Source organism: Ascaphus truei, unplaced genomic scaffold, assembly GCF_040206685.1.
Source record: "Ascaphus truei isolate aAscTru1 unplaced genomic scaffold, aAscTru1.hap1 HAP1_SCAFFOLD_1231, whole genome shotgun sequence".
NCBI lineage: Eukaryota > Metazoa > Chordata > Amphibia > Anura > Ascaphidae > Ascaphus > Ascaphus truei.
Window position 1 is genome coordinate 6,821 of NW_027454103.1, and position 72,089 is coordinate 78,909.

The 72,089-nt window shown below is 48.2% G+C and overlaps 2 protein-coding genes across 2 annotated transcripts in view; both read left to right on the forward strand.

The window, feature by feature from the left end:
- Positions 1-21,996: 21,996 nt before the first annotated feature.
- LOC142475468 (uncharacterized) lies at positions 21,997-24,592 on the forward strand (the record flags this gene model as incomplete). The annotated part of the gene is made up of 6 exons (XM_075581330.1): positions 21,997-22,135; positions 22,632-22,771; positions 23,074-23,157; positions 23,692-23,841; positions 23,928-24,011; positions 24,485-24,592. Coding segments are annotated over 6 exons (705 nt in total), but the record flags the coding sequence as incomplete, so codon positions are not given.
- A 43,910-nt stretch (positions 24,593-68,502) lies between these two features.
- LOC142475469 (uncharacterized) overlaps positions 68,503-72,089 on the forward strand; it is a 19,469-nt gene continuing 15,882 nt past the window's right edge. Inside the window, exon 1 of the mRNA XM_075581332.1 lies at positions 68,503-68,635. Coding sequence (XP_075437447.1) covers positions 68,503-68,635 — 133 coding nt within the window. The remainder of the gene's footprint in view (positions 68,636-72,089) is intronic.

Sequence of the window (72,089 nt, forward strand, 5' to 3'; positions counted from 1 at the left end):
GCAGAGCAATGCACACCTACTGTCTGCAGAGCAATGCGCAACTACTGTCTACAGATCATTGCGCACATACTGTCTGCAGAGCAATGCATATATACTGCCTACAGAGCATTGTGCACCTACTGCCTGCAGAGCAATTCCCACCTACTACGTGCAGAGCATTGTATACCTCTCTGTGTTACATGCAGAGCATTGCACACCCACTGTTTGCAGAGCAGTGCATCTAGTTACATGCAGAGCAATGCACACCTACTGGCTAGCGTGTGCGTTGCAGGAGGAGGGTGATGTAATGTGAAGGGGGTTTAGCGTGTGCGTTGCAGGAGGAGGGTGATGTAATGTGAGGGGTGGTTAGCGTGTGCGTTGCAGGAGGAGGGTGATGTAATGTGAGGGGGGGTTAGCGTGTGCGTTGCAGGAGGAGGGTGATGTAATGTGAGGGGGTGGGGGTTAGCGTGTGCGTTGCAGGAGGAGTGTGATGTAATGTGAGGGGGGGGGGGTTCGCGTGTGCGTTGCAGGAGGAGGGTGATGTAATGTGAGGGGGGTTAGCGTGTGCGTTGCAGGAGGAGGGTGATGTAATGTGAGGGGGTGAGGGTTAGCGTATGCGCTGCAGGAGGAGGGTGATGTAATGTTAGGGGGGTTAGCGTGTGAGTTGCAGGAGGAGGGTGATGTAATGTGAGGGGGGGGTTAGCGTGTGCGTTGCAGGGGGAGGGTGATGTATTGTGAGGGGGGGTTAGCGTGTGCGTTGCAGGAGGAGGGTGGTGTCATGTGAGCGGAGGGTTAGCGTGTGCGTTGCAGGAGGAGGGTGATGTAACGTGAAGGGGGGGTTAGCGTGTGCGTTGCAGGAGGAGGGTGATGTAATGTGAGGGGGGTTAGCGTGATGTAATGTGAGCGGGGGGTTAGTGTGATGTAATGTGAGGGGGGGTTAGCGTGTGCGTTGCAGGAGGAGGGTGATATAATGTGGGGGGGTTAGCGTGATGTAATGTGAGGGGGGGTTAGCGTGTGCGTTGCAGGAGGAGGGTGATGTAATGTGAGGGGGGGTGAGCGTGTTTGTTGCAGGAGGAGGGTGACGTAATGTGAGGGGGGGTTAGCGTGTGCGTTGCAGGAGGTGGGTGATGTAACGTGAGCGGGGGGTTAGCGTGATGTAATGTGAGGGGGGGTTAGCGTGTGCGTTGCAGGAGGAGGGTGATGTAATGTGAGGGGGGGGGGTGAGCGTGTGCGTTGCAGGAGGAGGGTGATGTAATGTGAGGGGGGTGGTGAGCGTGTGCGTTGCAGGAGGAGGGTGATATAATGTGAGGGGGGGTTAGCGTGTGCGTTGCAGGAGGAGGGTGATGTAATGTGAGGGGGGGGGTGAGCGTGTGCGTTGCAGGAGGAGGGTGATGTAATGTGAGGGGGGGTTAGCGTGTGCGTTGCAGGAGGAGGGTGATGTAATGTGAGGGGGGGGTGAGCGTGGGCGTTGCAGGAGGAGGGTGATGTAATGTGAGGGGGGGTTAGCGTGTGCGTTGCAGGAGGAGGGTGATGTAATGTGAGGGGGGGTGAGCGTGTGCGTTGCAGGAGGAGTGTGATGTAATGTGAGGGGGGGTGAGCGTGTGCGTTGCAGGAGGAGGGTGATGTAATGTGAGGGGGGTTAGCGTGTGCGTTGCAGGAGGAGGGTGATGTAACGTGAGCGGGGGGTTGGCGTGTGCGTTGCAGGAGGTGGGTGATGTAACGTGAGCGGGGGGTTAGCGTGATGTAATGTGAGGGGGGGTGATGTAACGTGAGGGGGGTTAGCGTGTGCGTTGCAGGAGGAGGGTGATGTAATGTGAGGGGGGGTTAGTGTGTGCGTTGCAGGAGGAGGGTGATGTAATGTGAGGGGGGGTTAGCGTGCGATGCAGGAGGAGGGTGATGTAATGTGAGGGGGGGTTAGCGTGTGCGTTGCAGGAGGAGGGTGATGTAATGTGATGGGGGGTTAGCGTGTGCGTTGCAGGAGGAGGGTGATGTAATGTGAGGGGGGGTTAGCGTGTGCTTTGCAGGAGGAGGGTGATGTAATGTGAGGGGGGGTTAGCGTGTGCGTTGCAGGAGGAGGGTGATGTAATGTGAGGGGGGTTAGCGTGTGCGTTGCAGGAGGAGGGTGATATAATGTGGGGGGGGGGGTTAGCGTGTGCGTTGCAGGAGGAGGGTGATGTAATGTGAGGGGGGGTTAGCGTGTGCGTTGCAGGAGGAGGGTGATGTAATGTGAGGGGGGTTAGCGTGTGCGTTGCAGGAGGAGGGTGATGTAATGTGAGGGGGGGTTAGTGTGTGCGTTGCAGGAGGAGGGTGATGTAATGTGAGGGGGTTAGCGTGTGTGTTGCAGGAGGAGGGTGATGTAATGTGAGGGGGGGTTAGCGTGTGCGTTGCAGGAGGAGGGTGATGTAATGTGAGGGGGGTTAGCGTGTGCGTTGCAGGAGGAGGGTGATATAATGTGGGGGGGGTTGGCGTGTGCGTTGCTGGAGGAGGGCGATGTAATGTTAGGGGGGGTTAGCGTGATGTAATGTGAGGGGGGGGGTGAGCGTGTGCGTTGCAGGAGGTGGGTGATGTAATGTGAGGGGGGGGTGAGCGTGTGCGTTGCAGGAGGTGGGTGATGTAATGTGAGGGGGGGGGGGTGAGCGTGTGCGTTGCAGGAGGTGGGTGATGTAACGTGAGCGGGGGGTTAGCGTGATGTAATGTGAGGGGGGGGGTGAGCGTGTGCGTTGCAGGAGGTGGGTGATGTAACAGAGAGAGGGAAACCCGCCTGAGCGGAAGCAGAAAGTGAAAGTGACACAGACGCTGCTGTAATGGAGCAGAGCTGGGGAAGCCCCGGCACCGGCCAAACTCTGACATGGGAGCGTGACACAGCCACAGGCAGAGCCCGGGAAACGCACAGCTGTCTGCAGAGCATTGCGCACCTAATGCCTGCAGAGCATTGCGCACCTAATGCCTGCAGAGCAATGTGCATCTACTGCCTGCAGAGCAATGCACACTTACTGCCTGCAGAGCAATGCACACCTGCCTGCAGAGCATTGCGCATCTACTGCCTGCAGAGCAATGCGCATCTACTGCCTGCAGAACAATGCACACCTACTGCCTGCAGAGCAATGCACATCTACTTCCTGCAGAGCAATGCGCACCTACTGCCTGCAGAGCAATGCGCATCTACTTCCTGCAGAGCAATGCGCACCTACTGCCTGCAGAGCAATGCGCATCTACTTCCTGCAGAGCAATGCGCACCTACTGTCTGCAGAGCAATGCACAGCTACTGCCTGCAGAGCAATGCACACCTACTGTCTGCAGAGCAATGCACAGCTACTGCCTGCAGAGCATTGCACACCTACTGTCTGCAGAGCAATGCACAGCTACTGCCTGCAGAGCAATGCACACCTACTGTCTGCAGAGCAATGCGCACCTACTGTCTGCAGAGCAATGCGCAACTACTGTCTCCAGATCATTGCGCACATACTGTCTGCAGAGCAATGCATATATACTGCCTACAGAGCATTGTGCACCTACTGCCTGCAGAGCAATTCCCACCTACTACGTGCAGAGCATTGTATACCTCTCTGTGTTACATGCAGAGCATTGCACACCCACTGTTTGCAGAGCAGTGCATCTAGTTACATGCAGAGCAATGCACACCTACTGGCTAGCGTGTGCGTTGCAGGAGGAGGGTGATGTAATGTGAAGGGGGTTTAGCGTGTGCGTTGCAGGAGGAGGGTGATGTAATGTGAGGGGTGGTTAGCGTGTGCGTTGCAGGAGGAGGGTGATGTAATGTGAGGGGGGGTTAGCGTGTGCGTTGCAGGAGGAGGGTGATGTAATGTGAGGGGGTGGGGGTTAGCGTGTGCGTTGCAGGAGGAGTGTGATGTAATGTGAGGGGGGGGGGGTTCGCGTGTGCGTTGCAGGAGGAGGGTGATGTAATGTGAGGGGGGTTAGCGTGTGCGTTGCAGGAGGAGGGTGATGTAATGTGAGGGGGGGGGTTAGCGTGTGCGTTGCAGGAGGAGGGTGATGTAATGTGAGGGGGGTTAGCGTGATGTAATGTGAGCGGGGGGTTAGTGTGATGTAATGTGAGGGGGGGTTAGCGTGTGCGTTGCAGGAGGAGGGTGATATAATGTGGGGGGGTTAGCGTGATGTAATGTGAGGGGGGGTTAGCGTGTGCGTTGCAGGAGGAGGGTGATGTAATGTGAGGGGGGGGGTGAGCGTGTTCGTTGCAGGAGGAGGGTGACGTAATGTGAGGGGGGGTTAGCGTGTGCGTTGCAGGAGGTGGGTGATGTAACGTGAGCGGGGGGTTAGCGTGATGTAATGTGAGGGGGGGTTAGCGTGTGCGTTGCAGGAGGAGGGTGATGTAATGTGAGGGGGGGGGGGTGAGCGTGTGCGTTGCAGGAGGAGGGTGATGTAATGTGAGGGGGGGTTAGCGTGTGCGTTGCAGGAGGAGGGTGATGTAATGTGAGGGGGGTGGTGAGCGTGTGCGTTGCAGGAGGAGGGTGATGTAATGTGAGGGGGGTTAGCGTGTGCGTTGCAGGAGGAGGGTGATGTAACGTGAGAGGGGGGTTGGCGTGTGCGTTGCAGGAGGTGGGTGATGTAACGTGAGCGGGGGGTTAGCGTGATGTAATGTGAGGGGGGGTTAGCGTGTGCGTTGCAGGAGGAGGGTGATGTAATGTGAGGGGGGGGGGGTGAGCGTGTGCGTTGCAGTAGGTGGGTGATGTAATGTGAGGGGGGTGGTGAGCGTGTGCGTTGCAGGAGGTGGGTGATATAATGTGAGGGGGGGTTAGCGTGTGCGTTGCAGGAGGAGGGTGATGTAATGTGAGGGGGGGGGTGAGCGTGTTCGTTGCAGGAGGAGGGTGATGTAATGTGAGGGGGGGTTAGCGTGTGCGTTGCAGGAGGAGGGTGATGTAATGTGAGGGGGGGTGAGCGTGTGCGTTGCAGGAGGAGGGTGATGTAATGTTAGGGGGGGTTAGCGTGTGCGTTGCAGGAGGAGGGTGATGTAATGTGAGGGGGGTTAGCGTGTGCGTTGCAGGAGGAGGGTGATGTAATGTGAGGGGGGTGGTGAGCGTGTGCGTTGCAGGAGGAGGGTGATGTAATGTGAGGGGGGTTAGCGTGTGCGTTGCAGGAGGAGGGTGATATAATGTGAGGGGGGGTTAGCGGGATGTAATGTGAGGGGGGGGGGGTGAGCGTGTGCGTTGCAGGAGGAGGGTGATATAATGTGAGGGGGGGTTAGCGGGATGTAATGTGAGGGGGGGGGTGAGCGTGTGCGTTGCAGGAGGTGGGTGATGTAATGTGAGGGGGGGTGAGCGTTGCAGGAGGAGGGTGATGTAATGTGAGGGGGGGTTAGCGTGTGCGTTGCAGGAGGAGGGTGATGTAATGTTAGGGGGGGTTAGCGTGTGCGTTGCAGGAGGAGGGTGATGTAATGTGAGGGGGGTTAGCGTGTGCGTTGCAGGAGGAGGGTGATGTAATGTGAGGGGGGTTTAGCGTGTGCGTTGCAGGAGGAGGGTGATGTAATGTGAGGGGGGTTAGCGTGTGCGTTGCAGGAGGTGGGTGATGTAATGTGAGGGGGGGGGGGTTAGCGTGTGCGTTGCAGTAGGTGGGTGATGTAATATGAGGGGGGGTTAGCGTGTGCGTTGCAGGAGGTGGGTGATGTAATGTAAGTGGGGGTTAGCGTGTGCGTTGCAGGAGGAGGGTGATGTAATGTGAGGGGGGTTAGCGTGTGCGTTGCAGGAGGAGGGTGATGTAATGTGAGGGGGGTGAGCGTGTGCGTTGCAGGAGGAGGGTGATGTAATGTGAGGGGGGGTTAGCGTGATGTAATGTGAGGGGGGGTTAGCGTGTGCGTTGCAGGAGGAGGGTGATGTAATGTGAGGGGGGGGGGGAGCGTGTGCGTTGCAGGAGGAGGGTGATGTAATGTGAGGGGGGTAAGCGTGTGCGTTGCAGGAGGAGGGTGATGTAATGTGAGGGGGGGGAGCGTGTGCGTTGCAGGAGGTGGGTGATGTAATGTGAGGGGGGGGGTGAGCGTGTGCGTTGCAGGAGGTGGGTGATGTAACGTGAGGGGGGGGGGGGTGAGCGTGTGCGTTGCAGGAGGAGGGTGATGTAATGTGAGGGGGGTTAGCGTGTGCGTTGCAGGAGGTGGGTGATGTAATGTAAGGGGGGGTTAGCGTGTGCGTTGCAGGAGGTGGGTGATGTAATGTGAGGGGGGGGGTTAGCGTGTGCGTTGCAGGAGGAGGGTGATGTAATGTGAGGGGGGGGAGCGTGTGCGTTGCAGGAGGTGGGTGATGTAATGTGAGGGGGGGGGTGAGCGTGTGCGTTGCAGGAGGTGGGTGATGTAACGTGAGCGGGGGGTTAGCGTGATGTAATGTGAGGGGGGGGTTAGCGTGTGCGTTGCAGGAGGAGGGTGATGTAATGTGAGGGGGGGGGGGGGGTGAGCGTGTGCGTTGCAGGAGGAGGGTGTTGTAATGTGAGGGGGGTTAGCGTGTGCGTTGCAGGAGGTGGGTGATGTAATGTGAGGGGGGGGTGAGCGTGTGCGTTGCAGGAGGTGGGTGATGTAACGTGAGCGGGGGGTTAGCGTGATGTAATGTGAGGGGGGGGGGGTAGCGTGTGCGCTGCAGGAGGTGGGTGATGTAATGTGAGGGGGGGTGAGCGTGTGCGTTGCAGGAGGTGGGTGATGTAATGTGAGGGGGGTTAGCGTGTGCGTTGCAGGAGGAGGGTGATGTAATGTGAGGGGGGGGGGTTAGCGTGTGCGCTGCAGGAGGTGGGTGATGTAATGTGAGGGGGGGGGGTTAGCGTGTGCGCTGCAGGAGGTGGGTGATGTAACAGAGAGAGGGAAACCCGCCTGAGCGGAAGCAGAAAGTGAAAGTGACACAGACGCTGCTGTAATGGAGCAGAGCTGGGGAAGCCCCGGCACCGGCCAAACTCTGACATGGGAGCGTGACACAGCCACAGGCAGAGCCCGGGAAACGCACAGCTGTCTGCAGAGCATTGCGCACCTAATGCCTGCAGAGCATTGCGCACCTAATGCCTGCAGAGCAATGTGCATCTACTGCCTGCAGAGCAATGCACACTTACTGCCTGCAGATCAATGCACACTTACTGTCTGCAGAGCATTGCGCACCTAATGCCTGCAGAGCAATGCGCATCTACTTCCTGCAGAGCAATGTGCATCTACTGCCTGCAGAGAAATGTGCATCTACTGCCTGCAGAGCAATGTGCATCTTCTGCCTGCAGAGCAATGCACACCTACTGCCTGCAGAGCAATGCACACCTACTGCCTGCAGAGCAATGCACATCTACTGCCTGCAGAGCAATGTGCATCTACTGCCTGCAGAGCAATGCACACTTACTGCCTGCAGAGCATTGCGCATCTACTGCCTGCAGAGCATTGCGCATCTACTGCCTGCAGAGCAATGCGCATCTACTTCCTGCAGAGCAATGCACAGCTACTGCCTACAGAGCAATGCACACCTACTGCCTGCAGATCAACGCACACCTAATGTCTGCAGAGCAATGCGCAACTACTGTCTGCAGAGCAGTGCATCTAGTTACATGCAGAGCAATACACACTTACTGCCTGCAGAGCATTGCAGTTCTGTGTTACATGCAGAGTATTACCCACCTACTACGTGCAGAGCATTGTATACCTCTCTGTGTTACATGCAGAGCATTGCACACCTACTGTTCGCAGAGCAGTGCATCTAGTTACATGCAGAGCAATGCACACCTACTGCCTGCAGAGCAATGTGCCTCTATATTACATGCAGAGCAGTGCAGCGCTATATTGCACGCAGAGCAATGTATAGCTGTATAAACGGCGGCCTCACACCCTTTATATGGGATTTCTAAAAGAGCAAAACATCGGCCCTCGCAGAAACCGCGGCCACAATTTATACCGCTGGCAGTTTTATTATCCACGCGCTGGCGACGTGGCCCAGCAGAAAGAGTATGCGTTCATCTGTGTCACCAGCCCGTCTACTAAAGTTCAGGCCTGACGACAGTACAGGTAATCCTTCATGCAGCTTTACCCCCCCCCCCCCCGCACACACACACGCACACGCACACACACACGCACACGCACACGCACACACACACACACACACACACGCACACGCACACGCACACGCACACGCACACGCACACGCACACACACACACACACACACACACACACGGCTCAAGGATTTCAACTTCTTATCGACCCCTCTCACAGACAATTCAAATGGTTGGCTTTGTGGTTTTAATCGTCCCGAGCCTGGTATCAAATCTCTGCGCCTGCGTGTAATTCTCTTTGGGACCTTGTTGATTATTAATTCGCATGCGTGTATAACTTCACATTCATTTAGAAGTTCAAGTCTGAAAAAAAAAAAATACCGGTATACACATACACGCCCAGAGAGGTAATACCGGTATACACATACACGCCCAGAGAGGTAATACCGGTATACACATACACGCCCAGAGAGGTAATACCGGTATACACATACACGCCCAGAGAGGTAATACCGTTATACACATACACGCCCAGAGAGGTAATACCGTTATACACATACACGCTCAGAGAGGTAATACCGGTATACGCATATACACGCCCAGAGAGGTAATACCGGTATACACATACACGCCCAGAGAGGTAATACCGGTATACACATACACGCCCAGAGAGGTAATACCGGTATACACATACACGCCCAGAGAGGTAATACCGGTATACACATACACGCCCAGAGAGGTAATACCGGTATAAATATAAACGCCCAGAGTGGTAATACTGGTATACATACAATCCCAGAGAGGTGATACCGGTATACGCATACACACCCAGAGAGGTAATACCGGTATACACATACATGCCCAGAGAGGTAATACCAGTATACACATACACGCCCAGAGAGGTAATACCAGTATACAAATACACGCCCAGAGAGGTAATACCGGTATACACACAACCAGAGAGGTAATACCGTTATACACATATACGCCCATATAGGTAATACCGGTATACACATACACGCCCAGAGAGATAATACCGGTATATACATTCACGCCCAGAGAGGTAATACCGGTATACGCATACACACGCCCAGAGAGGTAATACCAGTATACACATACACGCCCATATAGGTAATACCGGTATACATGTACACGCCCAGAGAGGTAATACCGGTATACACATACACGCCCAGAGAGGTAATACCGGTATATACATACACGCCCAGAGAGGTAATACCGGTATACACATAAATGCCCAGAGAGGTAATACCGCTATACACATACACGCCCAGAGAGGTAATACCGGTATACACATGCACGCCCAGAGAGATAATACCGGTATATACATTCACGCCCAGAGAGGTAATACCGGTATACGCATACACACGCCCAGAGAGGTAATACCAGTATACACATACACGCCCATATAGGTAATACCGGTATACATGTACACGCCCAGAGAGGTAATACCAGTATACACATACACGCCCATATAGGTAATACCGGTATACATGTGTAGCGGACATGTAAAATGGCTACAGTCATCTCTCCTGCTGACAGTAAGGCCTGGTAAGTTGTGGGCATGCCAGCAGTAATTATGGAGGTTTGCCCTCACACCCTGGTGGGGTGCCCTGTGTATGGATGGGAGTAGTCACATGCTCTGACTCCATGGTTAGTGATGTCAGAGGTGTGTCAGCTTCCAGAGTATACATAAGGCACAGCACTGAGTCTAAAGTTAGTTCTGCCAGTTCTAGACAGATCTACGTTCAGCTCTGCCAAGAGGAGGAGTTCTGGCAGGAGCCCAAGTTCACGTACTAGCCTAAGAGACTGAAAGTTATGTTATAGTAACGATAAAGGAGACTGTGTCCAGGGACCTGGCACAGGGCAGTGATCCCTGCGGGGATAGGGAATCCCTATCTAAGGAGAGATACACCTTTTAAAGGGAGGCACTGACTGCAGAATGAGTGGCTAAGAATATACTGCGAGGGGCAGCTAGCCCACATCACCCAATAAAGATGTTCTCATTCACAACCCCTCTCGTGTACATGTGTGGAGTGAATGTACAGAGAGGAGCACCACGGAGGAGTTCCTCAACAGGATCATCCCCTTGCGGACGCAGGGACCCTGATGAGGTGGAGGCGCTGCACTGGAACTAGGTGAGACTCAGCACACTACCTCAGCTGCCTGTCTGGACGGGTCCTCCCCATACACCATCATGCGGGAGACTCAGGAGTCCTGTTGCCAACAGGTGCACCACCAGACACTATCACACTGTAATGGGGACCGGTTAGACCACAGGGGCCAATGTGAGATTGGGTGGGTCGGGCCGGTTCAGAAATACCGTTACATTTGGAGGCGAGCTGCTGAGATCACATCTGTCATCAGGACAGGCTCTAGCTAGGCACACTGGGAAACAGGGAGAGAGTCTGCTGCCACTCTGTGCTGCGTAGGGACGGACCTAGGGATGGTCAGGGGCTGACGGGATATTGTCAGCTCGCAGGGACAACCTAGGGGCCTGAAAGGAGTGAGGGGTCTGGAGCCGGGCTATAGCTGACCGAGTCACCTTGAGGCAGTGCTAGTTGGTAGGACGCCAGAAGGGATAGCCTGTAACTTGGTCAGGAATCCTGGAGAGGGTCTGCGCTAGGCTGACCAAGAGAGGTAGACGCCCCAAGTACTGCATGGCAGAGCCAGAGTACCTAGCCCATTCCAGACACTTACCATAGGGAGCACAGACTGGGAGGAAGGAGTCACAGCAGACACTGAGAGAGTGAGCCTAGCCTGAGGTAGTGCAACATGAGTCCAGCCTAGTTCAGGTACACATGTGGTGGTGCATCTGAGCAACTCTTTATTGTACTGATGTGGAGGCTGCCCCGCAGAGCGGAGCCCCATGTACGATAATTGGTACGAGAGTGTGACAACCCAAAGAATGGAGGATCCGCGTGGTGCGGAGAACCCAAAATGGCGACCAGAGGCTGATGGGGAGGGCACCCGTGGCGTGCACCCCACTGAAGAGCAAACAGTCGCGAGTTATCGTTAACCAGTCTGCTCTGGAGCGGAGCGAAGGCCGTGGCTGCCCCGTTTTTATCCTGTCTGGGACACCGAGGGGCCACCCTTGAAGAGTGTGAGGAAATTGTAATACTTGGGGGAGAACCCCGCGAGGAGAGCAAACAAAATGACTTTTTGGGCTTAAAAGCCAACCAAAATGGCGGTTCCCGCTTGCTAGGGAAACCGCATGGGACAGCCACAGAAGAAATGGCTGATGCAGAACTTGCAAAGAGCTGGCCGGGAATGGCGCGAACAGCAGAGCCCCGCCCTGATGGGGGGCATGGCGCGAAAGCTATGGCTGCGCCTGCATGGACAGTGACTAACTCGGCCCCTGTGCTGAGTCAACCGCTTAGTCTATGGGACCCTCCCCTGATTTCCACCAGGGGGAGTGACTTTCAACTATGGCCTGTGGGAATGCACCCACTGGGCCCAGGGACTGATATCCAGACGGCGCCACTACCCAAGGTAGTTCCGGCCGCGGAAACGATTTGCAAGAAAGAGGGATATTTTGCACGCAAAGCTGCTGCAAGGAGAAGGCGGGAACTAGCCGCGGGAAAAAAATCCAGCTCTGAGGAAGAAACTGGCGCGAAAACGCAGACCGCGCCCACCAGGACTGAGAGAGGCGCGGCCTTAATTAAGGGGCATGATATTCCCCTGTGGGACCCGCCCATAATTGCAACCCCTGGGGGCGGGTTCCAGCTATGTCAGCGGAAGGAGGAGCCGAAGCAGGAAGTGGCTGGCCCAGAAGTTTCTACCGGTCAGTCACGAGGAACCACTGACCTGGAGAGACCCACACTGAAAGTGGTCCCCACAAAGAGAATGGCCTGCCCCTCCGCTGTGGGAACTATGGTCTCCACCCAGCCCTACTCAGTACCCGGCGGGCTACTAGTAGTGAGGGTGGCTAACACCGAGATGGTGGTCGGGCTCTGCCTACAATGCGGGCTGGCCGGAGGCACGGTCAACACGGCGGCACGTTGCCCACATTGCGGGACACTGTACTTATGGCCTATGCCAACCTTTATACCAATACAATCGGCTGACCCCCCGGGGGACCAGGCTAAGCGAACTGCCGAGTCCCCTGGCGCACTGTGGATAGGACGTGCGAGTCCCGGAGAAAGGGGACTGGAGCCGGTCAAGTCGGCTGGGTCGGCCGCAACCGAGACAGTCGGGTCACCTCCTGACCGCACCGAGAAGGGAGAATACTCGGACGAGGATCTCCGTGAACTTGAAAAGGTGACAGCGAGGCCCAGGATAGAACCGGGGAGGACGACACCCCGTGGTACCAGCAGCTGTCAGAAAGACAGGACGTCCCCCGCAGATCGGCGAGCCGAGAGACGGAGTCCCTCCGCCTCAGAGCGTGGCGGCGACGGACGAGAGACGCCGACACCCCTGCGGACGGATAAGAGGAGTCCCTTCACTTACCTTGCCCCAGCAGACGGTGTAGGAGCGGAGAGGCCATGCCAGGCCGCAGACGCACGTGGAGAGACGGCATCACTTCCGGTGAGGACGACGGCGGAGCTTCCGGATGTCGTCGTTGAAGAAGAGATCCCGAATGGGGGTCCAACCCGCAATGACAGTGTTTCCGGTTCCGGGGAGGACATCACTTCCGGTGGCGACAGCGGAACCCCGAGGAAGAATGTAGCGACGCTTCGGCGATCGGGGGAAGGTCCCCGATCACCTACAAGGCCCAGGAGTTGGATGGGCGATCCAAGGACTGAGGAGGGTGAGATATCCTCATTGGACCAGTCTATGGACAGCCAGGAACGGGTCGTAACCCCGTGGGGTCCAGTCTCTTGCCCATACGCCCCATCCCACGCCCTAGCTAAAACCCCTGCCCCAATCACACGGTCCCCGGGTTCCCCGCCTAGTTTGGAATCTGTGGGCATATCATCAGGGGGAGAGGGGAGACGGACTGGGGAGAGACAGCGCAGTGGCGCTACGGAGGGTGATTCTCGGGGAGGGGGAGAATTGAGAGTGGTCACGACAGCACCCGAGCCAGTGATAAGGGCCCCGGGGTCGTCCAGGTGGTTCCTGCCGCGATCCGCACGGTCATCGGGGATATTTTCTATAGATGATGATAGGGAGTCAGGGAGGTCCGATAGATTCAAAGAGAACCGTTGGTGGGCCCCATTATTCGAAGGGTACTCCGCCTGGATGGACCGCACTCGGTTCCTCATCCGGCGAGAGGATGTAGTGGACTACTGGTGGGCTGTGGGAGAATTCACACCGGAACAGAGGGACAGAGAGCTGCAGGAGCGGTGGCTGCCGATTGAGAATAGGGAAATAGAGCCCATGGGTCCTAGCATCCTATCAGACCCCGTGGACCCTGATGAGCCCCTATCATGGGTGTTGCCTGGGAGGGCAGGTAAGGCTGACCTGACTAGGATTAGTAGGGCCGAGAGAACCATAATGGCTCGGTATAAATCTTCCCACGGGTTGGAGTACCCGTATGTCCCTGAGCCTCTCATGGATGAGATAGAGGACAACCGGGATAGGTGGCTTAGGGAGGCCATAGAAATGCACCTAGTGGGAAGAGGGACTTCCGTGATAGGGAAGAAGGCTGAGGAGCGCATAGAGCACTTAGTGCGGGTATGGGGCATTGGCCGAAACATCTATAAGCACCGGGTGACATATAGGCCTGAGAGGGGACTGCCTAGGCACTATCACGTCACGGTCATAGACATGGGCGGAAGAGAGGTCAAGAAGCCTGACCCGAATCACTATTTTTAGGGGGTACTGATACATTACGCGGGTTCGTGGCTGCTGGTCGGGGCGGGCTTGGCGGAATGTACTGTAGTCATTTTTTTTGTTATACACTATGAAGATTTGTATGAAAAGTTAACCAATTATGTGTTGTATTTCAGTGCTTCCTGGAAAAGGGTATACAAATTTAGGTCCCAGCGAGGCCGATGGGATTCACCAGGGGGAGAATGTAGCGGACATGTAAAATGGCTACAGTCATCTCTCCTGCTGACAGTAAGGCCTGGTAAGTTGTGGGCATGCCAGCAGTAATTATGGAGGTTTGCCCTCACACCCTGGTGGGGTGCCCTGTGTATGGATGGGAGTAGTCACATGCTCTGACTCCATGGTTAGTGATGTCAGAGGTGTGTCAGCTTCCAGAGTATACATAAGGCACAGCACTGAGTCTAAAGTTAGTTCTGCCAGTTCTAGACAGATCTACGTTCAGCTCTGCCAAGAGGAGGAGTTCTGGCAGGAGCCCAAGTTCACGTACTAGCCTAAGAGACTGAAAGTTATGTTATAGTAACGATAAAGGAGACTGTGTCCAGGGACCTGGCACAGGGCAGTGATCCCTGCGGGGATAGGGAATCCCTATCTAAGGAGAGATACACCTTTTAAAGGGAGGCACTGACTGCAGAATGAGTGGCTAAGAATATACTGCGAGGGGCAGCTAGCCCACATCACCCAATAAAGATGTTCTCATTCACAACCCCTCTCGTGTACATGTGTGGAGTGAATGTACAGAGAGGAGCACCACGGAGGAGTTCCTCAACAGGATCATCCCCTTGCGGACGCAGGGACCCTGATGAGGTGGAGGCGCTGCACTGGAACTAGGTGAGACTCAGCACACTACCTCAGCTGCCTGTCTGGACGGGTCCTCCCCATACACCATCATGCGGGAGACTCAGGAGTCCTGTTGCCAACAGGTGCACCACCAGACACTATCACACTGTAATGGGGACCGGTTAGACCATAGGGGCCAATGTGAGATTGGGTGGGTCGGGCCGGTTCAGAAATACCGTTACATTTGGAGGCGAGCTGCTAGAGAGGTAATACCGGTAGTGAGACCTAGGAGAGAAAGAACTCAGCTAGATACAATCCACCCAACACTGTTCTTACACCAATATCATATGTTAGTCTTTATATCTACCTCTATATAGGCTAAGGTAGTCCTTTCACACTTTGTTAGTCCGTTCGTTTATACACACTATATTTTTACACACTATATTTTAACCATAGATATCAATCAAGAGTATTTTTTACTTTCATCCATATGTCACACTTGGGTAACAGAGTGCTACGCTAGCTGAGTTCTTTCTCTCCTTGGTCTCACTAACGTTACAATTCTCAGCCCAAGCAGCTAACCCTATCAACGTGTATTTTGATCCCACACCAAGACAGTGTAAAAGATAGCTGAGCAGGGGTTGCAGCTCCTTACCTTCCCCACCCCAACCTTCCCTTTTAGGTAATACCGGTATATACATACCCACCCAGAGAGGTAATACCGGTATACATACAATCCCAGAGAGGTAATACCGGTATACACTGTGACAGAAACCAGGGGATGGTAATAAATTCCGTATATAGGGCTCCCAGGATACTAGACAGTTTCTATCCTGTTTGGCCTGGGAGTGCAGCCTTATAATACATACACTCCATCCCACAGTTTGGCAAGCGCTGGAACTGAGGGATGAGAGATCCAGACCAGAGTTTGTCTGCTGCCTGATTTCTGTCACCTGTCATGCTAATTAGGAATCAGGTATGAAAGACTGATTTCCTGTTTGCTCTGGTCTCCCCACAAGAGCCAGGAGGCTGGAAGGCTGCTGAACTACAGAGGGGAGAAGCCTCTTCCCCAAACAGGTTCAATCTTTCTGTTCATTTGTGTAAGACGGCAAAAGTACCGTGTTTTGATGTTGGAAGTGGAAAAGCCACTTCCAACCCTGAGTCAGGGATATCTAAGTTAAGTTATCGCTCAGGTGAGCAGCTTTTGTTTTGATCTGTTTTCTGTTGTATGCACTGTGGCAGTCTCAGTGCCTGGGACTGAATAAACCAGGCATAGCCTGTTTAAAGGAACAGTACGTGACGCCTCATCATTTAACCTACCCTAAAAGACCGTGTTCTAAACAGTCCCGGACAAACGACGGAGCCCCGGAGTAAGCCGTGTGTCACATATGGTGGAGAATGCGGGCAGAGCACTAGGGGGTCTGCGGGTTGAAGAACTTTGGGAAAAAAAAAAAAAAAAAAAGTTTTTTTCATCCTCTGCAAACAAGATGGAAGACGTGGTGGGTGCACTGGTACGCAATGTCGCTGCCCAGAAAGACACGAATGAAACCCAGCAACAGCTGTTAATAGCCCAGCAAGAAACTAATGCAAACCAGCAGCAGACGAATGCAGCCCAGCAACAGCTGCTAATAGCCCAGCAAGAGATAAATGCCAACCAGCAACAGGTGAATGCCAACCAGCAACAGGCGAATGCAAACCAGCAACAGACGAATGAAGCCCTGCAAAACGCGAATGCAAACCAGCAAGAGACAAACCGCTTGCTGAGAGAGGAGCAACAGCGGTTCGCTCAGGGCTTACAGCAGGAACTCGAGATCCTGAGGGGGACTATCAGTAACCTTCCACTGGCAGTGGCAGCCCCAGTTCCGAAAATGACCAGGGCAAGCCACTACCTTCAGAAGATGGGACCCTCGGATGATGTGGAAGCCTATCTTCTCACGTTTGAACGCACGGCACAGAGAGAGGGATGGCCAGAAGCTGAGTGGGCTGGTCTAATCGCACCCTTCCTAAGCGGCGAACCCCAGAAGGCTTACTTTGATCTAGAGCCAGCCGAAGCTAACGTCTATGCAAAATTGAAGTTCGAGATCCTCGCCCGCCTCGGCGTAACCACGGCTGTTCGCGCCCAAAGGTTTCACGCATGGTCCTTCACGATGGATAAAGCCACCCGAAGCCAGATGTATGACCTCATCCACCTCGCCCGGAAGTGGCTACAACCCGAGATCAACTCAGCCAGCCACATCGTGGAACGGTTGGTCATGGACCAGTTCTTGAGGAAACTTCCCTCTGCCTTACGCCGTTGGGTCAGTCGGAGTGACCCCCACAATGCGGATGAGCTTGTGGCCCTCGTAGAAAGGTACAATGCAGCAGAAGAGCACCCGCAACCCACAGTCGTGGAGCAACCCCACTACCCGAGGTTCCAGGACTCTTCCAGAGACGGTAAAAGGGTACCGGGGTTAAGGGGCGCTGAAGAGCGGCGACCACCTTCACGCAGCACCAGCAACAGTGGTTCGCACACTAAGGGCAATAGCCAACATGGGGAGCCGGGAAAAGGCTCTAAGTGGGACACAGACTATATACCTAAATGTGTAAATTGTCATGAGAGGGGCCACACAGCAAAAATCTGCCCACTAAATGATGAGCCCATGCAATGCAACAGCGTGGAACCTTATTCGCTGTTGTCCCAATGTATGGGCCCTAGCCCAGAGGACCCCTTGAATAACCATCTGTGGGCATTTGTAAAGGTTAATGGTAAGAGGGTTCGGGCACTTCTTGACTCTGGGAGCATGGTCACACTAGTGTCCGAATACCTCTTGCCCATTAAGAAGAAACAGGGAAACAGTTCACAAAGAGTGGCAATTTGTTGTATACATGGGGATAATCATGAATATTCCACTGTTGATGTTTTTTTTGAAACAGAGTTTGGTTCTTTAGATTTCAAGGTGGGTATTGTACCCAAACTGGCACATGATGTGTTAATAGGGACCGACTTTCCCCATTTTCTAAAAATGTGGTCCCCCGCTCAGAATAGCGCCCAGAGTTCAATAGCGGACCATAACGAAGTATTAGAAGAAACAAATCCTTTCCCTTTTTCAGAAATGGAGGTTGACGAGGGCCCAAATAAGAAGGGGGAAAAGGAGGAGTGCTGTAAAATTCCCTTCCCCATCACTACTTTGGTAGGGAATACCCCAAATCAAGATGTTGAGCAGACACTTACCAACCCAGAACCGGATAAGACCCTCGCTGACCTAGAGGTCAGTCCTGGGAGTTTTAAGAAGGCCCAGTGGGAGGACCCCACATTAGCGGTAGCAAGGGGAAATATACGGGACCAGAATAGTACTCCTGGCCAACCAGATAGGTCACTTGCTTACCCCTACTTCGAGGTAGAGAACGACCTAGTATATCGGGTTGATAAAAGGAAATCAGTTACAACTAAACAATTGTTGGTACCACGGACATTCCGTAACGTAGTATTACACCTCGCACATAGTCATCCATTGGGGGGACACCTAGGGGTGGAAAAGACAAAAGAAAAGGTTCTCCGAAGCTTCTATTGGCCTGGGGTTCTGGCAGAAATTACAAATTATTGTTCCTCATGCCCAGAATGTCAGATCACCGCCCCGTTCAAGGCGTACCGCAGCCCATTGGTACCCCTTCCCATAATAGAGGTACCATTTGACCGGATTGCTATGGATCTAGTAGGACCCCTAATAAAGTCTGCTAGGGGACATCAGCATATATTGGTAATATTAGATTATGCCACCCGATATCCGGAGGCAGTTCCCCTACGTAGCACCTCAGCTAAAAACATAGCAAAAGAGTTAGTAGTTCTGTTTTCCCGGGTCGGGATTCCTAAAGAGATTCTATCTGACCAGGGAACACCATTTATGTCCCAAATAACGAAAGAGCTATGTAAACTCCTAAAAATCAAGCATCTCAGAACCTCAGTCTATCATCCACAAACAGATGGTTTAGTGGAAAGGTTCAATAAAACCTTAAAGAGCATGTTACGGCGGGCGGTTGATAAAGATGGGAAAAACTGGGATTGTTTGTTACCGTACCTGTTATTTGCCATTAGGGAAGTTCCCCAATCATCCACAGGCTTCTCCCCGTTTGAACTATTGTATGGCCGACACCCAAGGGGCTTACTGGATATAGCCAAAGAGACTTGGGAACACGAGGTTACCCCTTACAGAAGTGTAATAGAGCATGTTGCCCAGATGCAGGACCGCATTGCTGCAGTCCTACCCATAGTGAGGGAACACATGGAGAAAGCTCAAGAAGCACAGAGGAATACATATAATAAGGGTGCTAGGGTCAGAATTTTTTCTCCAGGTGATAGGGTACTAGTTCTGGTTCCCACCGTGGAGAGTAAATTCCTTGCTAAATGGCATGGGCCATATGAGGTCTTGGAAAGAGTGGGAGAAGTAAATTATAAGGTAAGACAGCCAGGTAGGAGGAAACCTGAGCAAATTTACCATATAAACCTACTCAAGCCCTGGAAAGATAGAGAAGTCTTGTTAACCCTAGTACCCCCAGGTCCGTCAGAGAATCAAGAAACTGACCCAGAGGTTAGCATAGCTGAAACCCTGTCTGTTCATCAGAAACGAGAGGTTGAGAATTTAGTGAAAAGAAACAAAGAAATCTTCTCTATACGGCCAGGTAGAACTAGCGTAATTGAACATGACCTAGTCTCTGAACCAGGGGTCCGAGTTAACCTTAAACCGTACCGAATCCCAGAGGCCAAAAGAAAGGCTATAAGTTTAGAGGTTAAAAAAATGCTAAAACTAGGTGTAATTGAGGAATCCCAAAGTGGGTGGAACAGCCCTATAGTCTTAGTCCCAAAGCCAGATGGTACAACAAGGTTTTGTAATGACTACCGGAAACTAAACGCGGTGTCAAAATTTGATACTTATCCTATGCCCAGGGTAGATGAACTTGTAGAGAGACTGGGCAAAGCCCGATATCTCACAACCCTAGACCTAACAAAAGGGTACTGGCAGGTTCCCCTCACAGAAAGGGCAAAAGAAAAGACAGCCTTCTCAACCCCAGACGGCCTCTTTCAGTATAAGGTGTTGCCTTTTGGCTTACATGGAGCTCCCGCCACATTCCAAAGAATGATGGATAAAATTTTAAAACCACATGCTCGGTAAGCTGCCGCCTACCTGGATGATGTGGTAATCCATAGTGAAGATTGGCAATCCCACCTTCCAAAGGTCCAAGCTGTGCTTGACGCAGTCCGGTCTGCTGGACTAACTGCTAACCCCGCTAAATGCACTATTGGTCTGGAGGAGGCCAAGTATCTGGGATATTCTATTGGCAGAGGTTTACTCAAACCCCAAACACTCAAAGTGGAGGCGATACAAAATTGGCCAAGGCCAGTTACAAAAAAAACAAGTAAGGACCTTTTTGGGGTTAATTGGGTACTATAGAAGGTTTATTCCCAATTTTGCAACTAAGGCAACCCCACTAACTGACCTCACAAAAGCAAGAGGACCGCTAATGGTAAAGTGGTCCCCCGAAACCGAACAGGCCTTTAGAAGCCTGAAAGAAGCTCTCTGTGCCCAACCAGTGTTGGTCACACCTGACTTCTCCAAAGAGTTCGTAGTCCAAACCGACGCATCTGAGGTAGGGCTGGGGGCGGTACTCTCCCAGGAGTCTCAAGGTGAGGAGCACCCCATCCTTTATTTAAGTAGGAAACTAAATCCCCAGGAGAAAAATTACTCCATAGTAGAGAAAGAGTGTCTCGCAATAAAGTGGGCTGTAGAGACGCTCAAATACTACCTGTTGGGGAGAAAATTCCGGTTGGTCACAGATCATGCACCCCTTACCTGGATGTGTCAAAACAGGGAAAAGAATGCTAGAGTGACCAGGTGGTTCCTAAGCCTACAACCCTTTAAATTTTCTGTGGAACACAGGTCAGGGCACAAACATGGCAATGCTGACGGGTTGTCAAGGATGCACTCCCTAATATCCATGGTCGCTCATCCCTCGAGGTCTGAGCTGGGGGGGAGGATATGTGACAGAAACCAGGGGATGGTAATAAATTCCGTATATAGGGCTCCCAGGATACTAGACAGTTTCTATCCTGTTTGGCCTGGGAGTGCAGCCTTATAATACATACACTCCATCCCACAGTTTGGCAAGCGCTGGAACTGAGGGATGAGAGATCCAGACCAGAGTTTGTCTGCTGCCTGATTTCTGTCACCTGTCATGCTAATTAGGAATCAGGTATGAAAGACTGATTTCCTGTTTGCTCTGGTCTCCCCACAAGAGCCAGGAGGCTGGAAGGCTGCTGAACTACAGAGGGGAGAAGCCTCTTCCCCAAACAGGTTCAATCTTTCTGTTCATTTGTGTAAGACGGCAAAAGTACCGTGTTTTGATGTTGGAAGTGGAAAAGCCACTTCCAACCCTGAGTCAGGGATATCTAAGTTAAGTTATCGCTCAGGTGAGCAGCTTTTGTTTTGATCTGTTTTCTGTTGTATGCACTGTGGCAGTCTCAGTGCCTGGGACTGAATAAACCAGGCATAGCCTGTTTAAAGGAACAGTACGTGACGCCTCATCATTTAACCTACCCTAAAAGACCGTGTTCTAAACAGTCCCGGACAAACGACGGAGCCCCGGAGTAAGCCGTTTGTCACAACACATACACGCCCAGAGAGGTAATACTGGTATATACATACACGCCCAGAGAGGTAATACCGGTATACACATACACGCCCAGAGAGGTAATACCGGTATACGCATATACACGCCCAGAGAGGTAATACCGGTATACACATACACCCAGAGAGGTAATACCGGTATACACATACACGCCCAGAGAGGTAATACCGGTATACACATACACTCCCAGAGAGGTAATACCGGTATACACATACACGCCCAGAGAGGTAATACCGGTATACACATACACGCCCAGAGAGGTAATACCGGTATACACATACACGCCCAGAGAGGTAATACCGGTATACACATACACGCCCAGAGAGGTAATACTGGTGTACACATACACGCCCAGAGAGGTAATACCGGTATACACATACACTCCCAGAGAGGTAATACCGATATACAGATACACCCCAGAGAGGTAATACCGGTATACACATACACTCCCAGAGAGGTAATACCGGTATACACATACAAGCCCAGAGAGGTAATACCGGTATACACATACACATCCAGAGAGGTAATACCGGTATACACATACACGCCCAGAGAGGTAATACCGGTATACACATACACTCCCAGAGAGGTAATACCGGTATACACATACACGATCCAGTATTATCTCTCCGTTTTTGCTGGACAGTGTCCAAATACAGGACAGTCCGGTTCAATACTGGACACCTGGGAACCTGAAGTGCCGCCTTGTCCATGCGTGAGGGAGACAGACAGCTTGGTCCTTAGACAAAAGGAATGTTATTCAAAGCATAAGATTTATACCGTTGTCAAAGCTTTCACACTGTATCATTCTTCCTTCTAGCATGCTCTGCAAATGCTCCAACTATCTCCCTTCTCCTCTAACAGCCTCTTCTCCGCAGAGTGTTATCTGCAGCTGGAGCTAGCTGTGTGGGATGTATGTTATAAATCTCACTGTTCGGTCTCCTATCTGGAACTCCAAGGTTGGCTAACTGGCTGAATAGTCTTTTTCATGCTGACTTTCCACTAAAAAAGAAACATTCAAACATTTCCCCCCCCAGGACACTATTTTCTCAGTGTTATCGTAAGATAACAGAGCAAAGACTAACGAACCATCACCTCAGGGCCACATGAGAATAAAACTAACTAAAAGATTGAGGAAATCCCACTTTCAGAAGTTTGGTAGATTTAGGAATGATGAAGATGGCAAAGATATGAAAACAAAACTAAAAAAAAAAAACGTGAGAAACTTTCACACGTTGATCAGATCAGGATTTTCACTTTTTAAACATCCAGATTTCCCCTCAGAATATAAGTATTAACCTGGGAAGATGAAGATCAGAACAGAACAAAGACACAACAGAACCAGCACAAGGTCCAACACACACAGGTAAGAGTCTCCTGTTCAACTCTACAAGAAGACTTCCTTCCCAATGTGTGTTCTGTTATCTCATGATGGGCTCTTGTTTTCCATCTCAGTGACAATGTCTCACGAGGTTTCATGGAGAGTTTTCCTCTTGCTGAGTCTGAGCTCTTTCTCCTATTCCCAAAACTGCAAGTGGCTTCAGCCCCATCAAGAGCGTCTGAACCAGCGGATCCTCCAGAACTTTAATCTAATGGTGAGTTTCTGGGACTATCCATATCTTCATCCCTCCCCTACGTGTTATACAGAGAGATGTTACTCTGGGATGTGTTTCAGGGTAAAAGTACTATTATAAGAGGCCCATATATTTCTAATTATTGAAGTGACTAACGGCAATAACTTGTTTTTTTCGAAAACTTTTACATTCCAAAATAATGTATATTTAACAGTCAGAAATTGGGGTCGATTGCTCTTTACCAAACTTAGCACATTTCCTGAACCTCTCAATCACCTCATTAATTACATATTTATCCCCAATTTCGTGTATCTGTTTTTCAGAGCCCAGTTGAGGAGTTTCCTCTCGCCTGTATACTGAACACCACGTTCCCTCCTAATATAGACGCTCTCTACAGCGTCTCACAGGTATAATGAGCGCCATCACCTCCTCTGTAGCCTATAAATGACAGGGCACATGTGATACAGTTAGTATGTGCTGCGTGTTTAGCATGTTACACATTCTGTCAGTGCAGACTGTGCCATGTTCCAGGTAAATAACACACGTTTATAAGGAGCAGCTGTGTCCTCTTCTCTACCTTTGACCCACACAGACACACACACACACACACACACACAGACACACACACACACACACACACAGACACACAGACACACAGACACACACACACACACACACACACACACACACACACACACACACACACACACACACACACACACACACACACACACACACACACACACACACACACACACACACACACACACACACACACACACACAGACACAGACACAGACACAGACACACACACACACACACACACACACACACACACACACACACACACACACACACACACACTACAATCTGCACTGAGCTCACAAAGTGATGAACCCAGCACTCAGCTCTCCGAGGCGCTAACACATTGGGCCTTTCAGGTGGGAGCTGCAGCGCTCGCTGTGCGTGAGGTCACCAACCAAACTAACTGGTTCTACATCAAACACCATGAGAGTCTCCGGTGCCAGCAGCAGGCCTGGGAGAGGCTGCAGGCGCTGCTCCATTACCAGGGGAACCAGCTGGCTGAGTGTGTAAGTACAGCATGAAGTGTGGGACCCGTACCCCTCTCCTGACTTTATAGGGGGGCTATTAATAAGGACGCCCTATATCTTTCCAGATCCCCGAGGGTGCAGAAAACCATCTCCATAAAGAAGCCGCATCCAAATACTTCCACACGCTGGAGGAGATTGTGCAAGAGCAGGTAACGCGTACACCTGTACAGAGGAGTAACCCCCATCTCTCACGTTAAACATGTCCTCCTCATCACGTGAGCACGTCACATGTTACATGTTCTGCATGGACCTGGCCACGTACAGAGGGTTTTATGGTGTAAGATACAACAATGTGAGACCCAGGAGAAGACTCGCACACTGCAGGGATAAAACAATCACTGGGAGAAGGGAAACCCTGCCCCGAAGAGCTTACAATCTAAAGACACTGGGAACCTCCAGGCACTAAATCCTCACCCCCATTACAACGAGCAGCATAACGTGATCAAGATACGTCTCTAATCTCTGAGTTACCCAGTAACTGAGATCAGGAGGTGACACAGGCTGAGTGCCGAGCACAGGATCAGTAGCAGCTGTGTCTCTCCCTCTGCACCTTCCTCACACTCTCACTACTCTGCACTGTACGTTATTTTATTCATGTCTTCTCCACCATTATATTTTGAAGGATAACAACGTGTGCGCTCGGAACATCATCCGGATGGAAGTGGGGAGGAATTTACGACTGGCTGCTCAACTCTCCTCTCGCATGGGAAGGGGAAGAAGAGAAGGATAATTATCTGTAATGGAGACATTTATACCTGCTTATTTACTGTATGATAATGACCTATATTTATACATTATTTATATCTATTTATATAAATATATTTATATCATTATTTATTAAACCGCTGTATCAGCATTTATATTTATTCTATTTATGTTTTTTAATATATGTCATTGGTAATATAAAACATTATCTGTGTTTATTTGATGTGCTTTAGATAATAAGAATAACACATAATCCTGTCAGTAAATGAACATTAAATCACTAAAAGAAAATAAAAATTCCTGTAAATCCCAGCAATGTGTAAATTGCCATTTTTATAATGGGATTAAATGGATTTGATCTCGGTTCTGTATTGGTTAATTACGGAGGAGATAAGGTATTATTTCCTTAATAAGTGACGTGTGTAAAACTCCGATGTGATAAGGGAACTTCTAACATACAAACACTAGGAGGATATTCTAGTAACTGCGGGTTTGTCCGTGTAAAATCGCACAGTTTGACATGGTCATAAAAAGCGGATTAACACTAACCACAAATCCGTATTCTGTATTGCAAGTCACAGGGTTTAAACGGCTTCTATACAATGTGACAAACTTCACGGTGTAACAGCTAAAATGCCCAGATTGTACTGGCTTTTGAGACAAAATAACCTGAGGTGATGCTAACTCCATCCCGAGTCTGATTTATGGGATTTGCTGAGAAAAAGGTTTTGCTCTGAAGGTGGAAATAAAAAATTGTGAGTTATTAGAAGCGTTTTTGCATTTTGCAGTTAACGGAGCAATTAGAATTCAGCAAGTTGTCCAAAAATGTGAGTTTGAGCCTTTTTGGCCATTTTACCCGGATTTGCAAAGCCGGAATGAAACCTCTTCTAAAAAGCATTTTCCGCCCAGTTTGGACATGTGAGAGGGATTACAGAATAGCAAAGCGTGCCAATCCCATCGGAAAGGGCTCTTAAGACAATGATAGGCACATGTCACAGTTACTTGGATATTGCACAATGACTGGTACGATACAGACATCCACCCCCGAGGGAACAGACCTGTATACTGAGAAGCACCAGCGGTGGAAGTAGGATGGTGGAAACGCCATCAGAATAAAAGCATTGTCAGGACGGAATCACAGCCAATGGTCCATGGAGCCCAGAATCCTGTCTGTAACAGCATCAGAACTGGGGGATTCTGGGAGAGGAGAGAACAGGAACCTGTGTAGTGAGATACCTTCTGTTATCTACTCGCTATCTCCAGCATTAGCAGGTCACAGACTGATCACTGAAGTGGGATTTCTCTCCACCTTCATTTACAGCCATTTATGGGCTCACAGTACCTTCATGAAAAATCTAATATTTTTAAAAAACAATTAATAATACTATTTGTAATGAGACATCTACTGACAAAAACCTGCCCAGGGTGACACTGCACATGTATAGATCACTGGTCAGATCTCATCTAGAGCGCTGTGTTCAGCGCTAGAGCTCACAGCTCCAGAAAGACATATACAAACAAATCTAGCAGATGTGTGTGTGTTTTGTATCATAAGAATAAAGATGAAAGGACCTCAAAGTGACAGCCCGAGACACAAGGGAGAGAGGGATATGTGAGAATTTTTTTTAATAAAGTAGTAGAAAAAGTCCTGAAGCCTTCAGCGGTTCCATCATTAGAAAAGTTTCAATTTCAGGATATAAATATTTTCCATGAAGAAAGAAACATTAAAATATTTCTCCCAAACCCAATTTTCTAATTGTTATTTTAATATAACAGACCAAGAACTATGAACAATTAACATAGGGCAACATGAAAACAAAACTAAGAATAAGATTGAGGAAATCCCACTTTCAGAAGTTTGGTAGATTTAGGAATGATGAAGATGGCAAAGATATGAAAACGAAACAAAAAAAAAGCTTGAGAAACTTTCACACGTTGATCAGATCAGGATTATCACTTTTCAAACATCCAGAATCCCTCTCAGAATATAAGTATTAACCTGGGAAGATGAAGATCAGTACAGAACAAGGACACAACAGAACCAGCACAAGGTCCAACACACACAGGTAAGAGTCTCCTGTCCAACTCTACAAGAAGACTTCCTTCCCCAGTGTGTGTTCTGTTATCTCATGATGGGCTCTTGTTTTCCATCTCAGTGACAATGTCTCACGAGGTTTCATGGAGAGTTTTCCTCTTGCTGAGTCTGAGCTCTTTCTCCTATTCCCAAAACTGCAAATGGCTTCAACCCCATCAAGAGCGTCTGAACCAGCGGATCCTCCAGATTTTTAATCTAATGGTGAGTTTCTGGGGCTATTCCCATCTTCCTCCCTTCCCTACGTGTTATACAGAGAGATGTAACTCTGGGATGTGTTTCAGGGTAAAAGTACTATTATAAGAGGCCCATTAATGTCTAATTATTGAAGTAACTAATGGCAATAACTTGTTTTTAACAAAACTTTTACATTCCAAAAATAATTTATATTAAACAGTCAGAAAGTTTCTTTTAGATCGCACAGATCTGGTGATCTGGAGTGAAAACCCACCTCCATATAACAGAGAGGAACATGTTAGACATTGCAATACAGATGTTTTTTTTCCACCATAAGATCACACAGAAAAATAGATTAGAAATGTGCTTTTAATACCCCAAAATGCAATGAAGTGTAACATATTCAGATTTGGGGTCGATTGCGCTTTACCAAACTTAGCACATTTCCTGAACCTCTCAATCACCTCATTAATTACATATTTATCCCCAATTTCGTGTATCTGTTTTTCAGAGCCCAGATGAGGAGTTTCCTCTCGCCTGTATACTGAACACCACGTTCCCTCCTAATATAGATGCTCTCTACAGCATCTCACAGGTATAATGAGCGCCATCACCTCCTCTGTAGCCTATAAATGACAGGGCACATGTGATACAGTTAGTATGTGCTGCGTGTTTAGCATGTTACATATTCTGCCAGTGCAGACTGTGCCATATTACAGGTAAATAACACACGTTTATAAGGAGCAGCTGTGTCCTCTTCTCTACCTTCGACACACACACACACACACACACACACACACACACACACACACACACACACACACACACACACACACACACACACACACACACACACACACACACACACACACACACACACACACTACGATCTGCACTGAGCTCACAAAGTGATGAACCCAGCACTCAGCTCTCCGACGCGCTAACACATTGGGCCTTTCAGGTGGGAGCTGCAGCGCTCGCTGTGCGTGAGGTCACCAACCAAACTAACTGGTTCTACATCAAACACCATGAGAGTCTCCGGTGCCAGCAGCAGGCCTGGGAGAGGCTGCAGGCGCTGCTCCATTACCAGGGGAACCAGCTGGCTGAGTGTGTAAGTACAGCATGATGTGGGACCCGTACCCCTCTCCTGACTTTATAGGGGGGCTATTAATAAGGACGTCCTATATCTTTCCAGAACCCCGAGGGAGCAGAAAACCATCTCCATAAAGAAGCCACATCAAAATACTTCCACACACTGGAGGAGATTGTGCAAGAGCAGGTAACGCGTACACCTGTACAGAGGAGTAACCCCCATCTCTCACGTTAAACATGTCCTCCTCATCACGTGAGCACGTCACATGTCACATGTTCTGCGTGGACTGGCCACGTACAGAGAGTTTTATGGTGTAAGATACAACAATGTGAGACCCAGGAGAAGACTCGCACACTGCAGGGATAAAACAATCACTGGGAGAAGGGAATCCCTGCCCAGAAGAGCTTACAATCTAAAGACACTGGGAACCTCCAGGCACTAAATCCTCACCCCCATTACAACGAGCAGCATAACGTGATCAAGATACGTCCCTAATCTCCCAGTTACCCAGTAACTGAGATCAGGAGGTGACACAGGCTGAGTGCCGAGCACAGGATCAGTAGCAGCTGTGTCTCTCCCTCTGCACCTTCCTCACACTCTCACTACTCCTACATAGTTACATAGTTACACAGTTACATACTGTAGTAGATGAGGTTTAAAAAAGACGTACATCCGTTAAGTTCAACCTATGCTAAATTGAGACAGCAGATACTTTATCCTATATCTATACTTACTTATTGATCCAGAGGAAGGCAAACAAAAAAACCAAGTGTCATATCATCCAATGATATCTCATAAGGGGATAAATTAATTCCTTCCCGACTCCAAGAATTGGCAATTGGATTACTCCCTGGATCAACATCCTTCCCATGTTTACATATTTGGTACAGTATATCCCTGTATACCTTTCCCATCTAAAAAGATGTCCATCGTTTTTTTGAACAACTCTATTGTATCTGCCATCACAGTCTCCATTGGTAATGAATCCCGCACTGAAACTGCCCTTACTGTAAAGAACCCTTTCCTTTCTTGCTGGTGAAATCTCCTTTCCTCCAACCTTAAGGGATGGCCCCGAGTCCTTTGTACTGCCCGTGGGATTAATAGTTCTTTTGAAAGCTCCTTGTACTGTCCCCGAATATATTTGTATATAGTTATCATATCCCCTATTAGGAGCCTCTTTTCTAATGTAAGTAATATGTCATTTAGCTAGCCTCTCTTCATAAGTTAGATTGTCCATCCCCTTTATTAATTTGGTGGCTCTTCTCTGCACTGTCTCTAGTTCCATAATGTCTTTTCTTAGGATTGGTGCCCAAAATTATACTTCATATTCAAGGTGTGGTCTTACTAATGCTTTGTAAAGGGGCATAATTATGCTTCCTTCCTTCCATACATTGCCAGTTTAATGCAAGATAAGATCTTGTTTGCCTTTGCAGCTACTGCATGACTTTGGGCACTATTGCTAAGCCTGCTGTCTACAAGCGCTCCTAAATCCTTCTCCATCAAGGATTCCAACAATTTATCCCCATTTAATTTGTATGTCACCTGTTTATTCTTCCTTCCCAAATGCATAAGTTTACATTTATCTGTATTAAACCTCATTTGCCATTTACCTGCCCAAGTTTCCAGTCTCTCCAAGTCCTTCTGGAGAGACATTACATCCTGCTCTGATTCTACTACTTTACACAATTTAGTATCTTCAGCAAAGATGGAGACTTTGCTCTCGATCCCAACCTCAAGGTCATTAATAAACAAGTTAAAAAGCAGGGGTCCCAGTACTGATCCCTGAGGTTCTCCCTTCACGGCTTTAGCCCAACCTGAAAAAGTTCCATTTATGACACTCTGCACTGTACTTTATTTTAATCCTGTCTTCTCCACCATTGTATTTTGAAGGATAACAACGTGTGCGCTCGGAATATCATCAGGATGGAAGTGGGGAGGAATTTACGACTGGCTGCTCAACTCTCCTCTCGCATGGGAAGGGGAAAAGAGAAGGATAATTATCTGTAATGAAGACATTTATACCTGCTTATTTACTGTATGATAATAACTTCTATATTTATACATTATTTATATCTATTTATATCTATTTATATAAATATATTTATATCATTATTTATTAAACAGCTGTATCAGCATTTATATTTATTCTATTTATATTTTTAATAAATGCAATTGGTAATATAAAACATTATCTGTGTTTGTTTGATGTGCTTTAGATAATCAGAATAACACATAATCCTGTCAGTTAATGAACTTTAAATCACTAAAATAAAATAAAAAGTCCTGTAAATCCCAACAATGTGTAAATTGCCATTTTTTATAATGGGATTAAATGTATTTGGTCCTGATTTTGTATTGGTTAATTACGGAGGAGATGAGGTATTATTTCCATAATAAGTGACGTGTATAAAACTCCGATGTGATAAGGGAACTTCTAACATACAAACACTAGGGGGATATTCTAGTAACTGCGGGTTTGTCCGTGTAAAATCGCACAGTTTGACATGGTCATAAAAAGCGGATTAACGCTAACCACAAATCCGTATTTGTGTAACAGTGATCATAACATGATCTCATTTGGAATAAATAATCAAAAAACAGATTACTGGGAGACTTCCGGTGACGTCGAGGAGCATGGTCGGGTAGAAGAGGAGCTCCTGAAACCCTCGCAAATAACCCGCCAGAACGAGCGCTTTCCACCAACAAAAATCGCCCCAAAACTCACCTGAATCCCCCCCAATAAGAGCAGGCAATGCCTACCAGACCAAAAGGGAACCAGGGCCAGGGGGTAACTAAGTATTTCCCCCCCCCCCGCATCGACTGCTGGAGCCTAACGGAGACTCCCAAGATGGCGCCGAGGAAGCAAAACACGCGCTGCACACAGAGGCAGCAGCCGACCCAGACATCCAAGAATTACAAGAACCCGGCCTAAACAAACAATACTTTGAGTCCCTTTTTTGCAAAATGAGAAGGGAATTTCAAGAGTACCTAAACACAGCCCTAGAAGGCCTAAGAACAGACATAAATGGTCTCACAAAGCGCGAAGAGGTCCTGGAGCGCAAAATAGGGGATGTGATCGGATCACAAAACTCAACGGAGGATGAAGTGATCAGACTAGGCAGAGAGGTCAACGAACTAAGGGATGCATTAGAAGACCAAGAAAATAGAGACCGAAGACAAAACTTACGTTTAAGGATTATACCAGAAGCGGTCTCCTCTGACGCCCTCCAGGCCTACCTGCATAAATTATTCCTGTCCCTGGTCCCGGAGCTGTCTGACCACGATCTCCATATGGATCCTGCACACCGAGCATTGGGCCCCAGATATTCAGACCCTATCTGTCACTGAGACGTAGTGGTTAAACTGCACATGTACTCGGCCAAAGAGAAAATAATGACCGCAAGCAGGAGAGCGGGAGACCTCCAAATAGAACACCAGATGATCCAGATCTTCAGCGACCTCTCGAGGGCCACCATTGGGAAAAGGAGAGAGATGAAGCCCTCACCAACATCCTTAAAGAGCGTGGCGTCACCTACCGCTGGGGTTTCCCCTTCAAATTGATCGTCCTGAGAAATGGCCGCCATCACACCATTTCCAGGCCAGAAGACTCCCCCTCATTTCTGAAAGCGCTGGGGCTGAGCCCCCCGCAGGATCGCAGGCCGACCATCAAAGCCGGAGCAACCCCCGAAGAAGCAGAAGCTCCCGAGCCTCGGAGCGCCTGGCCAACCAGAGGCTCTCCTGAGCAGCCGCACTAATCTGCTACCAGCCAAGATTCCAGTCTGCTTGACGCCTCTCTGAAGCGAGCTCCGAGGTCACACTCGCCGCTCGTCCCCCCAAGATGACTCCCCCCGCAGCATCCAGATGATGTCCTCCGGCCCTGGACGGAAGAACGGCACAACGGAGAACCTGGTTCCTGAATTCTTCCCTCCGACTGATCCAGCAGCAGAACAACTCCCGAGCACCCCCAACGAAGAGCCCAAGTCCTGGAACCCTGCTCGAGAAGTTCGTCCATCAGCAAATAACCCCCCCCCCCCCACAACAATCCCCTCCACCCCCTCCCTCCAGGCCCACCCGGTTCCCCCCCCCCCTATCTCCCCGGTCTGTACCCCCCATGCACCTCACGCTCCCCTTCACTTCCCCACCCCTCCCCTCTTGCCCACCTGCACAAACCCACTCAGCTAATGGTCCCGCCACCATCCCCCTAACACTTACCTTCCTCCCTGATGGGGGCCCCTCTCTCGCCCAGTCCAGGCATCTCGCGGACCTCTTCTCTTCCTGGAGACCTGCGAGCCCCGTGACAGAAGCGGGCGCGTCAATGCCCAGCACCGGGTTGCCGTCTCATTGGCTGACCCCCTCCCCCCCCCCCCCAGAGCCGCCCTCGGTCCGCTTGACGGGGACAGGAACTGGCACCGGGACCCTCGTTGTTGGACTACCCTGCCCAGAAACGCTGAGGGAGGCCTCCTCGTCCTCCCCTCCTCATGGTCTCCGAATTTCTGAATCGCCAGATAAGCACTGCCCTTACGCAAGCAGGGAGTGCAAGGTCGTATGAGTTTACTTCTCCAATCCCCTCCTAAGGCAATGTTATATGTCTTCTTGGTGGTCTAGCACGACCTTCCCTGAGCTATTGCCCTAGTAGCACCCACTCCGTTAGCAACACCCCTCCTCTCCCTCACTAGCCCCCCCTCCTCTCCCCTCACTAGCCCCCCCTCCTCTCCCCTCACTAGCCCCCCCTCCTCTCCCCTCACTAGCCCCCCCTCCTCTCCCCTCACTAGCCCCCCCTCCTCTCCCCTCACTAGCCCCCCTCCCCCGCCCCCCTTCTCCCCCCCTCCTCCCCCGGCACCCTGCCCCTTTTCTCCCCCCCTCCTCTCTGCCCAATCCCCCCCCCCCTAACCCCCCCTCCCCTCACTAGCCCCCCTCCCCCGCCCCCCTTCTCCCCACCTCCTCCCCCCTCCTCCCCCGGCACCCTGCCCCTTTTCTCCCCCCCTCCTCTCCGCCCAATCCTCCCCCCTCCCCCCCCTCCCCCACCTCTTTATCCCCCCTTTTCCCCGCTCCCTCCCCCACGTTCCTCATCCTGCGCTCCCCCCTCTCCTCCCTCCCTCCACCCTTTCCCCCAACCCCCCTCCTGCCCTTTAGACCCCCAAACTTAGATCTGAGCAATAAGCTAATCCCTCCAATGCCTAGAACGCCACTCGATGATATCTCTCTCAGTGATCATATTGTTAAACCAAGGTCGAGCTGCTAGCCACCTGAGCCACAGAAATGTCTGTCTGCCACACAATGTAAATAGAGCTCGGAAATGCTATTATACTGTATTTGAATAATGCACCTAAAATCTCATTGTACTCCCCCCATCCCCTACCCCATCCCCCTCCTCCCTCCTCCTCCCACTCCACTCCCCCACCTCATCTCCTCCCCCCCCACATCTCCTCCCCTCCCCCCCATCTCCCCCCTCCACTCCCCCCCATTCCCCTCTCCCCCTTAATAATTAAGAAGGATGTACGAACTCAAGGTCTTTACCTCTTGCTCAAGATAAACCTTTCAGAACTGATCACAACAACTGTAGACAAAAGGTTTGAATGCTATGGTAACACTGTACTGAAACAATACAAATAAAGGATCTCAACCCCCCCCCCCCCCCACACACACCCATGGTCTCCCCCACCTGACCCACCCTTTCCCTCCTCCCCCTCCTCCCCCTCCTCCCCCTCCCCACTCCTCCCCCTCCCCTTTCCTCCTCCCCCCTTCCTCCTCCTCCCCCCAGGGTCTCACACACAGCACAAACTTCTAAATGGCTTATCTGGAAATGTTGTAAAAGTTGTAAAGTTATATAATCTGCGATTCCCCCAAAAGTGGTTTCTGTTCACTCTCTCTTAGAGGGTTTTCAGCCCTCTTTTCTGAGCCAATCCATGTTCTGTGTCCGGGAAGGCTCTCTAGGGGTGTTTAACCCCCCTACCTTTCTCGCCCTCGTGATTAAGGTTATTTCTCTAGGGCTTTGTAAAAGCCCAAATGTTTCTCTCTTCCCTAATGTACTACTTTTTCAAATCTATGATTAATTTCACAAGAATTTTGGCCATTTTATGCTTAACAAAATATTTTGCAAACAAGCAAAATGATAAAAAAAAGAACTAAAACTGTTGCGACAAGATTTTAGAAAGTTTGCGCATCTTTGTGCTTTTTACAAACTGCCACAAAATGTCCTGCTTTTTAAAGCAGCACTGCTTGTCACTTACATTTCAAGTGTGATTTTACCACAAAACTGTCTTTTCTATTTGCATACTGTTGATCTTTCCAAATGATTTCACATCTAGTCTTCACATCCTATATCCTCATCACTCGATATTTGGTATCATCTTCTTTTTAACTTTTGATTCATTTTTAGTTTCAAAGCCTCCCTTTTTCAGAGATTACAGAGTTATATAGTTCTTGCTGATATTTTTTAACTATGTGTACAATATATATATAATCAAAAAATAAATAGATGAGACCATTCTGTGGCTAACGAAATGCTTTTATTTGTGCGAGCTTTCGAGATACACTGATCTCTTCTTCCGGCGATGTTACAATGAATGAAGCAAACAAAAGCTATACTATAAACAGTATATATATATATATATATATATATATATGCAAATACAGCTGTATGCTCATCTGCATGTCTTAGGCAGGTCTGCAACCCCGCCTTTCCCCATTATCACCCAGCATACAGCACGTCCACTGCAGCAAGGGATTCTGGGAAATGACATGCAAATGAGCACACAGTGTCACTTTTTGCCTCAAAAACCATTTTTAACATGGTTCCCTATAGGCTTAAGCTTGCTGCATGGTCACAGCTTTGAGCACAGCCAGGGTTAAGGTGCATACCCAGAAAACCACCCACAGACAGCTGTTTCGACCTTGATGGGTCTCATCAGTGTGGGGTTGATTTTAACTGGATATGCATAAGAGGCTATGGGATAGACTATACCATAGCATATCCAGTTAAAATCAACCCCACACTGATGAGACCCATCAAGGTCGAAACAGCTGTCTGTGGGTGGTTTTCTGGGTATGCACCTTAACCCTGGCTGTGCTCAAAGCTGTGACCATGCAGCAAGCTTAAGCCTATAGGGAACCATATTAAAAATGGTTTTTGAGGCAAAAAGTGACACTGTGTGCTCATTTGCATGTCATTTCCCAGAATCCCTTGCTGCAGTGGAAGTGCTGTATGCTGGGTGATAATGGGGAAAGGCGGGGTTGCAGACCTGCCTAAGACATGCAGATGAGCATACAGCTGTATTTGCATATTTGCTTTCCTGTGGAGGGTTTTTGTCACTTTTTTTACTCACCATAACTTAACTCAGTATTATGGTACATTTAAACCTTCAAGAATATCTATTCAGGAGTGACATTCAAATCTTTGGGCGGCTTCTCTGACCCAATCACTATCAGAAATTCGACCAGGCAGGGCTGCCCACTCTCCCCACTATTATTCGCCCTTACGATTGAACCCCTAGCAACCAAAATAAGAGAGGAAAATAGCATCAAGGGAATTCAAATTGCTGATAAAGAATACAAAATATTCCTGTTCGCCGATGATGTGATCCTGACCCTCGCTGACCCCCATACCTCCCTACCTAACCTCCAAAGTCTATTACACCAATTTGGCACAGTCTCGGACTATAAAGTTAACATGGATAAGTCAGAGGCCCTCAATATATCCCTCCCAGACCCGATGTGGAAATTGCTACAATCTAATTATAAATACAAGTGGAGCAACACCCACATTAAATATCTTGGAGTGAAAATCGCAAACTCCTTCGAATCCCTTTACCAGTATAACTACCCCCCCCCCTATTCGACCAGATTGAAAAAGACCTGGAAACATGGAAAAAAAAACTCCAAATCTCCTGGTTTGGAAGATTGGTCTCAATCAAAATGAATGTCCTTCCGAGACTACTCTACTTTTTTCAAACCCTCCCCATAGCTGTCCCACTAGCGACCTGAAAAATATTCAGTCTCTAATGTCCCAGTTTATCTGGAATGATAAAAGACAGAGAGTCCCAAGATCGGTGATGCTTTCCCCAAAAACAAGGGCGGGGGGGGCTGGGAGCCCCCGATGTGGTCAAATATTATCTTGTGGCCCAGTTGAAGCAAGCTGTATTTGGAATTACGACCCGGCCTCTGCCTGCTGGCTCGCAATAGAATCCCATTATGTGGCACCCCTTCCTCTCCAGGTTATCTTATGGTCCTCAGGAGGAAAAGAGGGGGGACCGCGGAAGCTAGACTTGGGGGCAACGAGATGCATGCGGGACGTTTGGCTCAAAAGCAAAGGGAAGTATGGCCTGTTAGCTTCCCACTCTCAACTCACTCCTATCTTTGGAAACCCAAACTTCCCGCCTGGGTGCTCTCAAAGACAATTTGACCAATTCTAGGGTCTAGGTATTAGACTGATGGCCGATCTGCTGAAGAAAGGAGAAATTCTGTCCTTTCAGGAACTCCGAGAAAAATTCCAATCCCAAGACCTCCATCTGTTCAAGTTCCTGCAAATTAGGCATTTTCTATTATCTCTCTCCCAACACTCCAAATTCCTCCCTCTAACCAGATTTGAGTCTCTTTGTCTCAAATGCGCCTACCAAAGAGGCCTGATATCAGAGATTTGCAGGGGGATGGAGTCGGCATCCGACCCCCCGACCCACCACTACATGCAAAAGTGGTCCGAAGACCTTAACATACCAATAGATATGGAAGACTGAGAGGATATTTGGGAGCTGGCCGCAAAAACCTCAATCTGTACAGTAACAAAAGAGAACATCTACAAAATATTATTCCAGTGGTACCTGACCCCGACTAGGCTGAGCCAGATCTTCCCCGGCACCCCTGACCTGTGCTGGAGGGGATGTGGTCAAAAGGGCGATATGGCTCATATTTGGTGGTTATGTCCGGAGATCCAGAGATTCTGGGTCAGGATCCAGACGCTCCTTTAGAGGGATCTTGTGGATCTTATTCCCCTTGGATCCTTTGATCTTCGTGCTGAGCAAACCCATTAATGATCTCACCTCCTCACTAGCCAGATTGGTCTCCTCCATTCTGACAGCGGACAGCTGCTCGGTGGCAGAGGCCTGGAAACAGACCAATGCCCCTGCGAGAAGAACGGTAATTAGAAGGATAGACAAAGTAATGTCTATGGAGAAACTTACAGCGATGATCCACAAAACATGCCCCAGTTCCGTAATACTTGGGGGTCCATGGATCGGACCACATGGCCTGGGCCTCCACTAGGCCCAAACTACACAGAAAAAGGCAAGCACGGACGTTGGAGACCCCCGAGGACAACCCCTCCACCCCACCCCCCCTTCCCTCCCCACCTCTGTTCGTCTCCCTCCCCCCCTCCCCCCACCATTTTTCCCCTCCCATCTTTAGCCTCTACAAGAAAACCATATTGGTCATCACAGTATTTTATTTTATTTAACTAAATTTGTTACTATGCGTTTATGATATTACTGTACCCATACCTGTATGTAATTGTTATATAAATATAACAAATAAAAAAGATTGATTTAAAAAAAAAAAACAGATTACTTGGGTTCAACAAAGACTTTAAACTTTAGAAAGGCAGATTTTAATAAACTGAGGTCTAATCTACAAGTAATGCATTGGGATGATGTTTTTGCAGGGAAGATAAATGGGCAGTCTTTAAAACATTGTTAGAAAAGTACACTTACAGTATCAGTGTATACCCTTGTGTAATAAGTATAAAATAAATAAGTCCAAACCAATGTGGCTAAATAAACAGCTTGGGGAGGAAATGGACAAGAAGAGGAAGGCGTTGAGATTCTTTAAGTCAGAAGGGACGGAGACATCGTATCAGAATTATAAGGAATGTAACAAAAATTGCAAAAGTGCAATCCAATTAGCAAAAATGGATAATGGAAAAAGGATTGCAATAGAAAGTAAGGTCAATCCTAAAAAGTTCTTTAAGTACCTTAATAACAAAACAATGAGAAAAGAAAATATAGGACCCTTTCAGTGTGAGATGGGTAGGCAGATTATTTGAGATAAGGAAAAAGCTGAGGTATTGTATTAAACAAATTCTTTGCCTCTGTGTTTACCATGGAAGAATCAAGTTCAATAGTAGTGCCGCAGGAGGAAGCCACAACCTCCATATTAATGAACAATTGGTTAACTGAGGAAGAAGCTCATAGGCGGCTTGAAAAATTAAAGTAAATAAGGCACCTGATTAAATTTTTTCTCTCCTCCTTCAGAGCAAAAACTATTTCTCGGCAAAACCCCATAAATCAGACTCAGGATGGAGTTAGCATCACCTCAGGTTATTTTATCTTAAAAACCAGTAAACCATCATTAGACAAGTTTCAATTTCATGATATAAATATTTTCCATGAGAAAGAAATATTAAAATATTTCTCCCAAACCCAATTTTCTAATTGTAATTTTAATATAAAAGACAAAGAACAATGAACAATTAACATAGGGCAACATGAAAACAAAACTAAGAATAAGATTGAGGAAATCCCACTTTCAGAAGTTTGGTAGATTTAGGAATGATGAAGATGGCAAAGATATGAAAACGAAATTCAAAAAAAAAGCTTGAGAAACTTTCACACGTTAATCAGATCAGGATTTTCACTTTTTAAACATCCAGAATCCCTCTCAGAATATAAGTATTAACCTGGGAAGATGAAGATCAGAACAGAACAAGGACACAACAGAACCAGCACAAGGTCCAACACACACAGGTAAGAGTCTCCTGTCCAACTCTACAAGAAGACTTCCTTCCCCAATGTGTGTTCTGTAATCTCATGATGGGCTCTTGTTTTCCATCTCAGTGACAATGTCTCACGAGGTTTCATGGAGAGTTTTCCTCTTGCTGAGTCTGAGCTCTTTCTCCTATTCCCAAAACTGCAAGTGGCTTCAGCCCCATCAAGAGCGTCTGAACCAGCTGATCCTCCAGAACTTTAATCTAATGGTGAGATTCTGGGACTACCCATATCTTCCTTCCCCCTCTACGTGTTATACAGAGAGATGCTACTCTGGGATGTGTTTCAGGGTAAAAGTACTATTATAAGAGGCCCATTAATTTCTAATTATTGAAGTAACTAATGGCAATAACTTGTTTGTTCTTTAGAAAACGTTTACATTCCAAAAATAATTTATATTTAACAGTCAGAAAGTTTCATTTTGATAGCACAGATCTGGTGATCTGGAGTGAAAACCCACCTCCATATAACAGAGAGGAACATGTTAGACATTGCAATACAGATGTTATTTCCACCATAAGATCACACAGAAAAATATATTAGAAATGAGCTTTTATTACACCAAAATTTAATGAAGTTTAATATATTGAAATTTGGGTTCTATTGCTCTTTACCAAACTTAGCACATTTCCTGAACCTCTCAATCACCTCATTAATTACATATTTATCCCCAATTTCGTGTATTTGTTTTTCAGAGCCCAGTTGAGGAGTTTCCTCTCGCCTGTATACTGAACACCACGTTCCCTCCTAATATAGATGCTCTCTACAGCATCTCACAGGTATAATGAGCGCCATCACCTCCTCTGTAGCCTATAAATGACAGGGCACATGTGATACAGTTAGTATGTGCTGCGTGTTTAGCATGTTACATATTCTGCCAGTGCAGACTGTGCCATATTACAGGTAAATAACACACGTTTATAAGGAGCAGCTGTGTCCTCTTCTCTACCTTCGACACACACACACACACACACACACACACACACACACACACACACACACACACACACACACACACACACACACACACACACACACACACACACACACACACACACACACACACACACACACACACACACACACACACAGACACACACAGACACACACACAGACACACACACACACACACACACACACTAGAATCTGCACTGAGCTCACAAAGTGATGAACCCAGCACTCAGCTCTCCGAGGCGCTAACACATTGGGCCTTTCAGGTGGGAGCTGCAGCGCTCGCTGTGCGTGAGGTCACCAACCAAACTAACTGGTTCTACATCAAACACCATGAGAGTCTCCGGTGCCGGCAGCAGGCCTGGGAGAGGCTGCAGGCGCTGCTCCATTACCAGGGGAACCAGCTGGCTGAGTGTGTAAGTACAGCATGAAATGTGGGACCCGTACCCCTCTCCTGACTTTATAGGGGGGCTATTAATAAGGACGTCCTATATCTTTCCAGATCCCTGAGGGAGCAGAAAACCATCTCCAAAAAGAAGCCGCATCCAAATACTTCCACACGCTGGAGGAGATTGTGCAAGAGCAGGTAACGCTTACACCTGTACAGAGGAGTAACCCCCATCTCTCACGTTAAACATGTCCTCCTCATCACGTGAGCACGTCACATGTTACATGTTCTGCGTGGCGCTGGCCACGTGCAGACAGTTTTATGGTGTAAGATACAACAATGTGAGACCCAGGAGAAGACTCGCACACTGCAGGGATAAAACAATCACTGGGAGAAGGGAATCCCTGCCCCGAAGAGCTTACAATCTAAAGACACTGGGAGACCTCCAGGCACTAAATCCTCACCCCCCATTACAACTAGCAGCAAATCGTGATCAAGATACATCCCTAATCTCCCAGTTACCCAGTAACTGAGATCAGGAGGTGACACAGGCTGAGTGCCGAGCACAGGATCAGTAGCAGCTGTGTCTCTCCCTCTGCACCTTCCTCACACTCTCACTACTCCTACATAGTTACATAGTTACACAGTTACATACTGTAGTAGATGAGGTTTAAAAAAGACATACATCCGTCAAGTTCAACCTATGCTAAATTGAGACAGCAGATACTTTATCCTATACAGTGTATCTATACTTACTTATTGATCCAGAGGAAGGCAAACAAAAAAACCCAGTGTAATATATAGTCCAATGGTATCTCATAAGTGGAAAAATAAATTCCTTCCCGACTCCAAGAATTGGCAATCGGATTAATCCCTGGATTAATATTCTTCCCATGTATACTTATTTGGGATATCCCAGTATACCTTTCCTTTCTAAAAAGATGTCCAACCTTTTTTTGAACAAATCTATTATATCTGCCATCACAGTCTCCATGGGTAATGAATTCCACATTTTAACTGCCCTTACTTTTAAGAACCCTTTCCTTTGTTGCTGATGAAATCTCCTTTCCTCCAACCTTAAGGGATGGCCCCGTGTCCTTTGTACTGCCCTTGGGATGAATTGTTCTTTTGAAAGCTCCTTGTACTGTCCCCGAATATATTTGTATATAGTTATCATATCCCCTCTTAGACGCCTCTTTTCTAATGTAAATAAATCTAATTTAGCTAGTATCTCCTCATAAGCTAGATTGTCCACCCCCTTTATTAATTTGGTGGCTCTTCTCTGCACTCTCTCTAGTTCTTAACGTCTTTTCTTAGGATTGGTGCCCAAAATTGTACTCCATATTCAAGGTGTGGTTTTACTAATGCTTTATAAAGGGGCATAATTATGTTTACTTCCCTTCCATCCATTAATCGTTAAATGCAAGATAAGATCTTCTTTGCCTTTGCAGCTACTGCATGACTTTGGGCACTATTGCAAAGCCTGCTGTCTACAAGCACTCCTAAATCCTTCTCCATCAAGGATTCCCCCAACATATCCCCATTTAATTTGTATGTCGCCTGTTTATTCTTGCTTCCCAAATGCATAAGCTTACATTTATCTGTATTAAACCTCATTTGCGATTTACCTGCCCACGTTTCCAGTCTCTCCAAGTCCTTCTGGAGAGAAATTACATCCTGCTCTGATTCTACTACCTTACACAATTTAGTATCATCAGCAAAAATGGAGACTTTGCTCTCGATCCCAACCTCAAGGTCATTAATAAAAAAGTTAAAAAGCAGGGGTCCCAGTACCGATCTTTGAGGTTCTCCATTCACGGCTTTAGCCCAACCTGAAAAAGTTCATTTTATGACATTCTGCACTGTACTTTATTTTAATCCTGTCTTCTCCACCATTATATTTTGAAGGATAACAACGTGTGCGCTCGGAATATCATCCGGATGGAAGTGGGGAGGAATTTACGACTGGCGGCTCAACTCTCCTCTCGCATGGGAAGGGGGAAAAGAGAAGGATAATTATCTGTAATGAAGACGTTTATACCTGCTTATTTACTGTATGATAATAACCTATATTTATACATTATTTATATCTATTTATATAAATATATTTATATCATTATTTATTAAACAGCTGTATCAGCATTTATATTTATTCTATTTATGTTTTTAATAAATGCAATTGGTAATATAAAACATTATCTGTGTTTATTTGATGTGCTTTAGATAATCAGAATAACACATAATCCTGTCAGTAAATGAACATTAAATCACCAAAAATAAAATAGAAATTCCTGTAAATCCCAGCAATGTGTAAATTGCCATTTTTATAATGGGATTAAATAGATTTGATCTCGGTTCTGTATTGGTTAATTACTGAGGAGATGAGGTATTATTTCCTTAATAAGTGACGTGTGTAAACACTCCGATGTGATAAGGGAACTTCTAACATACAAACACTAGGGGATATTCTAGTAACTGCGGGTTTGTCCGTGTAAAATCGCACAGTTTGACATGGTCATAAAAAGCGGGTTAACGCTAACCACAAATCCGTATTTGGGTAACAGTGATCATAACATGGTCTCATTTGGAATAAATGATCAAAAAACAGATTACTGGGAGACTTCCGGTGACGTCGAGGAGCATGGTCGGGTAGAAGAGGAGCTCCTGAAACCCTCGCAAATAACCCGCCAGAATGAGCGCTTTCCACCAACAAAAATCGCCCCAAAACTCACCTGAATCCCCCCAATAAGAGCAGGCAATGCCTACCAGACCAAAAGGGAACCAGGGCCAGGGGGTAACTAAGTATTTTGCCCCCCCCCCGCATCGACTGCTGGAGCCTAACGGAGACTCCCAAGATGGCGCCGAGGAAGCAAAACACGCGCTGCACACAGAGGCAGCAGCCGACCCAGACATGCAAGAATTACAAGAACCCGGCCTAAACAAACAATACTTTGAGTCCCTTTTTTGCAAAATGAGAAGGGAATTCAAGAGTACCTAAACACAGCCCTAGAAGGCCTAAGAACAGACATAAATGGTCTCACAAAGCGCACAGAGGTCCTGGAGCGCAAAATAGGGGATGTGATCGGATCACAAAACTCAACGGAGGATGAAGTGATTAAACTAGGCAGAGAGGTCAATGAACTAAGGCTGAGGCCCCGGTCACGGCGCTCTAATGCGCGCCCGCGCTTTTGGCTGCGCGTTCCGGCGATTCCCCGGTCTGCAGCTCACTGCAGGAGCAGAGACCAGGGGGGGCGTGCCAGAGGAGTGTCGGGGGCGCGGCCATGACGTCACCCGGCAGGTTCGCCCTCATTGGCTGAACCGCCGGGGGGCGTGCCTAGCCGCTCGACGCGAGTTCCTGCTCTCAATTCTATTGAGAGCAGGAGTAGCTCTCGCGCGAGCGCTGCGGCCCCCCCTCGCAGCGGGCCTGGCGCCAATGCGGGGAGGGCTCTCGTGAGTGCAGCGTCCGACACAGCGGACGCTGTAGCAGGCAGCGGGGGCAAGGCCTAAGGGATGCATTAGAAGACCAAGAAAATAGCGACCGAAGACAAAACTTACGTTTTAGGAATATACTAGAAGCGGTCTCCTCTGACGCCCTCCAGGCCTACCTGCGTAAATGATTCCTGTCCCTGGTCCCGGAGCTGTCTGACCACGATCTCCATATGGATCCTGCACACCGAGCATTGGGCCCCAGATCTTCAGACCCTATCCGTCACTGAGACGTAGTGGTTAAACTGCACATGTACTCGGCCAAAGAGAAAATAATGACCGCAAGCAGGAGAGCGGGAGACCTCCAAATAGAAGACCAGATGATCCAGATCTTCAGCGACCTCTCGAGGGCCACCATTGGGAAAAGGAGAGAGATGAAGCTCCTCACCAAAATCATTAAAGAGCGTGGCCTCACCTACCGCTGGGGGTTCCCCTTCAAATTGATCGTCCTGAGAAATGGGCGCCATCACACCATTTCCATGCCAGAAGACTCCCCCTCATTTCTGAAAGCGCTGGGGCTGAGCCCCCCGCAGGTTCGCAGGCCGACCCTCAAAGCCGGAGCAACCCCCGAAGAAACAGAAGCTCCCAGAGCCTCAGAGCGCTTTCCAACCAGAGGCTCCCCTGAGCAGGCGCACTAACTTGCTACCAGCCAAGATTCCAGTCTGCACGACGCCTCTCAGAAGCGAGCTCCGTGGTCACCCTCGCCGCTCGTCCCCACAAGATGACCCCCCCCGCAGCATCCAGATGATGTCCTCCGGCCCTGGACGGAAGAACGGCACAATGGAGATCCTGGTTCCTGTCTTCTTCCCTCCGACTGATCCGGCAGCAGAACAACTCCCGAGCGCCCCCAATGAAGAGCCCAAGTCCTGGAACCCTGCTCGTAAAGTTCGTCCATCAACAAAGAACCCCCCCCACAACAACCCCCTCCACCCCCCCCCCACCTCCCCGGTCCGCACCCCCCCTGCACCTCACACTCCCCTTCCCTTCCCCACCCCACCCTTCTTGCCCACCTGCACAACCCCACTCAGCTAATGGTCCCGCCACCACCCCCCTAACACTTACCTTCCTCCCTGATGGGGGCCCCTCTCGCCCAGTCCCAGCATCTCGCGGACCTCTTCTCTTCCGGGAGACCTGCGAGCCCCGTGACAGAAGTGGGTGCGTCAATGCCCAGCACCGGGTTGCCGTCTCATCGGCTGACCCCCTCCCCCCCCAGAGCCGCCCTCGTTCCGCTTGACGGGGACAGGAACTGGCACCGGGACCCTCGTTGTTGGACTACCCTGCCCAGAAACGCTGAGGGAGGCCTCCTCGTCCTCCCCTCCTCATGGACTCCGAATTTCTGAATCGCCAGATAAGCACTGCCCTTACGCAAGCAGGGAGTGCAAGGTCGTATGAGTTTACTTCTTCAATCCCCTCCTAAGGGAATGTTATATATCTCCTTGGTGGTCTAGCACGACCTTCCAAGAGCTAATTCCCTAGTAGCACCCACTCCGTTAGCAACCCCCCTCCTCTCCCCTCACAAGCCCCCCCTCCCCCGCCCCCTCTCTCCCCCTTTTCCCCCCTCCTCTCCCGGCACCCTGCCCCTTACTCCGCCCCTCCTCTCCGCCCAATCCTCCCCCCCTAGCCCCCTCCTCCTCCACCTCTTTTTTCCCCCATTTCCCCGCTGCCTCCCCCACGTTCCTCCCCCCGTGCCCCCCCTCTCCCCCATCCCTCCACCCTTTCCTCCAACCCCCCTCCTGCCATCTAGACCCCCAAACTTAGATCTGAGCAATAAGCTAATCCCTCCAATGCCTAGAACGCCACTCGATGATATCTCTCTCAGTGATCATATTGTTAAACCAAGGTCGAGCTGCTAGCCACCTGAGCCACAGAAATGTCTGTCTGCCACACAATGTAAATAAAGCTCGGAAATGCTATTATACTGTATTCGAATAATGCACCTAAAATCTCATTGTACTCCCCCCTTCCTCTACCCCATCCCCCACCTCCCTCCTACTCCCTATCCCCTCCCCCACCTCATCTCCTCCCCTCCCCCTCATCTCCCCCCCTCCACTCCTCCCCATTCCCCTCTCCCCCTTAATAATTAACAAGGATGTACGAACTCAAGGTCTTTACCTCTTGCTCAAGATACTGTAAACCTTTCAGAACTGATCACAACAACTGTAGACAAAAGGTTTGAATGCTATGGTAACACTGTACTGAAACAATACAAATAAAGGATCTCAACCCCCCCCACACACCCATGGTCTCCCCCACCTGACCCACCCTCCCCCTTCCTCCCCCCTTCCTCCTCCCCCCCCCCTGTGTCTTACACACAGCACAAACGTCTAAATGGCTTATCTGGAAATGTTGTAAAAGTTGTAAAGTTATATAATCTGCGATTCCCCCGAAAGTGGTTTCTGTTCACTTTCTCTTAGAGGGTGTTCAGCCCTCTTTTCTGAGCCAATCCATGTTCTGTGTCCTGAAAGGCTCTCTAGGGGTGTTTAACCCCCCTACCTTTCTCGCCCTCGTGAGTAAGGTTATTTCTCTAGGGCTTTGTAAAAGCTCAAATGTTTCTCTCTTCCCTAATGTACTACCCCACCTCCCCCGTCCCCCCCAGGACACTGTCCCCCCCCCCCCTCTGGGTGGGTCTCCACCTCCTCAACAAAAAAAGAAGGTGCGCTGGAATACCCTAATGCTACATTCTGTGTCCAGGCTCTTGTCATGGGAAATCCAAGAGCATCAGAGCCCATGGCTCTGAAAACCCTGCCCAGTATAAAATGTCGTCCATAAAACTAATCTCGCTTAACGTAAAAGATCTCAACTCAGTTAAAAAGAGGAAACTGGTATTGCAGGAACTAAAAAAATCAAAAGGAGACATATTTATTCAAGAAACCCACTTCAACTCCCCCTCACCGCCAAATGCATTCAAAACCCAATTTCTCCAAGCATTTTTTGCATCTTCCCCAAGCAAAAAAAGATGAGTAGCCATCCTAATAAGGAATAATGTCCCTTTCGCCCTCACCAAATCCCTCTCTGACCCAGAAGGGCGATTCCTGGTGCTCCAGGGCTCCCTCTCGGGTACACCAGTTACTCTCGTTAACGTTTACGCCCCAAACGAGAACCAAATCCCGTTCATAAAACAACTACTTGACTCAACAAGCCCTCTCATCCCTGATTATAGGAGGGGACTTTAACATGGTCACCTCACACAAGCAAGACAAATATGTGAGCCCAACTACTGCCCCCTCCCCCAAACCCCCACCTACGCCATACTCTATCCAATCCCAAAAGAAAGCCAAACAAATTAGGGAAACTATGGAAGAATATTCCCTCATAGACATGTGGAGGGCTCAGCACCAAGGCCAAAGAGACTACACTTTTTTCTCCACCCCTCATCAGTCCTATTCGAGGATCGACTATTTTCTAGGCAACCGAAACATCTTGCAGGCATCCTCCCACTCGAATATAGGCCCAATTACATGGTCCGATCACGCCCCGGTCGAACTCACTCTCTCTCTACCTTTTGTCAAGAATAACCCCTACAAATGGAAGTTGAACGATTCCCTGCTTAATTGCCCCGAAACAGAGACCATAATCAGACAAAAACTCTCAACTTTCTTCCAAATTAATGTGGGCTCTGTTTCAGCTCTAGCCATGCTGTGGGAGGCCCATAAGGCCTCGAATAGAGGAGATCTAATCTCAATCGCCGCCTATAAGAAAAAATAGAAACTCAAGCTTCAAAAAGAGCTCACAGATAAGATCTCCCAATTGGAACACCAGCACAAAACCACAGCATCCAAAAAAATACTGAAACAACACAAACCAGATCGGCTCTTAAAAACACGCAGCTCAAGGGGGTAGAGAGAGCACTGTGAAGGACCAAAGAAAAGTTCTACGATAGGGGCAACAAGGCGGATAGGCTTCTGGCCGCAAAACTCAGAGGCATTCGAGTTAAATCCCAGATATCCCAATTCCGCACCAAAAATGGACAAGTATTATATATAGAAAACGAGATAGTGCAGGAGTTTGCAGATTTCTACTCTGAACTGTATAACCTCCACCCCCCAGATCAAGACCCGGTAACTCCCTAAATAATCTCTCAATATCTAGAACAGTGTAGCCTCCCCTCCCTCTCTAGCGAGGAATTATAAAACCTAAATAAAGAAATATCCCAGGAAGAATTAGCCAGAGCAGTTGGCTCCCTGAAGCTAGCTAAAACACCCGGCCCAGATGGATTCTCCAACGCTTATTACAAAACATTTATGCCGACTCAATCCCCCTATCTTCTCGATATGTTTAATTCCTTTCTGTTGGGAGAACCAATCCCCCCTACAATTACTGCAGCAAATCTAGCAATCATCCACAAGGAAGGTAGAGACCCGCTCTTGTGCGGTAATTATAGACCAATCTCCCTATTAAATTCCGATCTCAAAATCTACAGCAAGATCTTGGCAAACAGACTCAACCCAATTCTCCCCAGACTCATCAATGTAGACCAAGTTGGTTTTGTGTCAGGTAGACAGGCCTCTGACAACACCCGCAAAATCATTGACCACGTGCATTTCACAGGAATCCAAGCAATGATTCTGAGCCTCGAAGCAGAAAAAGCATTCGACCGAATCAAATGGGCCTTTTTAGACCAAACGATGCTGAGGTTTGGCTTCCATGGCCCCTTCCTAGAGTGGGTTAGAGCCCTCTACCAAAACCCAACAGCGTACGTTAAACTCTCGGGCGGCTACTCCAACCCAATCGCTATCAGAAATGGGACCAGGCAGGGCTGCCCACTCTCCCCACTATTATTCGCCCTTACGATTGAACCCCTAGCAACCAAAATAAGAGAGGAAAATAGCATCAAGGGAATTCAAATCGCTGAAAAAGAATACAAAATATCCCTGTTCGCCGATGATGTGATCCTGACCCTCGCTGACCCCCATACCTCCCTACCTAACCTCCAAAGACTATTACACCAATTTGGCACAGTCTCGGACTATAAAGTTAACATGGATAAGTCAGAGACCCTCAATATATCCCTCCCAGACCCGATGTGGAAATTGCTACAATCTCACAAGAGAATTTTTCAAATCTATGATTAATTTCACAAGAATTTTGGCCATTTTATGCTTAACAAAATATTTTGCAAACAAGCAAAATGATAAAAAAAGAACTAAAACTGTTGCGACAAGATTTTAGAAAGTTTGCGCATCTTTGTGCTTTTTACCAACTGCCACAAAATGTCCTGCTTTTTAGAACAGCACTGCTTGTCACTTACATTTCAAGTGTGATTTTACCACAAAACTGTCTTTTCTATTTGCATACTGTTGATCTTTCCAAATGATTTCACATCTAGTCTTCACATCCTATATCCTCATCACTCGATATTTGGTATCATCTTCTTTTTAACTTTTGATTCATTTTTAGTTTCAAAGCTTCCCTTTTTCAGAGATTACAGAGTTATATAGTTCTTGCTGAAATTTTTTAACTATGTGTACAATATATATATTAGGGTTACCTAATACATTTACCTAATACATTTAAACCTTCAAGAATATCTATTCAGGAGTGACATTCAAATCTTTGGGCCGCTTCTCCGACCCAATCACTATCAGAAATTGGACCAAATTGGCTGCCCTCTGTCCCCACTATTATTCGCCCTTACGATTGAACCCCTAGCAACCAAAATACAAGTAGAGTACCACCCACATGAAATATCTTGGAGTGAAAATTGCAAACTCCTTCGAATCCCTGTACCAGTATAACTACCCCCCCCTATTCGACCAGATCAAAAAAGACCTGGAAACATGGAAAAAACTCCAAATCTTCTGGTTTGGAAGAATAGTCTCAATCAAAATGAATGTCCTTCCGAGACTACTATACTTTTTTCAAACCCTCCCTATAGCTGTCCCACTAGCACACTGAAAAATATTCAGTCTCTAATGTCCCAGTTTATCTGGAATGATAAAAGACAGAGAGTCCCAAGATCGGTGATGCTTTCCCCAAAAACAAGGGGGGGGGGGGCTGGGAGCCCCCGATGTGGTCAGATATTATCTTGCGGCCCAGTTGAAGCAAGCTGTAGTTTGGAATTACCACCCGGCCTCTGCCTGCTGGCTCGCAATAGAATCACATTATGTGGCACCCCTTCCTCTCCAGGTTATCTTATGGTCCTCAGGAGGAAAAGAGGGGGGACCGCAGAAGCTAGACTTGGGGGCAATAAGATGCACGTGAGACGTTTGGCTCAAAAGCAAGGGGAAGTACGGCCTGTTAGCTTCCCCCTCTCAACTCACTCCTATCTTTGGAAACCCAAACTTCCCGCCTGGGTGCTCTCAAAGACAATTTGACCAATTCCAGGGTCTAGGTATTAGACTGGTGGCCGATCTGCTGAAGAAAGGAGAAATTCTGTCCTTTCAGGAACTCCGAGACAAATTCCAATCCCAAGACCTCCATCTGTTCAAGTTCCTGCAAATTAGGCATTTTCAATTATCTCTCTCCCAACACTTCAAATTCCTCCCTCTAACCAGATTTGAGTCTCTTTGTCTCAAAGGCGCCTACTGAAGAGGCCTGATATCAGAGATTTGCAGGGGGATGGAGTCGGCATCCGACCCCCCGACCCACCACTACATGCAAAAGTGGTCCGAAGACCTTAACATACCAATAGATATGGAAGACTGAGAGGATATTTGGGAGCTGGCCGCAAAAACCTCAATCTGTACAGTAACAAAAGAGAACATCTACAAAATATTATTCCAGTGGTACCTGACCCCGACTAGGCTGAGCCAGATCTTCCCCGGCACCCCTGACCTGTGCTGGAGGGGATGTGGTCAAAAGGGCGACATGGCCCATATTTGGTGGTCATGTCCGGAGATCCCAGAGATTCTGGGGCAGGATCCAGACGCTCCTTTAGAGGGATCTCGGGGATCTTATTCCCCTTGGATCCTTTGATCTTCGTGCTGAGCAAACCCATTAATGATCTCACCTCCTCACTAGCCAGATTGGTCTCCTCCATTCTGACAGTGGCCAGGTGCTCGGTGGCAGCGGCCTGGAAATAGACCAATGCCCCTGCGAGAAGAACGGTAATTAGAAGGATAGACGAAGTAATGTCTATGGAGAAACTTACAGCGATGATCCACAAAAAAATGCCCCAGTTCCTTGATACTTGGGGGTCCATGTATCGGACCACAGGGCCTGGGCCTCCACTAGGCCGAAACTACACAGAAAAAGGCAAGCGCAGAAGTTGGAGACCCCCGAAGACACCCCCTCCTTCCCTCCCCACCTCCTTCCCTCCCCACCTCTGTTCGTCAAAGGCGCCTACTGAAGAGGCATCGGTGACGCGCGGCACGCCGAGGGGATGCCACTTGCAAGCCGGGAAATCTCCCGGCTTGCGGAACTGGCCACACTTCAATAAAGTGTGTCGCCAGTGTAGGCGGCTTGAACAATTAAAGTAAATAAGGCACCTGATTAATTTTTTTCTCTCCTCCTTCAGAGCAAAAACTATTTCTCGGCAAAGCCCATAAATCAGACTCAGGATGGAGTTAGCATCACCTCAGGTTATTTTATCTTAAAAACCAGTAAACAATCATTAGACAAGTTACAAATTCATGATATAAATATTTTCCATGAGAAAGAAATATTAAAATATTTCTCCCAAACCCAATTTTCTAATTGTAATTTTAATATAACAGACAAAGAACAATGAACAATTAACATAGGGCGACATGAAAACAAAACTAAGAATAAGATTGAGGAAATCCCACTTTCAGAAGTTTGGTAGATTTAGGAATGATGAAAATGGCAAAGATATCAAAACGAAACAAAACAAAAAGCTTGAGAGAATTTCACACGTTAATCAGATCAGGATTTTCACTTTTTAAACATCCAGAATCCCTCTCAGAATATAAGTATTAACCTGGGAAGATGAAGATCAGAACAGAACAAGGACACAACAGAACCAGCACAAGGTCCAACCCACACAGGTAAGCGTCCCCTGTCCAACTCTACAAGAAGACTTCCTTCTCAATGTGTGTTCTGTTATCTCATGATGGGCTCTTGTTTTCCATCTCAGTGACAATGTCTCACGAGGTTTCATGGAGAGTTTTCCTCTTGCTGAGTCTGAGCTCTTATTCCCAAAACTGCAAATGGCTTCAGCCCCATCAAGAGCGTCTGAACCAGCGGATCCTCCAGAACTTTAATCTAATGGTGAGTTTCTGGGACTATCCCCATCTTCCTCCCTCCTCTACGTGTTATACAGAGAGATGCTACTCTGGGATGTGTTTCAGGGTAAAAGTACTATTATAAGATGCCCATTTATTTCTAATTATTGAAGTAACTAACTTGTTTTTTAACAAAATTTTACATTCCAAAAATAATTTATATTTAACAGTCAGAATGTTTCTTTTAGATCGCACAGATCTGGTGATCCGAAGTGAAAACCCACCTCCATATAACAGAGAGGAAAATGTTAGACATTGCAATACAGATGTTTTTTTTCCACCATAAGATCACACAGAAAAATAGATTAGAAATGTGCTTTTAATACCCCAAAATGCAATGAAGTGTAACATATTCAGATTTGGGGTCGATTGCGCTTTACCAAACTTAGCACATTTCCTGAACCTCTCAATCACCTCATTAATTACATATTTATCCCCAATTTCGTGTATCTGTTTTTCAGAGCCCAGTTGAGGAGTTTCCTCTCGCCTGTATACTGAACACCACGTTCCCTCCTAATATAGATGCTCTCTACAGCATCTCACAGGTATAATGAGCGCCATCACCTCCTCTGTAGCCTATAAATGACAGGGCACATGTGATACAGTTAGTATGTGCTGCGTGTTTAGCATGTTACATATTCTGCCAGTGCAGACTGTGCCATATTACAGGTAAATAACACACGTTTATAAGGAGCAGCTGTGTCCTCTTCTCTACCTTCGACACACACACACACACACACACACACACACACACACACACACACACACACACACACACACACACACACACACACACACACACACACACACACACACACACACACACACACACACACACACACACTAGAATCTGCACTGAGCTCACAAAGTGATGAACCCAGCACTCAGCTCTCCGACGCGCTAACACATTGGGCCTTTCAGGTGGGAGCTGCAGCGCTCGCTGTGCGTGAGGTCACCAACCAAACTAACTGGTTCTACATCAAACACCATGAGAGTCTCCGGTGCCGGCAGCAGGCCTGGGAGAGGCTGCAGGCGCTGCTCCATTACCAGGGGAACCAGCTGGCTGAGTGTGTAAGTACAGCATGATGTGGGACCCGTACCCCTCTCCTGACTTTATAGGGGGGCTATTAATAAGGACGTCCTATATCTTTCCAGAACCCCGAGGGAGCAGAAAACCATCTCCATAAAGAAGCCGCATCCAAATACTTCCACATGCTGGAGGAGATTGTGCAAGAGCAGGTAACGCGTACACCTGTACAGAGGAGTAACCCCCATCTCTCACGTTAAACATGTCCTCCTCATCACGTGAGCACGTCACATGTCACATGTTCTGCGTGGACTGGCCACGTACAGAGAGTTTTATGGTGTAAGATACAACAATGTGAGACCCAGGAGAAGACTCGCACACTGCAGGGATAAAACAATCACTGGGAGAAGGGAATCCCTGCCCAGAAGAGCTTACAATCTAAAGACACTGGGAACCTCCAGGCACTAAATCCTCACCCCCATTACAAAGAGCAGCATAACGTGATCAAGATACGTCCCTAATCTCCCAGTTACCCAGTAACTGAGATCAGGAGGTGACACAGGCTGAGTGCCGAGCACAGGATCAGTAGCAGCTGTGTCTCTCCCTCTGCACCTTCCTCACACTCTCACTACTCCTACATAGTTACATAGTTACACAGTTACATACTGTAGTAGATGAGGTTTAAAAAAGACGTACATCCGTTAAGTTCAACCTATGCTAAATTGAGACAGCAGATACTTTATCCTATATCTATACTTACTTATTGATCCAGAGGAAGGCAAACAAAAAAACCAAGTGTCATATCATCCAATGATATCTCATAAGGGGATAAATTAATTCCTTCCCGACTCCAAGAATTGGCAATTGGATTACTCCCTGGATCAACATCCTTCCCATGTTTACATATTTGGTACACTGGCGACACACTTTATTCGAGCTCGGCTAGTCCCACGAATTCGGGTATACCCGGGTGTATTGAGGTTTGTGACTGTTTTCTGCCCGAGTGCATTGGGTTATTTTCCAAGCAGGGATTGAAGCATTTTATTCCCACTGGCTGCAATACTGCACAGTATATATATATATACTGCATTACAATTCATGAATTTATGCCATCTGGTAGACACGCGAAGCATTGCAGCCTATTAAATCCTAATCATTATCATTTAACAGATCAGCCGCCCGTCAGCCAGGCATGAACCCAGGCTGGGAAGGCAAACGCAACGAGGCTTGTCAGAGGTGAGGAGCGGCGCATTCCAGGTATCTGCCAGGTACATACTGGGTATTTGCTCGAATAAAGTGTGTCGGTGCAGTATATCCCTGTATACCTTTCCCATCTAAAAAGATGTCCATCGTTTTTTTGAACAACTCTATTGTATCTGCCATCACAGTCTCCATTGGTAATGAATCCCGCACTGAAACTGCCCTTACTGTAAAGAACCCTTTCCTTTCTTGCTGGTGAAATCTCCTTTCCTCCAACCTTAAGGGATGGCCCCGAGTCCTTTGTACTGCCCGTGGGATTAATAGTTCTTTTGAAAGCTCCTTGTACTGTCCCCGAATATATTTGTATATAGTTATCATATCCCCTATTAGGAGCCTCTTTTCTAATGTAAGTAATATGTCATTTAGCTAGCCTCTCTTCATAAGTTAGATTGTCCATCCCCTTTATTAATTTGGTGGCTCTTCTCTGCACTGTCTCTAGTTCCATAATGTCTTTTCTTAGGATTGGTGCCCAAAATTATACTTCATATTCAAGGTGTGGTCTTACTAATGCTTTGTAAAGGGGCATAATTATGCTTCCTTCCTTCCATACATTGCCAGTTTAATGCAAGATAAGATCTTCTTTGCCTTTGCAGCTACTGCATGACTTTGGGCACTATTGCTAAGCCTGCTGTCTAGAAGCGCTCCTAAATCCTTCTCCATCAAGGATTCCAACAATTTATCCCCATTTAATTTGTATGTCACCTGTTTATTCTTCCTTCCCAAATGCATAAGTTTACATTTATCTGTATTAAACCTCATTTGCCATTTACCTGCCCAAGTTTCCAGTCTCTCCAAGTCCTTCTGGAGAGACATTACATCCTGCTCTGATTCTACTACTTTACACAATTTAGTATCTTCAGCAAAGATGGAGACTTTGCTCTCGATCCCAACCTCAAGGTCATTAATAAACAAGTTAAAAAGCAGGGGTCCCAGTACTGATCCCTGAGGTTCTCCCTTCACGGCTTTAGCCCAACCTGAAAAAGTTCCATTTATGACACTCTGCACTGTACTTTATTTTAATCCTGTCTTCTCCACCATTGTATTTTGAAGGATAACAACGTGTGCGCTCGGAATATCATCAGGATGGAAGTGGGGAGGAATTTACGACTGGCTGCTCAACTCTCCTCTCGCATGGGAAGGGGAAAAGAGAAGGATAATTATCTGTAATGAAGACATTTATACCTGCTTATTTACTGTATGATAATAACTTCTATATTTATACATTATTTATATCTATTTATATCTATTTATATAAATATATTTATATCATTATTTATTAAACAGCTGTATCAGCATTTATATTTATTCTATTTATATTTTTAATAAATGCAATTGGTAATATAAAACATTATCTGTGTTTGTTTGATGTGCTTTAGATAATCAGAATAACACATAATCCTGTCAGTTAATGAACTTTAAATCACTAAAATAAAATAAAAAGTCCTGTAAATCCCAACAATGTGTAAATTGCCATTTTTTATAATGGGATTAAATGTATTTGGTCCTGATTTTGTATTGGTTAATTACTGAGAAGATGAGGTATTATTTCCATAATAAGTGACGTGTATAAAACTCCGATGTGATAAGGGAACTTCTAACATACAAACACTAGGGGATATTCTAGTAACTGCGGGTTTGTCCGTGTAAAATCGCACAGTTTGACATGGTCATAAAAAGCGGATTAACGCTAACCACAAATCCGTATTTGGGTAACAGTGATCATAACATGATCTCATTTGGAATAAATAATCAAAAAACAGATTACTGGGAGACTTCCGGTGACGTCGAGGAGCATGGTCGGGTAGAAGAGGAGCTCCTGAAACCCTCGCAAATAACCCGCCAGAACGAGCGCTTTCCACCAACAAAAATCGCCCCAAAACTCACCTGAATCCCCCCCAATAAGAGCAGGCAATGCCTACCAGACCAAAAGGGAACCAGGGCCAGGGGGTAACTAAGTATTTCCCCCCCCCCCGCATCGACTGCTGGAGCCTAACGGAGACTCCCAAGATGGCGCCGAGGAAGCAAAACACGCGCTGCACACAGAGGCAGCAGCCGACCCAGACATCCAAGAATTACAAGAACCCGGCCTAAACAAACAATACTTTGAGTCCCTTTTTTGCAAAATGAGAAGGGAATTTCAAGAGTACCTAAACACAGCCCTAGAAGGCCTAAGAACAGACATAAATGGTCTCACAAAGCGCGAAGAGGTCCTGGAGCGCAAAATAGGGGATGTGATCGGATCACAAAACTCAACGGAGGATGAAGTGATCAAACTAGGCAGAGAGGTCAACGAACTAAGGGATGCATTAGAAGACCAAGAAAATAGAGACCGAAGACAAAACTTACGTTTAAGGATTATACCAGAAGCGGTCTCCTCTGACGCCCTCCAGGCCTACCTGCATAAATTATTCCTGTCCCTGGTCCCGGAGCTGTCTGACCACGATCTCCATATGGATCCTGCACACCGAGCATTGGGCCCCAGATATTCAGACCCTATCTGTCACTGAGACGTAGTGGTTAAACTGCACATGTACTCGGCCAAAGAGAAAATAATGACCGCAAGCAGGAGAGCGGGAGACCTCCAAATAGAACACCAGATGATCCAGATCTTCAGCGACCTCTCGAGGGCCACCATTGGGAAAAGGAGAGAGATGAAGCCCTCACCAACATCCTTAAAGAGCGTAGCGTCACCTACCGCTGGGGTTTCCCCTTCAAATTGATCGTCCTGAGAAATGGCCGCCATCACACCATTTCCATGCCAGAAGACTCCCCCTCATTTCTGAAAGCGCTGGGGCTGAGCCCCCCGCAGGATCGCAGGCCGACCATCAAAGCCGGAGCAACCCCCGAAGAAGCAGAAGCTCCCGAGCCTCGGAGCGCCTGGCCAACCAGAGGCTCTCCTGAGCAGCCGCACTAATCTGCTACCAGCCAAGATTCCAGTCTGCTTGACGCCTCTCTGAAGCGAGCTCCGAGGTCACACTCGCCGCTCGTCCCCCCAAGATGACTCCCCCCGCAGCATCCAGATGATGTCCTCCGGCCCTGGACGGAAGAACGGCACAACGGAGAACCTGGTTCCTGAATTCTTCCCTCCGACTGATCCAGCAGCAGAACAACTCCCGAGCACCCCCAACGAAGAGCCCAAGTCCTGGAACCCTGCTCGAGAAGTTCGTCCATCAGCAAATAACCCCCCCCCCACAACAATCCCCTCCACCCCCTCCCTCCAGGCCCACCCGGTTCCCCCCCCCCTATCTCCCCGGTCTGTACCCCCCATGCACCTCACGCTCCCCTTCCCTTCCCCACCCCTCCCCTCTTGCCCACCTGCACAAACCCACTCAGCTAATGGTCCCGCCACCATCCCCCTAACACTTACCTTCCTCCCTGATGGGGGCCCCTCTCTCGCCCAGTCCAGGCATCTCGCGGACCTCTTCTCTTCCTGGAGACCTGCGAGCCCCGTGACAGAAGCGGGCGCGTCAATGCCCAGCACCGGGTTGCCGTCTCATCGGCTGACCCCCTCCCGCCCCCCCCCAGAGCCGCCCTCGGTCCGCTTGACGGGGACAGGAACTGGCACCGGGACCCTCGTTGTTGGACTACCCTGCCCAGAAACGCTGAGGGAGGCCTCCTCGTCCTCCCCTCCTCATGGTCTCCGAATTTTTGAATCGCCAGATAAGCACTGCCCTTACGCAAGCAGGGAGTGCAAGGTCGTATGAGTTTACTTCTCCAATCCCCTCCTAAGGCAATGTTATATGTCTTCTTGGTGGTCTAGCACGACCTTCCCTGAGCTATTGCCCTAGTAGCACCCACTCCGTTAGCAACACCCCTCCTCTCCCTCACTAGCCCCCCCTCCTCTCCCCTCACTAGCCCCCCCTCCTCTCCCCTCACTAGCCCCCCTCCCCCGCCCCCCTTCTCCCCACCTCCTCCCCCCTCCTCCCCCGGCACCCTGCCCCTTTTCTCCCCCCCTCCTCTCTGCCCAATCCCCCCCCCCTAACCCCCCCTCCCCTCACTAGCCCCCCTCCCCCGCCCCCCTTCACCCCACCTCCTCCCCCCTCCTCCCCCGGCACCCTGCCCCTTTTCTCCCCCCCTCCTCTCCGCCCAATCCTCCCCCCCTCCCCCCCCTCCCCCACCTCTTTATCCCCCCTTTTCCCCGCTCCCTCCCCCACGTTCCTCATCCTGCGCTCCCCCCTCTCCTCCCTCCCTCCACCCTTTCCCCCAACCCCCCTCCTGCCCTCTAGACCCCCAAACTTAGATCTGAGCAATAAGCTAATCCCTCCAATGCCTAGAACGCCACTCGATGATATCTCTCTCAGTGATCATATTGTTAAACCAAGGTCGAGCTGCTAGCCACCTGAGCCACAGAAATGTCTGTCTGCCACACAATGTAAATAGAGCTCGGAAATGCTATTATACTGTATTCGAATAATGCACCTAAAATCTCATTGTACTCCCCCCATCCCCTACCCCATCCCCCTCCTCCCTCCTCCTCCCACTCCACTCCCCCACCTCATCTCCTCCCCCCCCACATCTCCTCCCCTCCCCCCCATCTCCCCCCTCCACTCCCCCCCATTCCCCTCTCCCCCTTAATAATTAAGAAGGATGTACGAACTCAAGGTCTTTACCTCTTGCTCAAGATAAACCTTTCAGAACTGATCACAACAACTGTAGACAAAAGGTTTGAATGCTATGGTAACACTGTACTGAAACAATACAAATAAAGGATCTCAACCCCCCCCCCCCACACACACACCCATGGTCTCCCCCACCTGACCCACCCTTTCCCTCCTCCCCCTCCTCCCCCTCCCCACTCCTCCCCCTCCCCCTTCCTCCTCCCCCCTTCCTCCTCCTCCCCCCAGGGTCTCACACACAGCACAAACTTCTAAATGGCTTATCTGGAAATGTTGTAAAAGTTGTAAAGTTATATAATCTGCGATTCCCCCAAAAGTGGTTTCTGTTCACTCTCTCTTAGAGGGTTTTCAGCCCTCTTTTCTGAGCCAATCCATGTTCTGTGTCCGGGAAGGCTCTCTAGGGGTGTTTAACCCCCCTACCTTTCTCGCCCTCTTGATTAAGGTTATTTCTCTAGGGCTTTGTAAAAGCCCAAATGTTTCTCTCTTCCCTAATGTACTACTTTTTCAAATCTATGATTAATTTCACAAGAATTTTGGCCATTTTATGCTTAACAAAATATTTTGCAAACAAGCAAAATGATAAAAAAAAGAACTAAAACTGTTGCGACAAGATTTTAGAAAGTTTGCGCATCTTTGTGCTTTTTACAAACTGCCACAAAATGTCCTGCTTTTTAAAGCAGCACTGCTTGTCACTTACATTTCAAGTGTGATTTTACCACAAAACTGTCTTTTCTATTTGCATACTGTTGATCTTTCCAAATGATTTCACATCTAGTCTTCACATCCTATATCCTCATCACTCGATATTTGGTATCATCTTCTTTTTAACTTTTGATTCATTTTTAGTTTCAAAGCCTCCCTTTTTCAGAGATTACAGAGTTATATAGTTCTTGCTGATATTTTTTAACTATGTGTACAATATATATATAATCAAAAAATAAATAGATGAGACCATTCTGTGGCTAACGAAATGCTTTTATTTGTGCGAGCTTTCGAGATACACTGATCTCTTCTTCCGGCGATGTTACAATGAATGAAGCAAACAAAAGCTATACTATAAACAGTATATATATATATATATATATATGCAAATACAGCTGTATGCTCATCTGCATGTCTTAGGCAGGTCTGCAACCCCGCCTTTCCCCATTATCACCCAGCATACAGCACGTCCACTGCAGCAAGGGATTCTGGGAAATGACATGCAAATGAGCACACAGTGTCACTTTTTGCCTCAAAAACCATTTTTAACATGGTTCCCTATAGGCTTAAGCTTGCTGCATGGTCACAGCTTTGAGCACAGCCAGGGTTAAGGTGCATACCCAGAAAACCACCCACAGACAGCTGTTTCGACCTTGATGGGTCTCATCAGTGTGGGGTTGATTTTAACTGGATATGCATAAGAGGCTATGGGATAGACTATACCATAGCATATCCAGTTAAAATCAACCCCACACTGATGAGACCCATCAAGGTCGAAACAGCTGTCTGTGGGTGGTTTTCTGGGTATGCACCTTAACCCTGGCTGTGCTCAAAGCTGTGACCATGCAGCAAGCTTAAGCCTATAGGGAACCATATTAAAAATGGTTTTTGAGGCAAAAAGTGACACTGTGTGCTCATTTGCATGTCATTTCCCAGAATCCCTTGCTGCAGTGGAAGTGCTGTATGCTGGGTGATAATGGGGAAAGGCGGGGTTGCAGACCTGCCTAAGACATGCAGATGAGCATACAGCTGTATTTGCATATTTGCTTTCCTGTGGAGGGTTTTTGTCACTTTTTTTACTCACCATAACTTAACTCAGTATTATGGTATATATATATATATATATATATATATATATATATATATATATATATATATATATATATATATATATATATACATTTAAACCTTCAAGAATATCTATTCAGGAGTGACATTCAAATCTTTGGGCGGCTTCTCTGACCCAATCACTATCAGAAATTCGACCAGGCAGGGCTGCCCACTCTCCCCACTATTATTCGCCCTTACGATTGAACCCCTAGCAACCAAAATAAGAGAGGAAAACAGCATCAAGGGAATTCAAATTGCTGATAAAGAATACAAAATATTCCTGTTCGCCGATGATGTGATCCTGACCCTCGCTGACCCCCATACCTCCCTACCTAACCTCCAAAGTCTATTACACCAATTTGGCACAGTCTCGGACTATAAAGTTAACATGGATAAGTCAGAGGCCCTCAATATATCCCTCCCAGACCCGATGTGGAAATTGCTACAATCTAATTATAAATACAAGTGGAGCAACACCCACATTAAATATCTTGGAGTGAAAATCGCAAACTCCTTGGAATCCCTTTACCAGTATAACTACCCCCCCCCCTATTCGACCAGATTGAAAAAGACCTGGAAACATGGAAAAAAAACTCCAAATCTCCTGGTTTGGAAGATTGGTCTCAATCAAAATGAATGTCCTTCCGAGACTACTCTACTTTTTTCAAACCCTCCCCATACTGCACCGACACACTTTATTCGAGCAAATACCCGGTATGTACCTGGCAGATACCTGGAATGCGCCGCTCCTCACCTCTGACAAGCCCCGTTGCATTTGCCTTCCCAGCCTGGGTTCATGCCTGGCTGATGGGCGGCTGATCTGTTAAATGATAATGATTAGGATTTAATAGGCTGCAATGCTTCGCGTGTCTACCAGATGGCATAAATTCATGAATTGTAATGCAGTATATATATATGTAGTGTGCAGTATTGCAGCCAACGGGAATAAAATGCTTCAATCCCTGCCGGAAAATAACTCAATGCACTCGGGCAGAAAACAGTCACAAACCTCAATACACCCGGGTATACCCGAATTCGTGGGACTAGCCGAGCTCGAATAAAGTGTGTCGCCAGTGTAGCTGTCCCACTAGCGACCTGAAAAATATTCAGTCTCTAATGTCCCAGTTTATCTGGAATGATAAAAGACCGAGAGTCCCAAGATCGGTGATGCTTTCCCCAAAAACAAGGGCGGGGGGGGCTGGGAGCCCCCGATGTGGTCAAATATTATCTTGTGGCCCAGTTGAAGCAAGCTGTATTTGGAATTACGACCCGGCCTCTGCCTGCTGGCTCGCAATAGAATCACATTATGTGGCACCCCTTCCTCTCCAGGTTATCTTATGGTCCTCAGGAGGAAAAGAGGGGGGACCGCGGAAGCTAGACTTGGGGGCAACGAGATGCATGCGGGACGTTTGGCTCAAAAGCAAAGGGAAGTATGGCCTGTTAGCTTCCCACTCTCAACTCACTCCTATCTTTGGAAACCCAAACTTCCCGCCTGGGTGCTCTCAAAGACAATTTGACCAATTCTAGGGTCTAGGTATTAGACTGATGGCCGATCTGCTGAAGAAAGGAGAAATTCTGTCCTTTCAGGAACTCCGAGAAAAATTCCAATCCCAAGACCTCCATCTGTTCAAGTTCCTGCAAATTAGGCATTTTCTATTATCTCTCTCCCAACACTCCAAATTCCTCCCTCTAACCAGATTTGAGTCTCTTTGTCTCAAATGCGCCTACCAAAGAGGCCTGATATCAGAGATTTGCAGGGGGATGGAGTCGGCATCCGACCCCCCGACCCACCACTACATGCAAAAGTGGTCCGAAGACCTTAACATACCAATAGATATGGAAGACTGAGAGGATATTTGGGAGCTGGCCGCAAAAACCTCAATCTGTACAGTAACAAAAGAGAACATCTACAAAATATTATTCCAGTGGTACCTGACCCCGACTAGGCTGAGCCAGATCTTCCCCGGCACCCCTGACCTGTGCTGGAGGGGATGTGGTCAAAAGGGCGATATGGCTCATATTTGGTGGTTATGTCCGGAGATCCAGAGATTCTGGGTCAGGATCCAGACGCTCCTTTAGAGGGATCTTGTGGATCTTATTCCCCTTGGATCCTTTGATCTTCGTGCTGAGCAAACCCATTAATGATCTCACCTCCTCACTAGCCAGATTGGTCTCCTCCATTCTGACAGCGGACAGCTGCTCGGTGGCAGAGGCCTGGAAACAGACCAATGCCCCTGCGAGAAGAACGGTAATTAGAAGGATAGACAAAGTAATGTCTATGGAGAAACTTACAGCGATGATCCACAAAACATGCCCCAGTTCCGTAATACTTGGGGGTCCATGGATCGGACCACATGGCCTGGGCCTCCACTAGGCCCAAACTACACAGAAAAAGGCAAGCACGGACGTTGGAGACCCCCGAGGACAACCCCTCCACCCCACCCCCCCTTCCCTCCCCACCTCTGTTCGTCTCCCTCCCCCCCTCCCCCCCCCATTTTTCCCCTCCCATCTTTAGCCTCTACAAGAAAACCCTATTGGTCATCACAGTATTTTATTTTATTTAACTAAATTTGTTACTATGCGTTTATGATATTACTGTACCCATACCTGTATGTAATTGTTATATAAATATAACAAATAAAAAAGATTGATTTAAAAAAAAAAACAGATTACTTGGGTTCAACAAAGACTTTAAACTTTAGAAAGGCAGATTTTAATAAACTGAGGTCTAATCTACAAGTAATGCATTGGGATGATGTTTTTGCAGGGAAGATAAATGGGCAGTCTTTAAAACATTGTTAGAAAAGTACACTTACAGTATCAGTGTATACCCTTGGGTAATAAGTATAAAATAAATAAGTCCAAACCAATGTGGCTAAATAAACAGCTTGGGGAGGAAATGGACAAGAAGAGGAAGGCGTTGAGATTCTTTAAGTCAGAAGGGACGGAGACATCGTATCAGAATTATAAGGAATGTAACAAAAATTGCAAAAGTGCAATCCAATTAGCAAAAATGGATAATGGATAATATATTAGAAATGAGCTTTTATTACACCAAAATGAAATGAAGTTTAATATATTGAAATTTGGGTTCTATTGCTCTTTACCAAACTTAGCACATTTCCTGAACCTCTCAATCACCTCATTAATTACATATTTATCCCCAATTTCGTGTATCTGTTTTTCAGAGCCCAGTTGAGGAGTTTCCTCTCGCTTGTATACTGAACACCACGTTCCCTCCTAATATCGACGCTCTCTACAGCATCTCACAGGTATAATGAGCGCCATCACCTCCTCTGTAGCCTATAAATGACAGGGCACATGTGATGCAGTTAGTATGTGCTGCGTGTTTAGCATGTTACACATTCTGTCAGGGCAGACTGTGCCATATTACAGGCAAATAACACACGTTTATAAGGAGCAGCTGTGTTCTCTTCTCTACCTTCGACACACACACACACACACACACACACACACACACACACACACACACACACACACACACACACACACACACACACACACACACACACACACACACACACACACACACACACACGCACACGCACACACACACACAGACACACACAGACACACACACACACAGACACACACAGACACACACAGACACACACACAGACACACACACAGACACACACACACACACACTAGAATCTGCACTGAGCTCACAAAGTGATGAACCCAGCACTCAGCTCTCCGAGGCGCTAACACATTGGGCCTTTCAGGTGGGAGCTGCAGCGCTCGCTGTGCGTGAGGTCACCAACCAAACTAACTGGTTCTACATCAAACACCATGAGAGTCTCCGGTGCCGGCAGCAGGCCTGGGAGAGGCTGCAGGCGCTGCTCCATTACCAGGGGAACCAGCTGGCTGAGTGTGTAAGTACAGCATGAAATGTGGGACCCGTACCCCTCTCCTGACTTTATAGGGGGGCTATTAATAAGGACGTCCTATATCTTTCCAGATCCCTGAGGGAGCTGAAAACCATCTCCAAAAAGAAGCCGCATCCAAATACTTCCACATGCTGGAGGAGATTGTGCAAGAGCAGGTAACGCTTACACCTGTACAGAGGAGTAACCCCCATCTCTCACGTTAAACATGTCCTCCTCATCACGTGAGCACGTCACATGTTACATGATCAGCGTGGCGCTGGCCACGTACAGAGAGTTTTATGGTGTAAGATACAACAATGTGAGACCCAGGAGAAGACTCGCACACTGCAGGGATAAAACAATCACTGGGAGAAGGGAATCCCTGCCCCGAAGAGCTTACAATCTAAAGACACTGGGAGACCTCCAGGCACTAAATCCTCACCCCCCTTTACAACTAGCAGCAAATCGTGATCAAGATACATCCCTAATCTCCCAGTTACCCAGTAACTGAGATCAGGAGGTGACACAGGCTGAGTGCCGAGCACAGGATCAGTAGCAGCTGTGTCTCTCCCTCTGCACCTTCCTCACACTCTCACTACTCCTACATAGTTACATAGTTACACAGTTACATACTGTAGTAGATGAGGTTTAAAAAAGACGTACATCCGTTAAGTTCAACCTATGCTAAATTGAGACAGCAGATACTTTATCCTATACAGTGTATCTATACTTACTTATTGATCCAGAGGAAGGCAAACAAAAAAACCCAGTGTAATATATAGTCCAATGGTATCTCATAAGTGGAAAAATAAATTCCTTCCCGACTCCAAGAATTGGCAATCGGATTAATCCCTGGATTAATATTCTTCCCATGTATACTTATTTGGGATATCCCAGTATACCTTTCCTTTCTAAAAAGATGTCCAACCTTTTTTTGAACAAATCTATTATATCTGCCATCACAGTCTCCATGGGTAATGAATTCCACATTTTAACTGCCCTTACTTTTAAGAACCCTTTCCTTTGTTGCTGATGAAATCTCCTTTCCTCCAACCTTAAGGGATGGCCCCGTGTCCTTTGTACTGCCCTTGGGATGAATTGTTCTTTTGAAAGCTCCTTGTACTGTCCCCGAATATATTTGTATATAGTTATCATATCCCCTCTTAGACGCCTCTTTTCTAATGTAAATAAATCTAATTTAGCTAGTATCTCCTCATAAGCTAGATTGTCCACCCCCTTTATTAATTTGGTGGCTCTTCTCTGCACTCTCTCTAGTTCTTAACGTCTTTTCTTAGGATTGGTGCCCAAAATTGTACTCCATATTCAAGGTGTGGTTTTACTAATGCTTTATAAAGGGGCATAATTATGTTTACTTCCCTTCCATCCATTAATCGTTAAATGCAAGATAAGATCTTCTTTGCCTTTGCAGCTACTGCATGACTTTGGGCACTATTGCAAAGCCTGCTGTCTACAAGCACTCCTAAATCCTTCTCCATCAAGGATTCCCCCAACATATCCCCATTTAATTTGTATGTCGCCTGTTTATTCTTGCTTCCCAAATGCATAAGCTTACATTTATCTGTATTAAACCTCATTTGCGATTTACCTGCCCACGTTTCCAGTCTCTCCAAGTCCTTCTGGAGAGAAATTACATCCTGCTCTGATTCTACTACCTTACACAATTTAGTATCATCAGCAAAAATGGAGACTTTGCTCTCGATCCCAACCTCAAGGTCATTAATAAAAAAGTTAAAAAGCAGGGGTCCCAGTACCGATCTTTGAGGTTCTCCATTCACGGCTTTAGCCCAACCTGAAAAAGTTCATTTTATGACACTCTGCACTGTACTTTATTTTAATCCTGTCTTCTCCACCATTATATTTTGAAGGATAACAACGTGTGCGCTCGGAATATCATCCGGATGGAAGTGGGGAGGAATTTACGACTGGCGGCTCAACTCTCCTCTCGCATGGGAAGGGGTTAAAGAGAAGGATAATTATCTGTAATGAAGACGTTTATACCTGCTTATTTACTGTATGATAATAACCTATATTTATACATTATTTATATTTATTTATATAAATATATTTATATCATTATTTATTAAACAGCTGTATCAGCATTATATTTATTCTATTTATGTTTTTAATAAATGCAATTGGTAATATAAAACATTATCTGTGTTTATTTGATGTGCTTTAGATAATCAGAATAACACATAATCCTGTCAGTAAATGAACTTTAAATCACTAAAAGAAAATAAAAATTCCTGTAAATCCCAGCAATGTGTAAATTGCCATTTTTATAATGGGATTAAATAGATTTGATCTCGGTTCTGTTTCGGTTAATTACGGAGGAGATGAGGTATTATTTCCTTAATAAGTGACGTGTGTAAAACTCCGATGTGATAAGGGAACTTCTAACATACAAACACTAGGGGATATTCTAGTAACTGCGGGTTTGTCCGTGTAAAATCGCACAGTTTGACATGGTCATAAAAAGCGGATTAACGCTAACCACAAATCCGTATTTGGGTAACAGTGATCATAACATGGTCTCATTTGGAATAAATGATCAAAAAACAGATTACTGGGAGACTTCCGGTGACGTCGAGGAGCATGGTCGGGTAGAAGAGGAGCTCCTGAAACCCTCGCAAATAACTCGCCAGAACGAGCGCTTTCCACCAACAAAAATATCCCCAAAACTCACCTGAATCCCCCCAATAAGAGCAGGCAATGCCTACCAGACCAAAAGGGAACCAGGGCCAGGGGGTAACTAAGTATTTCCCCCCCCCCCGCATCGACTGCTGGAGCCGAACGGAGACTCCCAAGATGGCGCCGAGGAAGCAAAACACGCGCTGCACACAGAGGCAGCAGCCGACCCAGACATGCAAGAATTACAAGAACCCGGCCTAAACAAACAATACTTTGAGTCCCTTTTTTGCAAAATGAGAAGGGAATTCAAGAGTACCTAAACACAGCCCTAGAAGGCCTAAGAACAGACATAAATGGTCTCACAAAGCGCACAGAGGTCCTGGAGCGCAAAATAGGGGATGTGATCGGATCACAAAACTCAACGGAGGATGAAGTGATTAAACTAGGCAGAGAGGTCAATGAACTAAGGCTGAGGCCCCGGTCACGGCGCTCTAATGCGCGCCCGCGCTTTTGGCTGCGCGTTCCGGCGATTCCCCGGTCTGCAGCTCACTGCAGGAGCAGAGACCAGGGGGGGCGTGCCAGAGGAGTGACGGGGGCGCGGCCATGACGTCACCCGGCAGGTTCGCCCTCATTGGCTGAACCGCCGGGGGGCGTGCCTAGCCGCTCGACGCGAGTTCCTGCTCTCAATTCTATTGAGAGCAGGAGTAGCTCTCGCGCGAGCGCTGCGGCCCCCCCTCGCAGCGGGCCTGGCGCCAATGCGGGGAGGGCTCTCGTGAGTGCAGCGTCCGCCACAGCGGACGCTGTAGCAGGCAGCGGGGGCAAGGCCTAAGGGATGCATTAGAAGACCAAGAAAATAGCGACCGAAGACAAAACTTACGTTTTAGGAATATACTAGAAGCGGTCTCCTCTGACGCCCTCCAGGCCTACCTGCGTAAATGATTCCTGTCCCTGGTCCCGGAGCTGTCTGACCACGATCTCCATATGGATCCTGCACACCGAGCATTGGGCCCCAGATCTTCAGACCCTATCCGTCACTGAGACGTAGTGGTTAAACTGCACATGTACTCGGCCAAAGAGAAAATAATGACCGCAAGCAGGAGAGCGGGAGACCTCCAAATAGAAGACCAGATGATCCAGATCTTCAGCGACCTCTCGAGGGCCACCATTGGGAAAAGGAGAGAGATGAAGCTCCTCACCAAAATCATTAAAGAGCGTGGCCTCACCTACCGCTGGGGGTTCCCCTTCAAATTGATCGTCCTGAGAAATGGGCGCCATCACACCATTTCCATGCCAGAAGACTCCCCCTCATTTCTGAAAGCGCTGGGGCTGAGCCCCCCGCAGGTTCGCAGGCCGACCCTCAAAGCCGGAGCAACCCCCGAAGAAACAGAAGCTCCCAGAGCCTCAGAGCGCTTTCCAACCAGAGGCTCCCCTGAGCAGGCGCACTAACCTGCTACCAGCCAAGATTCCAGTCTGCACGACGCCTCTCAGAAGCGAGCTCCGTGGTCACCCTCGCCGCTCGTCCCCACAAGATGACCCCCCCGCAGCATCCAGATGATGTCCTCCGGCCCTGGACGGAAGAACGGCACAATGGAGATCCTGGTTCCTGTCTTCTTCCCTCCGACTGATCCGGCAGCAGAACAACTCCCGAGCGCCCCCAATGAAGAGCCCAAGTCCTGGAACCCTGCTCGTAAAGTTCGTCCATCAACAAAGAACCCCCCCCACAACAACCCCCTCCACCCCCCCCCCACCTCCCCGGTCCGCACCCCCCCTGCACCTCACACTCCCCTTCCCTTCCCCACCCCACCATTCTTGCCCACCTGCACAACCCCACTCAGCTAATGGTCCCGCCACCACCCCCCTAACACTTACCTTCCTCCCTGATGGGGGCCCCTCTCGCCCAGTCCCAGCATCTCGCGGACCTCTTCTCTTCCGGGAGACCTGCGAGCCCCGTGACAGAAGTGGGTGCGTCAATGCCCAGCACCGGGTTGCCGTCTCATCGGCTGACCCCCTCCCCCCCCAGAGCCGCCCTCGTTCCGCTTGACGGGGACAGGAACTGGCACCGGGACCCTCGTTGTTGGACTACCCTGCCCAGAAACGCTGAGGGAGGCCTCCTCGTCCTCCCCTCCTCATGGACTCCGAATTTCTGAATCGCCAGATAAGCACTGCCCTTACGCAAGCAGGGAGTGCAAGGTCGTATGAGTTTACTTCTTCAATCCCCTCCTAAGGGAATGTTATATATCTCCTTGGTGGTCTAGCACGACCTTCCAAGAGCTAATTCCCTAGTAGCACCCACTCCGTTAGCAACCCCCCTCCTCTCCCCTCACAAGCCCCCCCTCCCCCACCCCCTCTCTCCCCCTTTTCCCCCCTCCTCTCCCGGCACCCTGCCCCTTACTCCGCCCCTCCTCTCCGCCCAATCCTCCCCCCCTAGCCCCCTCCTCCTCCACCTCTTTTTTCCCCCATTTCCCCGCTGCCTCCCCCACGTTCCTCCCCCCGTGCCCCCCCTCTCCCCCATCCCTCCACCCTTTCCTCCAACCCCCCTCCTGCCATCTAGACCCCCAAACTTAGATCTGAGCAATAAGCTAATCCCTCCAATGCCTAGAACGCCACTCGATGATATCTCTCTCAGTGATCATATTGTTAAACCAAGGTCGAGCTGCTAGCCACCTGAGCCACAGAAATGTCTGTCTGCCACACAATGTAAATAGAGCTCGGAAATGCTATTATACTGTATTCGAATAATGCACCTAAAATCTCATTGTACTCCCCCCTTCCTCTACCCCATCCCCCACCTCCCTCCTACTCCCTATCCCCTCCCCCACCTCATCTCCTCCCCTCCCCCTCATCTCCCCCCCTCCACTCCTCCCCATTCCCCTCTCCCCCTTAATAATTAACAAGGATGTACGAACTCAAGGTCTTTACCTCTTGCTCAAGATACTGTAAACCTTTCAGAACTGATCACAACAACTGTAGACAAAAGGTTTGAATGCTATGGTAACACTGTACTGAAACAATACAAATAAAGGATCTCAACCCCCCCCACACACCCATGGTCTCCCCCACCTGACCCACCCTCCCCCTTCCTCCCCCCTTCCTCCTCCCCCCCCCCTGTGTCTTACACACAGCACAAACGTCTAAATGGCTTATCTGGAAATGTTGTAAAAGTTGTAAAGTTATATAATCTGCGATTCCCCCGAAAGTGGTTTCTGTTCACTTTCTCTTAGAGGGTGTTCAGCCCTCTTTTCTGAGCCAATCCATGTTCTGTGTCCTGAAAGGCTCTCTAGGGGTGTTTAACCCCCCTACCTTTCTCGCCCTCGTGAGTAAGGTTATTTCTCTAGGGCTTTGTAAAAGCTCAAATGTTTCTCTCTTCCCTAATGTACTACCCCACCTCCCCCGTCCCCCCCAGGACACTGTCCCCCCCCCCTCTGGGTGGGTCTCCACCTCCTCAACAAAAAAAGAAGGTGCGCTGGAATACCCTAATGCTACATTCTGTGTCCAGGCTCTTGTCATGGGAAATCCAAGAGCATCAGAGCCCATGGCTCTGAAAACCCTGCCCAGTATAAAATGTCGTCCATAAAACTAATCTCGCTTAACGTAAAAGATCTCAACTCAGTTAAAAAGAGGAAACTGGTATTGCAGGAACTAAAAAAATCAAAAGGAGACATATTTATTCAAGAAACCCACTTCAACTCCCCCTCACCGCCAAATGCATTCAAAACCCAATTTCTCCAAGCATTTTTTGCATCTTCCCCAAGCAAAAAAAGATGAGTAGCCATCCTAATAAGGAATAATGTCCCTTTCGCCCTCACCAAGTCCCTCTCTGACCCAGAAGGGCGATTCCTGGTGCTCCAGGGCTCCCTCTCGGGTACACCAGTTACTCTCGTTAACGTTTACGCCCCAAACGAGAACCAAATCCCGTTCATAAAACAACTACTTGACTCAACAAGCCCTCTCATCCCTGATTATAGGAGGGGACTTTAACATGGTCACCTCACACAAGCAAGACAAATATGTGAGCCCAACTACTGCCCCCTCCCCCAAACCCCCACCTACGCCATACTCTATCCAATCCCAAAAGAAAGCCAAACAAATTAGGGAAACTATGGAAGAATATTCCCTCATAGACATGTGGAGGGCTCAGCACCAAGGCCAAAGAGACTACACTTTTTTCTCCACCCCTCATCAGTCCTATTCGAGGATCGACTATTTTCTAGGCAACCGAAACATCTTGCAGGCATCCTCCCACTCGAATATAGGCCCAATTACATGGTCCGATCATGCCCCGGTCGAACTCACTCTCTCTCTACCTTTTGTCAAGAATAACCCCTACAAATGGAAGTTGAACGATTCCCTGCTTAATTGCCCCGAAACAGAGACCATAATCAGACAAAAACTCTCAACTTTCTTCCAAATTAATGTGGGCTCTGTTTCAGCTCTAGCCATGCTGTGGGAGGCCCATAAGGCCTCGAATAGAGGAGATCTAATCTCAATCGCCGCCTAAAAGAAAAAATAGAAACTCAAGCTTCAAAAAGAGCTCACAGATAAGATCTCCCAATTGGAACACCAGCACAAAACCACAGCATCCAAAAAAATACTGAAACAACACAAACCAGATCGGCTCTTAAAAACACGCAGCTCAAGGGGGTAGAGAGAGCACTGTGATGGACCAAAGAAAAGTTCTACGATAGGGGCAACAAGGCGGATAGGCTTCTGGCCGCAAAACTCAGAGGCATTCGAGTTAAATTCCAGATATCCCAATTCCGCACCAAAAATGGACAAGTATCATATATAGAAAACGAGATAGTGCAGGAGTTTGCAGATTTCTACTCTGAACTGTATAACCTCCACCCCCCAGATCAAGACCCGGTAACTCCCTAAATAATCTCTCAATATCTAGAACAGTGTAGCCTCCCCTCCCTCTCTAGCGAGGAATTATAAAACCTAAATAAAGAAATATCCCAGGAAGAATTAGCCAGAGCAGTTGGCTCCCTGAAGCTAGCTAAAACACCCGGCCCAGATGGATTCTCCAACGCTTATTACAAAACATATACACTGGCGACACACTTTATTCGAGCTCGGCTAGTCCCACAAATTCGGGTATACCCGGGTGTATTGAGGTTTGTGACTGTTTTCTGCCCGAGTGC